Genomic DNA, 72,089 nt, shown 5'->3' with positions numbered 1-72,089 from the left:
GTTGTTTAAATGTGCTATATAAATAAAGTGGATTGGATTGGATTGGATTGGATTGTTTTACTTTGGCCAAAAATGGAACGAGCACATTCTGAAAATGTGCATATTACAAATAATACTCTTTTCAAAACACTTCAAGTTAGTTGAAAATTCTGAGGAAAAAATTGTTGCAGTTTCAAACACACAATAAAGAACACAATGAATGTAAACTTTGTTTCATATACAAACCCCAAAACCAGTGAAGTTGGCACGTTGTCCATCCATCCATCCATTTTCTACCGCTTATTCCCTTTGGGGTCGCGGGGGGCGCTGGAGCCTATCTCAGCTACAATCGGGCGGAAGGCGGGGTACACCCTGGACAAGTCGCCACCTCATCGCAGGGCCGTTGGCACGTTGTGTAAATCGTAAATAAAAACAGAATACAATGATCTGCGAATCCTTTTCAACTTCTTTTCAATTGAATAGACTGCAAAGGCAAGATATTTAATGTTCGAATTGAAAAACGTTATTTTTTGCAAATATTAGTTCATTTGGAATTTGATGCCTGCAACATATTTCAAAAAAGCTGGCAAAAGTGACAAAAAAGACTGATAAAGTTGAGGAATGCTCATCAAACACTTATTTGGAACATCCCACAGGTGAACAGGCTTATTGGGAACAGGTGGGTGCCATGATTGAGTATAAAAGCAGCTTCCAGGAAATGCTCAGTCATTCCAAAACAAGGATGGGGCGAGGGTCACCACTTTGTGAATAAATGCGTGAGCAAATTGTCAAACAGCTCAAGATCAACATTTCTCAACAAGCTATTATTGCAAGGAATTTAGGGATTACACCATCTGTGGTCCGTAATATCATCAAAAGAATCTGGAGAAATCACTGCACGTAAGCGCTGATATTACGGACTTTCGATCCCTCAGGCGTTACTGCATCAACAAGCGACATCAGTGTGTAAAGGATATCACCACATCGGCTCAGGAACACTTCAGAAAACCACTGTCAGTAACTACAGTTTGTCGCTACATCTGTAAGTTCAAGTTAAAACTCTACTATGCAAAGCCAAAGCCATTTATCAACAACACCCAGAAATGCCACCGGCTTCGCTGGGCCTGAGCTCATCTAAGATGGACTGATGCAAAGTGGAGAGATGTTCTGTGGTCTGACGAGTCCACATTTCAAATTGTTTTTGGAAACTGTGGACGTCGTGTCCTCCGAACAAAGAGGAAAAGAACCATCCAGATTGTTATATGCGCAAAGTTGAAAAGCCAGCATCTGTGATGGTATGGGGGTGTATTAGTGCCCAAGGCATGGGTAACTTACACATCTGTGAATGCACCATTAATGCTGAAAGGTACATACAGGTTTTGGAGCAACATATGTTTCCATCCAAGCAACGTTGTCATGGACGCCCCTGCTTATTTCAGCAAGACAATGCCAAGCCACATGTTACAACAGCGTGGCTTCATAGTAAAAGAGTGCGGGTACTCGACTGGCCTGCCTGTAGTCCAGACCTGTCTCCCATTGAAAATGTGTGGCGCAATATGAAGCCTAAAATACCACAACGGAGACTGTTGAACAACTTAAGCTGTACATCAAGCAAGAATGGGAAATAATTACACCTGAAAAGCTTCAAAAATTGGTCTCCTCAGTTCCCAAATGTTTACTGAGTGTTGTTAAACGGAAAGGCCATGTAACACAGTGGTAAAAATGCCCCTGTCCCAACTTTTTTGCAATGTGTTGCTGCCATTAAATTCTAAGTTAATGATTATTTGCAAAAAAGTTTCTCTGTTCGAACATTAAAAATATCTTGTCTTTGTACTCTATTCAATTGAATATAAGTTGAAAAGGGTTCGCAAATCATTGTATTCTGTTTTTATTTACCATTTACACAACGTGCCAACTTCACTGGTTATGGGTTTTGTACAAGTCTGGTGCCACCCCCCCAAGGGTAGAGCTTTAAATCAAACAAGACGCCGTCAGAGGTGCCGCGCGCTAGTACGTGACGCCAGAGTATATTCCAGCCTTTAAGTCGTCAACATTGTTGATGGTGTCCTTGTAATCATCGCTCTGATACATTGTTATTTACTCTCATCATTTATTGACCTTGTTCATTTGAGGTTGGCCTGCAGTAAGGGCCTACCTGAGAGTTTCAAGATGGGCTCTCCAGACAATACTGGCCTGCTTATAACGCCATTGCTCATCATCATCATCATCATCATCAGTCCGTAGGGCCATCATCCCCGGGAGGAAGGAATAGTTTTACCCGAGACAAAAACAAACGATAATCATGTTAGAGTTCCGTCTTTTCTTGGATGATGAGGAAATCTGGCTTGCTTTTTGCTTACACTACGTAAAATAAGTCTTCTGGTTATAAAGATCGCGCACTCTCTTGGAGTAAAATGAGTTGTTGAAGGGGATCTAGGATTTCCCCCTTCTTCTCCCATGGTGGATTAGAGCAGCATTAGCCTCGGGCAAGAGGAATGATCCTGACAGGCCGCACGCTTCAGGAATGTCTGCGGACAACAGTCAATACGCTATAACAAGATCACCAGCAGGACGTTTTGTTCTTGTAAGCAGAAATTAACACTTTGTTCCCCTTTGTCGGCAGAAATTCAACACTCATGCCTGCAGAGGCTCTCTCAAGCATTAAGGGAGACAATTCGATTATGTTATTATTCCGCACCATGCACCAAAACACAATCGTCACATTTCATGGAAAATAACTGCAGCCTAGAACGATTCGACCTGCATGCCAACAATGTACTGATGTACTGAAACATTTCGAATAATATTTTTTTTTCAGATTCGCTCCCTCTCCTCCCAGCTTGCTCTCTTCATTTTTGTCTTGTCTGAACTTTTTTGAAGCCTCTTTCTTTGCGCTGTCCTCAAATCAAGGACTGGGTCGGTCGGGCTGGGGTGCGAAGCGGGGCTGGGCACGTGCCGCGGCGGAGGGAGCCGCCGCCTCGCCGCCCGCCCTCGCCGCCCGCCCTCGCCGCCCGCCCTTCCTGCCGCCCTCGCCGCCCGCCCTCGCCGCCAGCCCTCGCCGCCCGCCCTCGCCGCCCGCCCTCGCCGCCCGCCCTCGCCGCCCGCCCTGCCGGGTGGCCTCGGCTGGCACCTAGCCCCCGAGGACACCTCAATGATGGACGCTTTTGACTTCCCTCCCTCCTCAACGACACCTGGAGTCGAACTTAGATCGGCCTCAGTCTATAAAAAACATTACATCATCACACCAGTGACGTGCGGTGAGGTTGATGGCTGGTGAGGCACTGACTTCATCACAGTCAGATTTACAAACATATGAACCCTAAAGAGTATCTTATTCACCATTTGATTGGCAGCAGTTAACGGGTTATGTTTAAAAGCTCATACCAGCATTCTTCCCTGCTTGGCACTCAGCATCAAGGGTTGGAATTGGGGGTTAAATCACCAAAAATTATTCCCGGGCGCGGCGCCGCTGCTGCCCACTGCTCCCCTCACCTCCCAGGGGGTGAACAAGGGGATGGGTCAAATGCAGAGGACAAATTTCACCACACCTAGTGTGTGTGTGACAATCATTGGTACTTTAACTTAACTTTAACTTTACACATACAAACTGTAGCACACAAAAAAGCACATTTAATTAAAAAAAACGTTATTATGGTCTTACCTTTACTTATAAATGCGCCGCTGTTGTGCTGGATTAATGCACCTCCTGACAGGAGTGTTATATCAACTAAAGCCCTCACTTCAACTTTCCACGTGCAAGATTGAATCTATTTAAAAAAGTGTAACCGAGGGTTTATAAATGTCGCCTATACTGTATGAAACTACAAAATAACAAACACGGAGGCTCCAGTTTACACGAGGACCACTTTATTTACCTTCTTTCAAAAACTTCCGCTCCACTCCAACGTGTCAAAATTCCGCTCTTAGCGCCTTCAAAATAAGAGCTCAAGGCATATACTGTATAACAGCGCATAACAGGAACTTAACATCACAAAGAGGAAAGCCGATAAAAATAGGTTACAAAAGTTATTTAATAAGAAGCCAAAAAGTGCAAAAACAATAATGTTCGTGTTGGAGGAGTTGTGAATTAGGTACACCTGCAGTCTGCAGGTGTATCTAATGTTGTGGCCCTGCAGTCATTCACAACTCCTCCAACACGAACATTATTGTTTTTGCACTTTTTGGCTTCTTATGAAATAACTTTTTTAAATAGATTCAATCTTGCTCGTGGAAAGTTTAAGTGTGGGCTTTAGTTGGTATAACACTCCCGTCAGGGGGTGCAAATTCTACGGCGGGGGTGCAGGAGGCGAGCCTCAGCCAGTGCGTCTTTTGCAGCCGTTTTATGATCGCTTAGCACAAGAAATATGTTACACACATACAGTTGTTGACAAAATAAACTGTACATTATATACCTCAGCTAACTAAACTATGGAAATGTATAATATAATTCATATAGCAATACGGTCTCACTGCACAGCAGGCCAGCAGTTAGCCGAGTCCACAATCCATGTTGAGGCACTGAGTGACGTGCCTCGACTGGCTGCTGTTCACCGCACCGTCTCTTCTCAGTATTTGAACGGCAAATGTGAAAATTCAGCGATTTTGAATAAAAATAATCTAAAATTGGTGAAGTTAAATGGAAAATAACTTTATAGTATAATCACTGGATACATTTAACAATTTAATATATATTTTTTACTTTTTACATTTTTTTTCTTTCCATGATGGCAGGTGAGGCCTCGTCTCACCTGCCTCTAGTGACTGCACGTCACTGCATCACACCCAAGACAATTGGGCACACGCGCACACACCCCCCACCCCCGTTACCTCCGTTTCTTACAGTGATGTGCAGTCAGGGGAGGCAGGTGAGGCGGGGCCTCACGTGCCAACATGGAAAGAAAAAAAATTTAAAAAGAAAAAATATTAATTAAATTGTTATAAGTATCCAGTGATTATACTATGAAGTTATTTTCCATGTAACTTCACCAGTTTTAGATTATTTTTATTCAAAATCGCTGAATTTTCACATTTGCCGTTCAAATACTGAGAAGCCAGTTGAGCCTCACCATGGATTGCGCAATGACTCGGCTAACTGCTGGCCTGCTGTGCAGTGAGACCGTATTGCTATATGAATTATATTATACATTTCCATAGTTTAATTAGCTGAGGTATGTAATGTACAGTGTATTTTGTCAACAACTGTATGTGTGTAACGTATTTCTTGTGCTGAGCGATCATAAAACGGCTGCGAAGACTCACTGTGTGAGGCTCGCAGTAATCCCCCCTCCTGGTGGTAGAGGGCGCTAGTGATCCCAGCAATCATTCTTGCGACTACTCGGCTGCAGAATAAGTGACAACAAGCAGCAACAGTTAGCGATCGTTTATTTTTTCCTCTCGTCTGGACTTTTACCATGGAGGATTACAAAAAGTTTTCTAAACTGGACTTTCAATCGAAGCAGGAGGTAGTACTTAAAGGAAGATTTCCATCGAGACAGAGAGACTTTTAAAACTGAAGAAAGATAAGGAAGACTTCTATAAACAAGTTATCGACGCTTTTGTTCAAAAGGAGCGGCGCATGGACTTCACTTATAAGTAAAGGTACGACCATAATGAAGTTTTTTTTATTAAATGTGTTTTTTTGTGTGCTACAGTTTGTATGTGTAAAGTTAAAGTACCAATGATTGTCACACACACTAGGTGTGGTGAAATTTGTCCTCTGCATTTGACCCATCCCCTTGCTCACCCCCTGGGAGGTGAGGGGAGCAGTGGGCAGCAGCGGCGCCGCGCCCGGGAATCATTTTTGGTGATTTAACCCCCAATGCCAACCCTTGATGCTGAGTGCCAAGCAACTTGTTTAAGTCGGGGTCCACGTTAATCAATTCATGGTAAAGTTACATTGTTTAATGCATCCAGCGGGGCATCACAACAAAATTAGGCATAATAATGTGTTAATTCCACGACTGTATATATCGGAATCGGTAATTCAGAGTTGGACAATATCGGAATTTCAGATATCGGCAAAAAAGCCATTATCGGACATCTCTATGCTTGTTCTATTTTTGGCCAAAGTAAAACAAAGAAAACAACCTGGAGTTGTCTTTATTTTTAAGTTATCATGCCATGATTTTACCAATATGGCCCACTTGGGAATAGATTTTCCTCCATGCGGCCCCCGAGCTGAAATGAGTTTGATACCCCTGCCATAGTGTCTCTGTGTTTGTGTTTTTCTACCAGCCTCAGGACAATGGATGCAATTTAGCTTTTGTGCATATTTATATATTATATACATTAATTCTAACTAAATTAATAATAAATAATATAATGAATATGTATGATTAAACTGTAAAAACAATTAAAGTTCAGATAAAAATACAACTTTACCACTTTAGTCATAATTAAGAAACTTCTCTCGGACTTTAGCTACAGACTTCTTCTCTTTATTTAATACAGAGTCATGTATAAAGAGAGTATGGCCAACTAAACAAACAGGCGCCATGACTGCTACGTGTGCAGCTGTGCCCGGATGCATGCAATTAGTTTTTCTGATGGAATAAACCAAAATAAAACATCGATATATAGTTCTAAACACACTCCAGCTCATAAACTTACAATAAAACATGTGTGGAGGGGGGCGTGGCCTGCAGGGCTGCCCTGAACGGGGTGTGTCAGGACCGGCCTCGAAGACAGCGACATGCGTAGATAACCCAGGTGGGCCTTGTTATCTAATCACCTGTCGCCTTTATTAGCGGCAGCCGTGATGAGACGAGTTGTTGGAGTTGGAGGTGCTGCTGAGAGACACAGACGCAGAAAAGACACTTTGCTGAAAAGCAAAAGACATTGCACGATTGGAGGAAAAATAAAACAGTGTTATACCCAGAATTCCGGGCTCTCCTGGCAGTGTGTGGTGGCCTGAAGAACCCACTAGAGGGCAACATCTACAACATGCTTTTATTTTGTGAAAGTATAATTTTGCGGCCGTATTCGATGCTCTCTGCTGCTACAATCCTGCAGTGTTTCGTAATTAGCAAGCACTCTAACACGCACCCGATGGCGCAGTAAACAAAACAAAAAAATACACAGAACGACCAAAAAAAACAACTTATTACCCTCTTTTTTTTTTTTGCTGACACATTGATTAATATGTACTTTCCGAATTCAAATAAATTAAATGAAAACGAAATGTACATTTGTAGTTTATTTAGGCATTTTAACACTTAATTGTGAACCAAAACATTTTTTGAATATGTTTTAAAAAAAAATTCTAAATATCTAAAAATGTTCAATATTTGAAGCAAAGGACAACTGTAATAAATAAATATTGAGACTTATATTCACTTAAAATATATATTTTAAAATTTTACTGATAACTAGCGCTCTGATGTTATGTAATAAATTGGAGTAGGTTAAAAAAATTAGGGGCCATTTTTAAATATTTTTTGTAATTTAATGGTTGAAATGAAATCTCAAAAAGATACTTAAAACATGTATTGTAGTCAAATGTATTTTATATTGAAATAAGGTAGACATGTATAGCCTGTAAAAATAAAAATAATCTATCCATTGTTTTATACTGCTTGTCCTCAAGGCTCATGGGTAATATGGAGCCTATCTCATGACACTATACCACTGTGCAGCCTAATACCAATAACAAGACTGTAATAATAACTTAAAACTGTTTACTAAAATTACATAGCCTGTGTAACTGTGTAAATAAAAATACAAATAAAATACAAATAATTAGGGTAAATATCAATATAATGGTTTGTTTCTCCATTATATTTAATTGTCCCATTATTATATTTAATTTCCTTATGGGCAAAAAAACTAGGGTATTAATAAATATATATCTAATCTAGTCTTCAATCTAATGTAATTATGATTAAAGTTGCTTTTTTGCTGCTTTTTCTATTGTCTTGTGACGTACATTTCAACTCAACTTTCTGTTGATGGGTTCTTTCCCCTTTACTCAGTGTCAGAGTTTGTAGGACACGAACCCCAAGATGCAGAGAAGGCGGAAGGCGTTATACGGGAAAACATGATTTAATGTTCATAAAGTAAAGGAAAAAACACAAACCAGGAACTAGGAACAGGAAACAGGATGCCAGGGAAACAAGAACTGGAAGACGAGGAACAAAAAGACAGCAGACTACAAACAGCTACAGAATATAGCTTACCGCTACCGCATCCAGCTACACTGACAACGACAAGTAGAAATGACAATGATCCAGCACTGACTGGAGGAGAAGGCTGGTTTAAATAGCAGCTGGCTGATTGACACCAGGTGTGGCCAGGTGCCAATCAGCCACAGCTGAGGGGACACAGCACTCAGGGAGACAAGTAGGAAATAAAGACAAAATAAAAGTGCTGGACAGAAAACTAAGACAAACGCAGAGAAAAAAATAAAACACAGTCAAACTGTCAGGGACAAGCCTGACACTCAGTGGCCTAGTGGTTAGAGTGTCCGCCCTGAGATCGGTAGGTTGTGAGTTCAAACCCCGGCCGAGTCATACCAAAGACTATAAAAATGGGACCCATTACCTCCCTGCTTGGCACTCAGTATCAAGGGTTGGAATTGGGGATTAAATCACCAAAAATTATTCCCGGGCGTGGCCACCGCTGCTGCCCACTGCTCCCCTCACCTCCCAGGGGGTGATCAAGGGTGATGGGTCAAATGCAGAGAATAATTTTGCCACACCTAGTGTGTGTGTGACAATCATTGGTACTTTAACTTTAACTTTAACTTTAACTTTAAGGGCTCAAACCAGACACCTGCAAGCAAGGAGAACAAGAAACTAAACAAACAAAAAAACAAGCAAAATCAACAACAGTGAAACAACTTTAAAACCTCTAAAGGCTTAGTGGCCACATGTGTGGACAGCACCTTTTAGCTCTTATTTCCAAAATTGTGTGCACTACTGAATTGGGGGTCTTATGACCGCTTATGTGGACACTTATACTGTCATCTGGTGGTGTCCGAAGAGTATAACATACAATGGAATTTGGAAAAAAAAGTGTAAAAATAAGAATTAGCATGTCACTAAACCATACTTGCCAACCCTCCCGGATTTTCCGGGAGACTCCCAAAATTCAGCGCCTCTCCCGAAAACCTCCCGGGACAAATTTTCTCCCGAAAATCTCCCGAAATTCATGCGGACCTGAGTGACGTGTCGACAGCCTGTTTTCACGTCCGTAAAGCAGTTTGTCTGACGTAAACAGCAATGTTGTGACACTCTTAAACAGGACAATACTGCCATCTACTGTACATGCATATGTGACAATAACATCTCGGGCTTTTAGAGAGTGCAGTGCACAACTGCGCACACAACAAGGAGACGAAGCAGAATGCATCATCAGAGAGGGTGTTCAGCATGGTTAGAAAAATAGTGACAGAGAATAGAACAAGGATGGACAATTCAACCCTTAACTCAACAATGAGTAGATGAGTGTTATGTGTGTGTATATGCGTAAATAAATGAACACTGAAATTCAAATATTTTTCTTATTTATATATATATATAATAAAATAAATATATATATATATATATATATATATATACACATATATATATATATATATATATATATATATATATATATATATATATAGCTAGAATTCACTGAAAGTCAAGTATTTCTTATATATATATATATATATATATATTTATATATATATATATATGAAATACTTGACTTGGTGAATTCTAGCTGTAAATATACTCCTCCCCTCTTAACCACGCCCCCCCCCCCCCCCCCCCCCCCCCCACACCATCTCCCGAAATCGGAGGTCTCAAGGTTGGCAAGTATGCACTAAACATGAAGTACACGTTTGTGTACTTATGGACTAAGTACATCATATCAAAAGATGATTCTTAGTTTTTATTCTAATTAGGGTCCAATAAGCCCAAATAGTAAAGAGAAATAAAAAAAGCATTTAAACAAACAGCTTGGGCCTTAAGAGGTTAAGAGAAGACTTGACTTGAAAGTTTAACAATCACAACATAAACTGTCTAAATACATGTTACAAATAGCTGCAGCCTGCTACCGTAGCCCCCACTCCCTCCCCTCTGTTGCAAGTCTCCAGATGTATGTTGTAATATGTATATGTGCTTTGCTATGGAGGTTTTTTCCCACTCAAACTGGGCCACCTTAGGAGCCCGGTCTAGATTGTATTTTTTTACTCATCCTCCCCCAGCGTTTACCTTTTTCCCATCTTTTACGGGGCGCCTTGTGGCGACCCATCAGCGTTCCTGTTCTGTAACCCTGTACACTGTTTGTTTGTCTAATCTTGAAAGGGTTTGTGCTGAAAACAAAGTTTTGTTGTACTTGTGCAATGACAATAAAGACCTACCTACCTACCAGTGACGTGCAGTGAGGTTGATGGCTGGTGAGGCACTGACTTCATCACAGTCAGATTTACAAACATATGAACCCTAAAGAGTATCTTATTCACCATTTGATTGGCAGCAGTTAACGGGTTATGTTTAAAAGCTCTTACCAGCATTTTTCCCTGCTTGGCACTCAGCATCAAGGGTTGGAATTGGGGGTTAAATCACCAAAAATTATTCCCGGGCGCGGCGCCGCTGCTGCCCACTGCTCCCCTCACCTCCCAGGGGGTGATCAAGGGATGGGTCAAATGCAGAGGACAAATTTCATTACACCTAGTGTGTGTGTGACAATCATTGGTACTTTAACTTAACTTTAACTTTACACATACAAACTGTAGCACACAAAAAAGCACATTTAATAAAAAAAACGTTATTATGGTCTTACCTTTACTTATAAATAAAGTCCATTCGCCGCTGTTGTGCTGGATTAATGAACCCCCTGACGGGTGTGTTATATCAACTAAAGCCCTCACTTAAACTTTCCACGTGCAAGATTGAATCTATTTAAAAAAGTGTAACCGAGGGGTTATAAATGTCGCCTATACTGTATGAAACTATAAAATAACAAACAAGGAGGCTCCAGTTTACACGAGGACCACTTTATTTACCTTCTTACAAAAACCTCCGCTCCACTACAACATGTCATCACTTCCGCTCTTGGCGCCTTCAAAATAAGAGCTCAAGGCATATACTGTATATAACAGCGCATAACAGGAGCTCAAGGCATATACTGTATATAACAGCGCATAACAGGAACTTAACATCACAAATAGGAAAGCCCATAAAAATAGGTTACAAAAGTTATTTAATAAGAAGCCAAAAAGTGCAAAAACAATAATGTTCGTGTTGGAGGAGTTGTGAATTAGGTACACCTGCACTCTGCAGGTGTACCTAATGTTGTGGCCCTGCAGTCATTCACAACTCCTCCAACACGAACATTATTGTTTTTGCACTTTTTGGCTTCTTATGAAATAACTTTTTTAAATAGTTTCAATCTTGCACGTGGAAAGTTTAAGTGTGGGCTTTAGTTGATATAACAATTCTACGGAGGGGGTGCAGGAGGCGGGATTACTGGAGCCTCAGCCAGTGCGTCTTTTGCAGCCGTTTTATGATCGCTCAGCACAAGAAATACGTTACACACATACAGTTGTTGACAAAATACATTGTACATTATATACCTCAGCTAACTAAACTATGGAAATGTATAATATAATTCATATGGCAATACAGTCTCACTGCACAGCAGGCCAGCAGTTAGCCGAGTCCGTCCATGTTGAGGCACAACTGAGTGACGTGCCTCAACTGGCTGCTGATCACCGCACCGTCTCTTCTCAGTATTTGAACGGCAAATGTGAAAATTCAGCGATTTTGAATAAAAATAATCTAAAACTGGTGAAGTTAAATGGAAAATAACTTTATAGTATAATCACTGCATACATATAACAATTTAATTTTTTTTTTTTCTTTTTACATTTTTTTTCATTCCATGATGGCAGGTGAGGCCCCGCCTCACCTGCCTCTAGTGACTGCACGTCACTGCTACCTACCTACATGCAGATATCTTATCTAATGGACAATATGTGATATTTGATGTTTATGTATTTGTCTTATCCAGAGAGAAACCATATAAAGGGTGGGCTAATCGATTAGTTGTTCTAAGACTATTTTTAATGGTATGTGAGTATCTCGGTGAATGTTTCGATGCCAATGTTGTACAGTGGTACGTTGTACAGTGGTACGTCAATTTACGAGCTTAATGGGTTCTGGGACGACGCTCTCATCTCAAAACACTTGTATTTTAAATCAACGTTGCCCACTGAAATGGATTGAAATCAATTTGAAATCACTTCCTGTTTCCTGTTTGGAGTTTGTGTGTGTCTGACTGTTTTTAACTTAAAACTGTCAATCTCTACAAACTGTTCATCAAAGTAAAAACAAAAGAAGTCGAACAAAGCAAACGGTTATATTATCCAAAAAAACTATATCAAAACAAAAACAATATAAAAGGAACTTTGGATGTTTTGAATAGCCTAATCAAACAAGGATATTCAAAGTTGACATATCCTGATTACTTTATTGCTGAAAACGTTGAAGATTATAATATGAGTAATGTAGTGAATAAGTTCAAAAGTTTTTTTTTTTGTAAATGTTGGTCCTAAGTTGGCTGTTGATATCCCAGACAATGGAGTTACTAAATCAACTATTGAACAGAATTCTTTGTCATTCTTCCTCTCAGCTACAAATGAGCAGGAAGTGACAAACATTGTGAGGAAGTGCAAAATTAAGCGCTCCACTGACTGCCATGATATCAACATGATATCAGTTCAAAAACTTATACTGAATACTATAAAACCTTTAACTTATATATGTAACCTGTCATTCCAGACAGGCCGCTTTCCATGTAAAATGAAAATCGCTAAGATAACTCCGCTCTTCAAAAGTGACAGCAAAGACGCTTTCACCAATTACAGACCAATTTCTCTTTTGCCTCAGTTCTCAAAAATTTTAGAGAAACTATTTAATTCTCGACTTGAAACGTTTCTTGAGAAAACATCATATAATCAATGAGGTATGGTTTTAGGTCCAAAAGAACAACCTCAATGGCGATAACTGAAGCTATTGAAGAAATTACAAATGCACTTGAGCATAAAAGTTATGCAGTTGGTATCTTTATTGATCTAAAAAAAGGCCTTTGATACCATTAATCATTCAATCCTACGAGATAAGATGGAAAGATATGGAATTAGGGGGCTGGCTGGAGACTGGATAAAAAGTTATTTAACAGCGAGGGTACAGTTTGTAAAAATGGGTCAATATTGATCAGATACTCTTGGCATTGCTTGTGGTGTCCCCCAAGGGTCCGTGCTGGGGCCAAAACTGTTTAATGTGTATATTAATGATATGTTTAATACATCCAAAGAGAAACATGGGTATGTCTGGATGACTCGCGTCCATATTTCCAGTGGTTAGCTCCGAGTTATGAAACCGCTTTATTATGAAGCTGGCTGTGGCGCGTTCTTTCTGACGTCACTTCCTGTGTGGGGCGCGGTCTGTCTGGCATCACTTCCTCTCCGAACTCAGTTTGTCAACGATCAGTGAGTCCATACAAAGCTAAGAGCCGGAGATTCAAGAAATACACGGCGCACTTACCCATGTAAAAAATTGTCCGAGGAGGGGGACCATAAACTATATTTTAGTGTGGCTGAAACGGGGCTTAGGATTAATAATTATCCGTTTAAGGGTTTATTTGGCTTAGTGTAGACATAGCCTTAGACAGCAAACTACAGTAGTGTCAAATGAACAGCGCCCCTGCTGGTTGCAATCGAGTAATGCATTTTATCTCCAACTATCATTTTGCAAAGTAAGAGATTTGATAACTGTCTTGATGTAAAGAGCTACAGCCTATCCCAGGTTTGGGCGAACTGTGCAGTCCACAAAAATAGCAACAACTACCAACTTCGTCACGTCCGTTGTGTCCGAGAGCAAGACACTTCACCCTTGCTCCTGATGGGTGGTGGTTAGGGCCTTGCATGGCAGCTCCCGCCATCTGTGTGTGAATGTGTGTGTGAATGGGTGAATGTGGAAATAGTGTCAGAGCTCTTTGAGTACCTTGAAGGTAGAAAAGCGCTATACAAGTATAGCCCATTTATCATTTACCATAAAAAAGTGGACACCTATTAGAGATTGTCATCAAGATTTTTATTTTTTTTTCAAAACCTTTATTTATAATATTCAACATGTACATACAATCAAATACATAATAATAATCAAAACAAGTACAGAAACAGTACAAAACAGCGCCAGGGGGTTGTAAACTCAACAAAGCAACTAAAAAAGAATGCCAAAAAAATTTAAAAAAAATTAAATATATATATATATATATATATATATATATATATATATATATATATATATATATATATATATATATATAAATGCGTTAAAATGTAATATCGTAAATTATCGGTATCGGGTTTTTTTAATTATCGGTATCGTTTGTTTTTGTTTTTTTTATTAAATCAACATAAAAAACACAAGATACACTTACAATTAGTGCACCAACCCAAAAAACCTCCCTCCCCCAAAAAAACTCCCTCCACTCATTCACACAAAAGGGTTGTTTCTTTCTGTTATTAATATTCTGGTTCCTACATTATATATCAATATATATCAATACAGTCTGCAAGGGATACAGTCCGTAAGCACACATGATTGTGCGTGCTGCTGGTCCACTAATAGTACTAACCTTTAACAGTTAATTTTTACTAATTTTCATTAATTACTAGTTTCTATGTAGCTGTTTTTATATTGTTTTACTTACTTTTTTATTCAAGAACATGTTTTTAATTGATTTAACTTATTTTAATATTATTTTTAAAAAGTACCTTATCTTCACCATACCTGGTTGTCCAAATTAGGCATAATAATGTGTTAATTCCACGACTGCATATATCGGTTGATATCGGTATCAGTTGATATCGGTATCGGTAATTAAAGAGTAGGACAATATCGGAATATCGGATATCGGCAAAAAGCCATTATCGGACATCCCTAATATATATATATATATATATATATATATATATATATATATATATATATATATATATATATATATATATATATATATATATTTGACTTAGACTTAGACACACTTTAATGATCCACAAGGGAAATTGTTCAACACAGTAGCTCTGTTACAATGATGGAAAGTGTAAGGATGGAAAGGACAATGCAGGTATAAATAGACTAATATAGCGATAAAAAATCTAACATATATACGAATATATACATAATATGTGTACAGAATAATATATATACAGATATATTATATTATGTCAATAACATATATACAATATATACCAATGACCATGTACAATATTACAGTATATGTGACAGCAGCAGCATAAAATAGAGAGTAGATCCAGCAGGAAATAGAAAATAGACATTATAAACATTATAAACACAGAGAAGTAGCAAACATGTCAGGTGTCAGGTATATATATATATATAAACATATATATATATATATATATATATATATATATATATATACACATACATACAATATATATACATACATACTATATATATATATATATATATATATATATATATATATATATGTATGTGTGGGGGAAAAAAATCACAAGACTATTTCATCTCTACAGGCCTGTTTCATGAGGGGGGTACCCTCAATCGTCAGGAGATTTTAATGGGAGCATTCGCATACCATGGTTTATATAGGGCACAGAGTGGGTGGGTACAGGCTGGCCTAGGGGCGTGGTGATTGGTTCATGTGTTACCTAGGAGGTGTTTCCGTCTATGGCGGCATGTTGTTACAATTTCGCTGCGCTTGTTGAGGGATGACAGGTCTGGACGGTAGATAATAAACAGTTTCTCTTTCAAGCATAGGTTGCATCTTTTATTACCACTATTGTAAGGTGTGCTGGATGCAAGAATTTGCCATGTTATTGAATATTCAACATTATTGTCTTTGAGGTCCCAAATGTGTTTGCTGAGTTCTGTGGTATTTCGCAGGTTTTTGTTCCTGAAAGAAGCCTTGTGGTTGTTCCATCTGGTTTTGAATTCACCCTCGGTTAATCCTACATATGTGTCGGATGTGTTAATGTCCTTGCGTATTACCTTAGATTGGTAGACAACTGATGTTTGTAAGCATCCCCCGTTGAGGGGGCAATCAGGTTTCTTTCGACAGTTACATGCTTTGTTGGTTTTGGAGTCGTTCTGACTGGGGGTCGACGGCTCATTTGCAATTGTTTTGTTGTGGTTTGAGATGATTTGTCGTATATTGTTCATGCAGCTGTAGCTCAATTTAATGTTGTTCTTGTTGAATACTTTTCTTAGGTTGTTGTCTTTGGGAAAGTGTTTTGTCAATCAGGTTGAGGAATTTGTGTCCAATGTTTTTTTTCCCCCACACATACATATATTGCGCTCTACTACGGTATCGAGCACTATTTTTTTGGATAACCTTATTAAGACATATATATATATATATATATATATATATATATATATATATATATATATATATATATATATATATATATATATATATATATATATATATATATATATATAAAACAGTGTTTCCCACAGGACAGGCATCTATTTGTGGTGGTGTGGTTGGGGGGTGGGGGTGGCGGTGGCGGCGGCGGCAGCGCCGATGACCAAGAAGAACGCGGAGTTGGAATATAATTACAACATTTTATGTACATATTTATATACAGATTTGAACAATTAGTTATTCACTGAAATATATTTATTAATTGTGGTTCTTACAAAAAATATATCTTATAAAATATAAAAGCTAAAATGTCTCTTAAAGCTCTGCCCCTTTAATTAGTGAATACTAAATAATTTAACTTTAGCCTACTACTACAACCATATTATTTACCAGCAACATGAAGTAAAACAGAGGCAGAGGTGTCCTGCCACAGTCAGTCAACCTCCTCCTCCTCCTCCTGCTGCTGCTGAACAGGTCGCACCTGTGGTCCGGACCGTAGGCCTACCTCCTCTCCAAGTCGAGCCCTTTTCGGCCGTTGAAAATATTTTTCTATACTCATCTGTGTGAAGGAGTGAACATCCAACATTAGAATTTATTACTAACGAGCAGAACCGCTCTATGTACAGTGCCGTCTAACCTTAAGCGGCAGCAGCTCAACACATGCAGGGTTCAACGTTAAGGTTTTTTTCTACTTGCCCGACTTCTCAAATCTACTTGCCCCAATATTTTTACTTGTCCTGCCTAGGTTTTTTTCTGGCTGTGTAGTGCTCATGGCTTATATCTTACTAAAATTCTTCCCGTTGACTATTTACGACACTACACAGTAATTATTATTATTATCTATAATTACATTTAAATGGCATTGCATACATGTAAAATTAAATGCTATTTCACATTATTTGACCAGTAGCAGTTACACCCATCTGAACAGGTCAGCCACCTGTTTAAAGCCCGATCACAGTTGAAATCTTGAAATGAAGGGCCTTTAATGGCCAAAACATTAACCTGGACAACATTTTAACAGCTGGTTGGCTCAGATTTTATTCTTTTCATTGCATTCACATGCTGCAGTGGACAGTGGACAATTTAGCTTCAGTCCACGTGTGTTTATTGACAACAGGGCTATAACCTGGACACGTTAGCTTGTCGGTGAAACGCTCGGTGAAATCGCGGATTAACGTTAAATATATGACGAGCCGCGAGCGATGCAGCTATAACCTATCTACCTATAACACCTGTAAAAATTAAGCAATGCTACCACGCTAGCAAGCGTTAGCTAGCCAGCTATGAGCCACCAAGCTGCTAACTATCGCCAAAAGGCACCATTTAAGTTTTTTTCCCCATGGCATCCTGGATCAAGGCTTTCAGCAGCTTTTAGACGTTTGAGGTAGAAACGTAGGAAGCGCCATCATTATGAAAAGTAGCAGGCGAGTATTTTGATCCCGTCCGTCCATCCGTCCATCTTCTTCTTCTTCTTCGTCTTCTTCTTCTGGCCCACCAGGTGAATTAAGTGCTATTGGCGGAGTTACAATGCATAGTAGGCTACCGCCACCTACTGCACCAGAGGTGTAACTACAAGCAACATTCACAGACAGTCCCATTGCTTTTATGAGCGGTCGAGCGAGTCAAAAGCCGAAAAATCCATTTGTGGCAGACGTAATTCTTTCGTGGCGGGCCGCCACAAATAAATGAATGTGTGGGAAACACTGATATATATATACAGGTAAAAGCCAGTAAATTAGAATATTTTGAAAAACTTGATTTATTTCAGTAATTGCATTCAAAAGGTGTAACTTGTACATTATATTTATTCATTGCACACAGACTGATGCATTCAAATGTTTATTTCATTTAATTTTGATGATTTGAAGTGGCAACAAATGAAAATCCAAAATTCCGTGTGTCACAAAATTAGAATATTACTTAAGGCTAATACAAAAAAGGGATTTTTAGAAATGTTGGCCAACTGAAAAGTATGAAAATGAAAAATATGAGCATGTACAATACTCAATACTTGGTTGGAGCTCCTTTTGCCTCAATTACTGCGTTAATGCGGCGTGGCATGGAGTCGATGAGTTTCTGGCACTGCTCAGGTGTTATGAGAGCCCAGGTTGCTCTGATAGTGGCCTTCAACTCTTCTGCGTTTTTGGGTCTGGCATTCTGCATCTTCCTTTTCACAATACCCCACAGATTTTCTATGGGGCTAAGGTCAGGGGAGTTGGCGGGCCAATTTAGAACAGAAATACCATGGTCCGTAAACCAGGCACGGGTAGATTTTGCGCTGTGTGCAGGCGCCAAGTCCTGTTGGAACTTGAAATCTCCATCTCCATAGAGCAGGTCAGCAGCAGGAAGCATGAAGTGCTCTAAAACTTGCTGGTAGACGGCTGCGTTGACCCTGGATCTCAGGAAACAGAGTGGACCGACACCAGCAGATGACATGGCACCCCAAACCATCACCCAACCATGCAAATTTTGCATTTCCTTTGGAAATCGAGGTCCCAGAGTCTGGAGGAAGACAGGAGAGGCACAGGAGCCACGTTGCCTGAAGTCTAGTGTAAAGTTTCCACCATCAGTGATGGTTTGGGGTGCCATGTCATCTGCTGGTGTCGGTCCACTCTGTTTCCTGAGATCCAGGGTCAACGCAGCCGTCTACCAGCAAGTTTTAGAGCACTTCATGCTTCCTGCTGCTGACCTGCTCTATGGAGATGGAGATTTCAAGTTCCAACAGGACTTGGCGCCTGCACACAGCGCAAAATCTACCCGTGCCTGGTTTACGGACCATGGTATTTCTGTTCTAAATTGGCCCGCCAACTCCCCTGACCTTAGCCTCATAGAAAATCTGTGGGGTATTGTGAAAAGGAAGATGCAGAATGCCAGACCCAAAAACGCAGAAAAGTTGAAGGCCACTATCAGAGCAACCTGGGCTCTCATAACACCTGAGCAGTGCCAGAAACTCACCGACTCCATGCCACGCCGCATTAACGCAGTAATTGAGGCAAAAGGAGCTCCAACCAAGTATTGAGTATTGTACATGCTCATATTTTTCATTTTCATACTTTTCAGTTGGCCAACATTTCTAAAAATCCCTTTTTTGTATTAGCCTTAAGTAATATTCTAATTTTGTGACACACGGAATTTTGGATTTTCATTTGTTGCCACTTCAAATCATCAAAATTAAATGAAATAAACATTTGAATGCATCAGTCTGTGTGCAATGAATAAATATAATGTACAAGTTACACCTTTTGAATGCAATTACTGAAATAAATCAAGTTTTTCAAAATATTCTAATTTACTGGCTTTTACCTGTATATATATATATATATATATATATATATATATATATATATATATATATATATATATATATATATATATCATAGGCTCACACAAGTTCCATAAATAATCCAAATTTGGAGCACAGCATCATAATTTTCACAGTTGTTTGGTTGTTAGAGGTAGAAAGCGTTTTAAAGTAAATTTCTAGTTATTTTTTAAAGGCACAAAAAACAGGTCGGGTATTGAGAAACTTACATTTATGAATATACAACTTCGCCAATAGTATAATGAGGTTGCAAAGGTCAAATTCCTTTCCAATGTTTTTGTCATACTGTGTAAATCCAAACAGCACAACTTTGAAACAAAGCACACATTTGTCATGAATATTATCAAGATTCTTCTAAGGCCACACGCCATTACGACACACTTTTGATTGACAGGCCTCTCATCCAATAGCAATAGTAGGACTTGCCTCTGGTAGCCAATCAACTTCGTCTCCGTGCTCTGTGGGGTCTCTTCTTGTGTTTCCGGCCTTCCTCGGCCTCGCGTGGCTGCCCGTGGCGGAGAGGAAAGAAGGCGGTTGCGGATGTTTGTAGCGGGAAAAGAAGCTACCAAACCATACCAAGGGAATGCGAAGCCTCGCCGCCGAACTCTAAGACGTTTGTGCACGCCCCCCTCTCCTTACGCCTCCTGGTTTCTCATGGAAGCGGATGGATTTGTGAGGAGGCGTCGGATGACCGCGGAGACTGCAGGCAATGATCCCGGGGTTGCTGGTGCATCTGCCGGGGCAGAAGTCCGATGGCTGGGGGGTCGCTTCCTGGGAGTCTCGGAAAGTATCGTGGGCAGTCTGACACCGCGGATTGGAGGCGAGACGGAACTGCAGACCGTTGAGTTGATCCGGAGCGCACAGGAGCAAAGTGATAACTCTGAACCGGACTACGAGGGCTTGCCGCAGGGAGCCTCCACCAGCACGCACATGTTGGCCGGAGCCGTGGCCGGCATCATGGAGCACTGCCTCATGTTCCCCATCGACTGTGTCAAGGTAGCCTAACGCTTGGCGGCTAACTGGCGTCTGTTCCCCCCCCCCCCCCTCCATTGCTTAAATATGTTAGCATAGCTTCTTAGCCTCCTTGCTAACCTAAACACGCGTCACAAGGTCAGTTAGCTAGCATGCTAATCTGTATTTACCAGTTAAACCACCGTTAGCATGTTGCTAACCTTTTCAAACAAGTCGCCCACTTTTATTTTGTTTTTGGTTAAAGTCAAATATTCCGCCTGTTTTGTAACCAATGTCCACACACGTTTGCCTGTAGTTAAAGAGTTAATGAAAAGTTGAGTCAACAGTTGGCCTTCTTAATAGAGGCATGACACTGACCCACGATATTTAATTTCGTTGCATTTACACTTGTATTAAAAGTAAAAAGAAAACGTTTAAGTACCACTGATAGTCACACTAGTGATGGGTTGATGAGGCGTCATGAAGCGTTTCGACACATTGCAATACTGTGTCGATACTGTGTCACTAAATACTGACATCTGCTGGACATTAAAAATCCCTACAGGCAACCTATGGACCGACTCAACTGACACTGATTTTATGACCTAGTACAGTGGTTCTCAAATGGGGGTACGTGAAGGTATGTCAAGGGGTACGTGAGATTTAAAAAAAAAAAAAATTCTAAAAATAGCAACAATTCAAAAATCCTTTATAAATATATTTAATGAATAATCATTCAACAAAATAAATGTTTAGAATTAAGTTCATGAATCCAGATGGATCTCTATTACAATCCCCAAGAGGGCACTTTAAGTTGATGATTACTTCTATGTGTAGAAATCTTTATTTAAAAGTTAAAGTACCAATGATTGTCACACACACACTAGGTGTGGCGAAATTATTCTCTGCATTTGACCCATCACCCTTGATCACCCCCTGGGAGGTGAGGGGAGCAGTGAGCAGCAGCGGTGGCCGCACCCGGGAATCATTTTTGGTGATTTAACCCCCAATTCCAACCCTTGATGCTGAGTGTCAAACAGGGAGGTAATGGGTCCCATTTTTATAGTCTTAGGTATGACTCGGCCAGGGTTTGAACTCACAACCTACCGATCTCAGGGCGGACACTCTAACCACTAGGCCACTGATTGAATTGAATCACTTGTTTATTTTTCAACTAGTTTTTAGTTATTTTTATATCTTTTTTTGTCAAATAGTTCAAGAAAGACCACTACAAATGATCAATATTTTGCACTGTTATACAATTTAATACATCAGAAACTGATGACATAGTGCTGTATTTTACTTCTTTATCTATTTTTTTCAACCAAAAATGCTTTGCTCTGATTAAGGGGTACTTGAATTAAAAAAATGTTCACAGGGGGTACATCACTGAAAAAAGGTTGAGAACCACTGACCTAGTATATACAATAATATAAACCAAGTCATTGTATTTCATTTAAGATTATTTCATATCTTCATTAAAATAAAAATATATTTTTATATTTTTTTAGATACAGTCAATAAATAATGTGAACATGTATCATAACATGGAAAGCTAAGAGAACGTGTTGTGAATGAGGATGCTTGTGGGCTGGGAATTTTTTTTAATTTATATTTTTACACATTTTTATAAAAAAAAACAGTTTTTCCAACGTATTAAATTTTAGACGATTTCTCTTAGTTATTATATCTCCGGCTGTAGAAAAGACCCGCTCACAGGGCACAGAGGAGGCGACACAGTTCGCGTATCGGTCACGTGACCAAAACAGCTCATGTTCGGTCACGTGACCGACACAGGGTTTTGCTCTATGAACTCGACACATGCGCCGATGCATCGGTGTTGCCGGACCCATCACTAGGTCACACACACACACTAGGTGTGGTGGAATTAACCTCTGCATTTGACCCATCCCCTTGTTCACCCCCCTGGGAAGTGAGGGGAGCAGTGAGCAGCGGTGGCGGCCGCGCCTGAGAATCATTTTTGGTGATTTAACCCCCAATTCCAACCCTTGATGCTGAGTGCCAAGCAGGGAGGTAATGGGTAATATAGCGTTTTTATAGTCTTTTTAATCACATGAGATCACTGTGGTCACCCCCCCCCCCACCCCCACACCTGATTTGCAGTGTGGGTTTTATAAGGCACACTTAGGCCATGTCCACATGAACATGGAGAGTTTGAAAAACACATATTTAGGGTTAAAACGATCTCCATCCACACAAGTGTAGTTTCAAAAGTGTCTATGTCCCATCAGAAGCCTGAAAAAAGTAGCAATATCTGACTTAGTGGCATTATTATATTATCCTATTACCGTATTTTTCGGAGTATAGGTCACACCGGAGTATAAGTCGCACCTGCCGAAAATGCATAATAAAGAAGAAAAAAAACATATATAAATCGCACTGGAGCCAAACTATGAAAAAAAACTGCGACTTATAGTCCGAAAAATACGGTATGTTTATTTTGATATACTAGACCAGTGTTTTTAAACCTTTTCTGAGCCAAGGCACATTTTTTTAATAGAAAAAAATCCCGAGGCATACCACCAGCATAAACATTAAAAAAATGAAACTCAGCAGCTGATAGTGACAGTAAAAAGTGGTTCTCGCAATTGTTGGATATGAATTCAAACCATAATTAAGCATGCATCACTATAGCTCTTGTCTCAAAGTACTGTCATGACCTGTCACATCACGCTGTGACTTATTTTGAGTTTTTTGGTGTTTTCCTGTGTGTAGTGTTTTAGTTCTTGTCTTGCGCTCAGATTTTGGTGTTGATTGTCATGTCATGTACGGATGTACTTTGTGGACGCCGTCTGCTCCACACACTAAGTCTTTGCTGTCGTCCAGCATTCTGTTTTTGTTTACTTTGCAGCAGTTTTAGCTTCGTTTTGCATAGCCATCCTTAAGCTTCAATGCCTTTTCTTAGCGGCACTCGCCTTTTGTTTATTTTTGGTTTAAGCGTTAGATACCTTTTTACCTGCAAACCATCGTTGTCGTTCCCGGCATCTACAAAGCAATTAGCTACCTGCTGCCACCTACTGATATGAAAGAGTATTACACGGTTACTCTGCCGAGCTCTAGGCAGCACAGACACTCAACAACGGCACATTTGCAGATTAAAATGACTGGTTTGCAAAAATATTTGTAGCCCAATTAGGTGATATTACATAATCTCCCACGGCACACCAAACAATATCTCGCTGTACTAGACGTACAATGACATGTACGATATCTTTAAAACTAGTCTGCACGTAGACAGAGCCCTGGAAACATTATTTAAGAGCGAATGCACGCCTGTGCTGCTGAAAGCCAACACTCATAGAATTATAACATGTTCAGCAACATGGTGATGTATTACATGTGTATTGAAGTGTACATTATTTCTAGAATCAGCACGCACTAACGAGCCAAGGAAACCATTTTGCATTTTTAAGGTAATTATAAAGAATTTAATCATGGATATAGTGCTATGGTACATGTGTATATTGTCTTTAACATCAGTACACACTACAAGGGGGACGCTATAGTTGCTTGGTAGCTTTTTACGCGCGAGCACGGTTGCGCCCGGCTACATCTACAAAAATGGAAGCAAGACACGTAAGTTAACTTAATGATTGGTCGTTAAACAAGGACTAAAAACATAAGATAATGTCGCACCTACAGTTGTGCTCATAAGTTTACATACCCTGGGAGAATGTATGATTTCTTGGCCATTCTTCAGAGAATATGAATGATAACACAAAAACCTTTCTTCCGCTCGTGCTTAATGGTTGTGTGAAGCTATAAACTGTGTTTACTCTTTTTAAATACAAATGACAAAAGAAAGTACCCAAATGACCCAGATCAAAAGTTTACATACCCCAGTGACTTTGATCTGATAACATGCACAAAAGTTGACACAAACAGGTTTGAATGGCTAATCAAGGTTCCAATCCTCACCTGTGACCTGTTTGTTTGTAATTAATGTGTGTGTATAAAAGGTCAGTGAGTTTCTGGGCTTCTGACAGACAATTGCATCTTTCATCCAGTGCTGCACAGATGTTTCTGGATTCTGAGTCATGGGGAAGGCAAAATAATTGTCAAAGGATCTGCGAGAAATGGTAATTGAACTGCATAAAACAGGAAAGGGGTATAAAAAGATATCCAAGGAATTGAGAATGCCAATCAGCAGTGTTCAAACGCTGATTAAGAAGTAGAAAATGAGGGATTTAGGTAGACCAGCAAAGATTTTAGCCACAACTGCCAGGTAAATTGTTCGAGATGCAAAGAAAAATCCACAAATAACTTCAGCTGAAATACAGGACTCTGAAAAATTGTGGTGTGGCTTTTTCAAGATGCACAATAAGGAGGCACTTGAATGGTCGAGTGGCCAAAAAGTAACATTTTGGTCTCATCACTCCAAATTACTTTGTTCCAGAAGTTTTGAGGCTTGTCTTTGTGCTGTTTGGCGTAATGTAAGCGGGATACTTTGTGACATTTGTGCAGAAATGGCTTTCTTCTGGCGACTCGACATTGACTTTGTCATTTTGATTTAAAAAGAGTAAACACAGTTGTTTGCCAATAAATAGCTTCACACAACCATTAAGCATGAGTGGAAGAAAGGTTTTTGTGTTATCATTCATATCCTCTGAAGAATGGCCAAGAAATCATACATTCTCCCAGGGTATGTAAACTTCTGAGCACGACTGTATCTTATGACACAGAGCAAAAAGTCTTGCTTGTCAAAGTTGTCCCATCAGCTGGAGGTTCGACAGAGATCGTATTCAAAACAGCTGACTGTCATTTGCTCCGGCGGTAGTGTCACAAAGCCCATTTTGATGTGTCTTTTTTTATTAATGTTGAGTGAAAATAGCAGCGTGTTTACATTCAAACATACAGTCATCCGTGTTTAAAGCCAGCAAGGCCGTGTTGTTGAGCTTGGAAACAACCGTCATCACATGTCTCCGTTTGTGCCGTGTCCACGCATACGCTAAGCGGACAGTTTTGGATCCCTACACTTTGGCCAGCGTTTATAAAAATCGGCGTTTTTAAAGACAAATGTATGCGTCTGCGTGTGAACAAGAGGCCTAAACGCAGAGATAAGTATGCGTTTATTAAGTATCTGTGTTCGTTTGGACATGGCCTTAGGGAGTCATGACCTGATGACCATAAGGTCGTCAGGTGCTTGTGATCACTGCGGGTGCTAAAATGGCACCAATTAAGTGCATACAGCTGTCCATGTCACACTGAAAAGCAACACACGCCCACACTTTATCCATGTCTTGACCACCTGTAGTCTCACAGACCTGGAAGGTCTTGAGCAAACATCCAAGGCACAGACTAGGCAGGTCTGTGAGCAAACATCCAAGGCACAGAGTAGGGATGTAACTACTAGGCTGGGCGATATGGCTGAAAATTGTATCACGAAATAAGTTTTTTAAATTTGTCGATAGGTCTGGGCGATATGGACGAAAAAGTATATCTCGATACAGTTTTACTTAAACTCGATATTCGATATATATCTCGATATATTTTTCGGTACAAATATACGTATAAAGATATAAATTCACACACTAGGGCCAGTTTTTTAGTGTTGCCAATCAACCTATCCCTAGGTGCATGTCTTTGGAGGTGAGAGGAAGCCGGAGTATCTGGAGGAAACCCATTTGATGTCCATTTTTTGAAATCTAAAAAACTGACGCACTGTTCCTGTTTTATGGACAATTATTTCGCTCTCTGAAGCACTAATTTTTACTTTCTTTTCTCCATGCAGAGAATCAACAGTGAGACAGAAACATGGTGCAACCAATCTTGATAGTTGATACTGTTAAAGGATTGGCTGTTTATCGTGTCACTCCCATTGCTCACCGTCACTTCCTGTTTTGCTAGGTTACCAGACTGCAAGTGCCTTTGTGCATGCAATAAACCATGTTCATTCTTGCTGGTTTCTTCAGACCCTCCCAAAAAATATATATCGAACGCATTTTTTAAATTATCGATTGCATGTACATTGAAATATATATTGATATCGTTTTATCGGCCCAGTCCAGATGTAACCATAAACGGTATAATGATAACCCAGGGTAAAACTTGCCACGGTCAGTATTACCGTTTTTAAATCAAAATTATCGTAAAACCCTGATTGATAACAGTTTGATGAACTCACGGACCAGTGACATTTTTCATTTACCGGAGAAGCAAGCAAGCCCTAGCTAGCTTATATGCTAACACGAGTAAAAGAGATCTGCCGCTTTCCCCATTAAAAACGACATTCCCCTTTTTAAACTTGTATAAACACATTACTGTCTGAGCAACTAATATATTAATTTGTGCACATTAAGCCTACAGGCTGATCTCTCTTATAACACAGAGATCAAACAATACTCAAAGGAATATGACAACATAAAGTGAATTTGCGTGATGTAAACCGGACGTGACACATCCAACAATTTACAAATTAAAACAGAAGAAAATAAACACATTTAAACATTCAAATAAAAATAATATGACTTTTAAATGGAAACTGCGCTCTCTTTTGGAATTTTGCCTATCATTCACAATCATTACGTAATACCTGTTTTTTTAAAAGTATGAGGTGGCTAACAATGCAGCTGATGCGACGACACTATTGTGCCCATAAAGACCTCTGAAAACATCCAAAAACTGCCAACAATACTCCATTTACAGCTTGTCACCTGAATATTAACCAAGTATTAACTATATTGTTATAAGCGCTAACGCAAACTAACTTTTTAGCGGCGCCTTGATCACAGCAACCTATTATTGACATTCTGAGTTTCTGCACTGCCTCTGAGTTGGTGAAAGTTTTATTCTAGATTATAAATTGTGCCTCTTAACTTGATAGTGGAAGATTGTGGCCATAAAACGAAAAGTTGGTTAACTTTGACGTTGAATTTATACCCAGAGTTGGCGAGAAAGATAAAAGTGTTTGTGATACCATTTTTATTACTCGCATGAGGATTATGAACATCCTATCAGTCGGCATCCCAGTGAGAGCAGACATTGTACAGTAAGTGCTCGTTTAATTATATACGTAGTTTGTATATCTTGTTTAGCTCTTGGCAATACTACTGAATGGATGTTTATTCAGGGACAAAAATGGCTTGGCTGCAGGCACACAATGGGTGGATTAAAAGTTTGTAAACAGAAGGTTCGTACACCAAAGCACATTTTTATTTGGTCTGTGGTTTGTACATCGACAAGTTTGTACAATGAAGGGTTTGTAAAATCTTGGTTCCACTGTAGCTTGTCTTTCAAGATCGTTTTGTCATGGTTAGAGAATACAAAAAACCTCTTTGCTCTTTAGGAAAGAACGCAAACCTCCCACGTCAACTAAAATATAGATTTTTTTTTTTTAAACAATTCATTGACTGTTCAATACCTCTGTCATCCTTAAGATTAAATGTAATTGACCAGAGCAACCTACTTTAGAAAAGGGTGGTACATTTTGACGCACAGAAGTTTCTGGCTATTGTCCCATAGGAAAGAAGAAACCGCTTTCAGTAAAACGTTCACAGCGTCATTGCTTCAAGTTCATTGCTTGTAGTGGCCAATACAACCAAATTTACCATCAACAATATGTGGAGAATATGTTCTTCTGCAGGAAAGATAAATAGCTTGGTGTGGGTATACCATTTACAGTGACTGGATACTTGCCAACATAACAGGGTCCTATTTGTCAAGACTTTGTTCTGCTGTTGGAGTACTGTGAGGCCTCCAAAATGAGTGTCAATAACATTTGTATGCACAGAGCCTGAAGTTGTAATTGTATCGTATAATTATTTATATCAGTAGAGTTTCAAGGGAAAAAACTTTGTAAAGAAAGAATATCTGTTTCTCTTTTTTTCTCGGCCAATCTTTCACTAGCCATTTCAGGAAAATAGATCCATTTTGCTATCCTGAGTGGTCACGAGAGCACTCTGGTATTTTGTCAGCATTGGTGAAAGCCTCAAAGAGCCTGTTTTCTACTGGTTTAACTTTTTGCAGTATGGAAATTATTGGCGTCATGTTTGTTAATTTGGCTTTCTACTTTAATCCGACTTGAATCATTTGGTTTGTGTTCCATTTCAGATACATGGCAGTCCTATTAATCTTGAAGACGTGTCAGGGTTTTTCCTGCCTCTTTGGTCTGTTGAAACATACTGTTTAATGGGGACGTTTTCCATCTTTAGGAACTTAGCTACCTGAACTTTGACTTTTTCTCTCCACTTTGGTCTGATCGGACCCATGGTTTAATGGAAAAGTTTTCTGCCTTTAGGATCTTTTCAACCTTTTGTGTGTGGTTTTTTTTTAGTGTTTGTTTTTCTTCTGCATAGCTGTGTTCTTGAAGAATCTTGTGTTTGTCTACTTTTTGAGAAGTCAGAATATCCACAAAGTTGTATTCTTCAGGAACTGTGTGTTCTTGAAGTACTTATTTATGTAGTTCGTCTTCCATTAAGTGAGTGTTGACTTTGCCGATGGTCTGTTCACCTGGATCTGATGTGTGTTAATGGTCAAAGTTCTTGTTTTGTTTGTTAAAGTTTTCTTGACCTCTCCTGCACTTTCAAGTGACCATTTAGACTTGCTGATTTCCTCTTCAGGCAAAAGTTTAGCATATTGTTTGCTTGTAGATTTTCTACTTTCTCTTTTTCTTTCTTGGACAGAGAAAGTAATGATGATCTCTAATTCAATCCATGTTTTTGCAAAGATATGTGTAATTGTGCTCCTTGTCATCATGACATATTTGAGCCAAATCACAACCACTTTGCCACAAAAGCCCTCTTGTTTTTGTTATTACCGTAAGTCGATCATCACCGCACAGGGTGCATGGGGTTTCAGAATACACCGTATTATCTTTTACGATTGTTTTCAAGAAGAATGCCAGTTTGTCAAGTTGATTGGTTGTTAAACCATTTTTGTGTGGGTCATCCTTGAAATGTTGACACTTTTTAAGGATGGAGTATTGATAGTAGAATAAGTGTGATCAGAATCTTCTAAATATGTTGAATCTGCTAGAGCCTTATTCAAACTTTTAATAAGTTAAAAGTATTTTCTTGGATTGTCTCCGTTTACAGGCGGTAGACTCAATGACTCATGGTGCGCATTGTTGCCTTCACTTGCGCCATGTCCGTAAGCACGTCTAGAACATTGGGCAATCTTTTTTCTCCACCGTGCCCGTCTGTATTTTTTACGGTAACCGGAGTATTCCCAAACAGCCGATTTCGTCTGTTTGAACATAGGTAAGTGTTTAGTGGACCATGGACCATTCTCCTTCACAATACAGCCTGTAGAGATGTGACTAGGGGAAATGGTCCTTCTACAGCTGCTGCTGCCGCATGTGAACTGAAGGATTTATTTTTTACTTTCACTTATAGTGTCCTATTGAAGAACATTTTAGTGGTTTTGAAACAGTCCCTTTTTCATGACACCTACAATCGGTAACCGGCCCATACCTACTAGTGGCCTAAGAGTATTTTACTGCATTCTTGTCTAATCAAGGACCATTGTGGCAACTTTCTGCACTAGGCAAACTTGTTATTTGTCCTATTAGGGAGCTCTTTGCCCTTAATTATAGCACACGGTGTCATGAGGACATACTCACTCTTTGCCAAAGTGGAGAGAATCATTGTTCTTTATTGGTATTTAGGGATTATGCCACTGCTAGTTTCCTCTATGTAATTTCTACTTTGTTGTTTTATTTATTTACTACAGGTATGTTTCACCAAAAAATGTGTGATTTGAGGTCATTTGAATTAGAACTAATCTGATTCTGGTTCCTTGTTTTGATTACAGTTCCCAATGTTTCTCGATTCCGATTCTTTTAAGAGGCTGGGTCAAAGATGTAGTATTTTCATGGGGCTATTTTCAAGCAGTAGATAAATATCAATCCTTTGAACTTGACTATAAATGTTATAAAGTTTCTTTCCACAGGTGTACACTTTCGCAAAATTTTAACTATCTTTGAAAACCTCATACATTTTTTTTAGACATCCTGATGTTTATGTGTTAGAGAGAGAGAAGTTTCAATCAGGGTTGCATGCTGCCGATTCTGATCAGCTATGATCGGAGTACATGTATAAACTATACATTTCTAAATTCATTTAGTGAGTGCTATTGACAGTGTAACAATATCAGCACAATATTTAAACTTGTCTCTTATTTTCTTTAATTACATAAAATTTTTGATCGCAACCACGTCAATGGCACACAATAATTAAACAAAAGCAAAAACTATATTACTTATTGATATTCTTCTAGTTTTGCCCTCAAACTCCTCCTGTTTCCAGGGAATGATTCCCTGAGTTTGTAAACATTAACTAAACATCAAAAATATTATTTTGAAGAAATTAAAATATCGATCTTATCTCCATGGTATCAATCATACAATGATAATACCCTTGGTATCAACACTGTCGATTTATGGATTGAGCCGATTTCCCTTTACGTGTATGCCTGAGAGTGGTCACTAAACGGCAACAGAACATCACAACAATGTTATAGTACCCGCTCTCTAACTCTTACTAATCTAGTTTTTCATTTTAGTTAATATATGGTTACTTTTTGCGATAACAGTTAAGTTCAGTTTCAGTTTATTTGGAACATGCATACGATACAATGTAATTCATCACATATTTCCAGTTGTTTCATTACAGCACGCCCGTAAAGGAGTAGGAAGAAGCTGAGCTTATTTAATCCTACCCCTTTTCATACCATAGCAAATTTATCTGATTTCCTTGTTCTCTGTAACAGAACAGTGAATAAATAAATAATATACCATAGTAAGTAAACAAATATTAAATACATTAATCTATCTTAAAAAAAAAGGGTTTCAAGATGTTCATTATACTTATTGTTCTGTGTACTTTGTGAACACTTGTAGTTTGAACTGTCTCTTAAACTGAATCATATTGGTGCTTTGTTTGATTTTTTTGGTTAATCCATTCCATAATTTAATTCCACATACGAATATGCTAAAGTGTTGTACGAGCATACAAATGTTTTAAATTAGATTGTCCTGACACGCTTTCACCAAACTTCCTTAAAGGGGAACATTATCACAATTTCAGAAGGGTTAAAACCATTAAAAATCAGTTCCCAGTGGCTTATTTTATTTTTCAAAGTTATTTTCAAAATTTTACCCATCACGCAATATCCCTAAAAAAAAGCTTCAAAGTGCCTGATTTTAACCATCGTTATATACACCCGTCCATTTTCCTGTGACGTCACATAGTGATGCCAACACAAACAAACATGGCGCATAGAACAGCAAGCTATAGCGACATTAGCTCGGATCCAGACTCGGATTTCAGCGGCTTAAGCGATTCAACAGATTACGCATGTATTGAAACGGATTGTTGTAGTGTGGAGGCAGGTAGCGAAAACGAAATTGAAGAAGAAACTGAAGCTATTGAGCCATATCGGTTTGAACCGTATGCAAGCGAAACCGAGGAAAACGACACGACCCAGCGACACGGGAGAAAGCGAGGACGAATTCGGCGATCGCCTTCTAACCAACGATTGGTATGTGTTTGTTTGGCATTAAAGGAAACTAACAACTATGAACTAGGTTTACAGCATATGAAATACATTTGGCAACAACATGCACTTTGAGAGTGCAGACAGCCCAATTTTCATCAATTAATATATTCTGTAGACATACCCTCATCCGCGCTCTTTTCCTGAAAGCTGATCTGTCCAGTTTTGGAGTTGATGTCAGCAGGCCAGGGAAGCTAGGGTCGATATTCTTCTCTTGATCATTTTCGGTGGCATAAGGGACGGTGTGAGCCAAGACATCCAGGGGGTTTAGCTCGCTCGTCTGCGGGAACAAACTGCCGCCATTGCTTGCCGTGCTACCGAGGTCCTTTGTCCCTGAATTGCTCACACACTCCGGCAGATTCAATGGGGGTCTGGCGGCAGATTTCTTTGACTTTATCGTTGGAAATGCATCTGCTTTGAGTGTCGCAGGATATCCACACATTCTTGCCATCTCTGTCGTAGCATAGCTTTCGTCGGTAAAGTGTGCGGAACAAACGTCCAATTTCTTGCCACTTTCGCATCTTTGGGCCACTGGTGCAACTTGAATCCATCCCTGTTCGTGTTGTTACACCCTCCGACAACACACCGACGAGGCATGATGTCTCCAAGGTACGGAAAACAGTCGAAAAAACGGAAAATAACAGAGCTGATTTGACTCAGTGTTTGTAATGTGTTTGAGAAAATGGCGGATTGCTTCCCGATGTGACGTCACGTTGTGACGTCATCGCTCCGAGAGCGAATAATAGAAAGGCGTTTAATTCGCCAAAATTCACCCATTTAGAGTTCGGAAATCGGTTAAAAAAATATATGGTCTTTTTTCTGCAACATCAAGGTATATATTGACGCTTACATAGGTCTGGTGATAATGTTCCCCTTTAACTTCACTAAGCACTTATTTATTCTGTTGTTTCAAGCTAGTTTAGCGGCTAGCTTAGCTATTAGCATGCCTGCTCCTGCTTGCTCTTCCATTGTGTGTAACATGTTTAGCCTCATGTTCAGGTCTTGCAGTATTAAGAAAAACATAAAAATTTGATTTTTTTTTGCCGAATGGAGATACAATTAGCTGCTAGCCAACTCTGTGGCAGCTACCGTAATTCTTTCTGTCGGCAGACTGAGCATCGAAAATAGGAATGGGCATTTAAAAATATGGATGGTTTTGGAAGAACCGGAATGTAAGTCTTGGTTGCCATCAGTAGCCGATGCCCAACCCTATACTTCTATTCAACACTGCATCATTTAAAACCTAAAGTTCTCTTTAAATGCTGTGTCAATGTTTACTTTTTCCCCTTTTAATTGTTTGTTTTCCCTACTTCCCCAGACAAGAATGCAGAGCCTCCAGCCAGACCCTGCCGCCCGCTACAGGAACGTGATGGACGCCCTCCGTCGAATCGTGGCCACGGAGGGAGTTTGGCGGCCGATGAGAGGGCTGAACGTGACCGCTATCGGCGCGGGTCCGGCCCATGCCCTCTATTTTGCCAGCTATGAGAAACTCAAAAAGACTCTGAGTGACGCGATCCACCCCGGGGCTAACAGTCATTTGGCTAATGGTACCATAAAACCTCCCATTTACACAAACAGGCAGAGATGTTTGATGACACAAACTATGCACATGTATTTTAACCACAACAGTTTTATTCTGTTTTTATTCCCATAGCAACGCCAGTGTAGATCAATTCTATTAAGTCAGTGATTCACCCCCAAAATAATAGTGTCCTTACCAATTGTGTCCTTATGTCATGTTCTCCATACTCTCTTCCCTCTTTCCAGTGTATTGGGAGGCTGGGTAAGTTGTCTTTCTCCCATACAAACTGCTCTTCCTTTTTTATCCTGCTTTAAAAAAAGAACACTTTAGTCCACTAGGTGTCTCTCTTTGCTAAGGTTTGGCCTCCTGAACCCAATCAGGACCAACATGCAAAATAACATCCATGTTTAGTTTCTAGCATCTGCAGATGTTAAATAGCAAATACATCACATTGATATATTTTTCTGTTTCTACAGTACCTTGCAAAAGTATTCCCTCTGCTTTGGCTTTGTACCTATTTTGTTACATTACAAGCTGTAATTTAAATGTTTTTTAATCTACTTGGTCTGTGAGTTTAGGTGGATTATTTTCCCTTGAAGATTATGGATTTGATGGTTCTCTGTGGGATCATCAAATTAGTTTTTCTTTTTAACCCAACTCTAAGTAATTGTGTGACTTCTGGAGGTGAACGATTGCACCAGAACATTTTAAGGGGCTTCATATCAAAGCAGGTGAAGCCAATTTTCATTTTATTTTCTTAAATTATTTTTTAATATTTATTTTTTTCTCATTTCACGTCACCAACCTAGGTTATTTTGTGCAGATGGATCACATACAATGTAGATTAAAAAACATTTAAATTATTTAACAAAATAGGTAAAAAGCCAAGGGAGTTAAAGACTTTTGCAAAGCGCTGTACTTCTTTCTCATTTATCTTGGCTAACTTTAATTTGTGAGTGGTGCTTATTGCAGGGACAGCTGGATGTGTGGCCACCCTGCTTCATGATGCAGCCATGAACCCATCAGAAGGTATAGACTCTTCCATTTTTATTTTATTATTGTTTTTGTATGATTGGAATATGGCCAGAATTCTCACCTGCTTGAGTATATATACTAGATAGCCCTGGACATGATCGCTAATCATGAGTTAAACTTGGGAGCAAGATGACCAAAAATCTATGTTACGATATTAATTGCGGTCTCCTGCGATAATAATATATGTCACAATATATTATTTTGTATATAAATGACAATATAAATATTACAAAGTGTCATTGCAGGTTGTATTATTCGGTCCAAACTATTAATCTACTTGCTAATTTATGGTTAATATCTGCTTATTTTCTAACTTGTAACATAGTTCTATTTTTAAACACAATTCTGTTGTGTGGATACTTTAAACTAGTTTTAGTCGATAATACAAATGTGGGTGTTGATCCAATACCCAGTAGTTACAGGGGCAGTATTGGTCCAACCATTGCTAATACTTAGAATTTGCAAGATGACCGAATGATTAGATTGTTGATGACAATTATAATCAGACATAAACACAAGATGGCGGTGTAACAATATCAGTTAAATATTTCAATTATGTCTTACAATTGGCTCTGATTTAAATCCTTTGGATTTTGCCCTTAAAGTCCTCCTGTGTCCAAGGACTTATTTCCTGATTTTGGAATTTAGATTTTGAAATATTGATATTATTAAAAGCTCTATTTTTGGCCAAGTTCATACCATTTATATTGTATACTGTATACTATATAGCGCAACCCAACTTCAGAGTGTTGGAATTTTACCTGAAAATGGAAATGGTTTTGTGATGGTCAGAGTTTGACTCTGATATTGATCAATTCTTTATTTGTTACATATAGTTAAAGCTTCCACTGCATTTCACACTCTTGACATTGTCTGGATTAGTCACCTGAAATGGTTTTCACTTCACAGGTGTGCTTGAAGCTCATCAAGAGAATGCAAAGCAGTAATCAGAGCAAAGGGTGGCTATTTTGAAGAAACTAGAATATAAAACATGACTTCAGTTATTTCAACTTTTTTTTGTGAAGTACATAACTCCACATGTGTTCATTCATAGTTTTGATGCCTTCAGTGACAATCTACAATGTAAATCAGACCTGGGCAAATTAAGGCTCGGGGGCCACATGCGGCCCGTTAGGCTTTTCAATCTGGCCGGCCGGACATTCCCAAATAATTGTTTTAGATCTTTAAGATGGAAAGTGTAGCTGCCATTATGATGTGCAGTGATGTTTTAAAATGTACGTAAGTCTTGAACTATACAAAGTTTTTCAATGGTTGGAATCTGCTGTTTTGCATAATATACTAGTTACTATGGTAATCTAAGTCACAGCAGCTCAGACGAGGCACCAAGCAGTGTGGGTGGGGAGTGTTTCTACAGAGTGTTTCCAGAGCAGCCAGCCTGAAATGAGGTTTTTATTTTATTTTTTCGTTTTTTCGCATTTATATTTAGCTGTGTTTGTTGCATTTAAATTATGTCGATCGAGAGGGGGTGTGGCGTTCATACGTTTTCAATATTCAGTGTTTTATCATTCATAGTTAATATTGTAAATCCCACATTCGTTATTGTCATGTACATTCTGGGTGTCTCATTCAGTAAAAAAGCTTGAAATTCCATTCCGTTTTTTAAGGCAGTCCATCATAACGTTTTTAGCATTCAATCAGACATTATTGTGAGGTTTTGTATTAGTGTTCCTAAAAATCAGATATAGCGGCCCCCAGGCAAATTTTTTTCTCTAAATTTGGCCCCCAAGTCAAAATAATTGCCCAGGCCTGATGTAAATAGTCATGAAAATAAAGAAAACACATTCAATGAGGACATGGTGTGTCCAAACTTTTGGCCTGTACTATATATACATCATGTCTTACTCTAACATTGTTGCATTCAAAAACAGTGCAATTTTCTAAGAAGAAAAAAAAACAACCTCAAATTTCACACAGCTCACCTTCAAACTGAGCAATCATATCACAAAAGGAACACATGTAATGCCCGTTTTGGGCCCTAGAGTTGCACAAGGGTCAATATACCGCAGCTCCCCATTGCCAGCAGCACCCGGGACATGAAGCTACCACCAATATGACAGCCGACATGACAGTTCTCTTGGTATTTGCTCGTCTTGAGTCGCTAGTTAATGTCCACCTCTATGCAAGCTGTACACTGACTGCTCTAAAGTATATCAAACTGACATTTGTGTTACTTTTGTTGAATACTACGTTGTATTATTATGCCAACTTACTGTGTATTTTCCCTTTTTTTCTGCTCCGTTAAACCCTGGACATCCTGGCATCCTCCCAGTTGTGAAGCAACGCATGCAGATGTATAATTCGCCCTACCGTGGCGTGTTGGACTGTATACGCGCCGTGTGGCAGAAAGAGGGCGCCGCCGCGTTCTACCGCAGCTACACCACCCAGCTCACCATGAACGTGCCCTTCCAAGCGCTCCACTTCATGACATACGAGTACCTGCAGGAGCTGCTCAACCCCCACAGACACTACAACCCCTCGTCCCACATGCTGTCAGGGGCCTTAGCCGGGGCCCTGGCCGCCGCCGCCACCACGCCCCTGGATGTGTGCAAGACCCTGCTCAACACCCAGGAGTCGCTGGCCCTCAGCTCCCTGTCGCCCAAGCAAGGAGCCCACAGACAAATCACAGGCTTAGCCCACGCCTTCCGGACGGTGTACAGGCTGGGCGGCCTGCGGGGCTACTTCAAGGGAGCGCAGGCCAGGGTCATCTACCAGATGCCCTCCACGGCCATCAGCTGGTCCGTCTACGAGTTCTTCAAGTACGGAATCACCAAACACCAGCACGAGAAGCGGAGAGCGCAGCAGATGGAGGCGGAGACGTAGGACCTGCTGCGAGGAGAAGCCGCACGTGGAATCGCACCAAGATCCATCTCTACTGTCCCATCAAGCATTGCAGAGAAAGTTACCGTCGGGAAAAGTGTCGCGTTGCTTCCCAGCATTGGATTCACCAACAGGGGGCGGTAGCGTTATTTTTGTAATTCTTTTTTTTTTTTTTACCCAGGCAATTCAGAGGCCGAAACAATTATAGTATGGAAATGATTGGCGTCCTGCAAACAGTCTTTAAAATAATGATGAAGAAATTAGAGATTATGAGGAATTAAGCACTGCATATTGTTTAATATATAATGAAACCAAATCAAGTGGAGGCGCATTCGCCGCCATGATGGATCTGATTAATCCGAAGCCTATATTTAATTTATTTTGCCCTTTTTTTATATGAGCATTTAAAATTGAGTCCTTTTTTTTTGGTTTCCCCTAATTTGCTTCCAAGTACTTCTCAGCTATTCACCATTATTGCCTTGTATGCAGTTCCAACTGAAGCTATTTTAATTCATAGCACTGCTACTACTGAGTGTCAATAACAGCGCTTGGCTTGTAGGAAATGAATAATGCCCCCTAAAGTCTGCATTTTAGGTCAGCTTTATAAGCTATCCATGTTGAGTGAATGGAAGCTGTTCTTACTGATTGATGTCTGTTTCCCACTCTCAGTTGCACTCATCAAGTGAATAATAAATTATGAGCAACGGACAGTGCTCATAAATCACCAAAACCACGTTTTGTTTTTTTTGTCGCGTCATACCTCGGCATGCATTGTAAAACAACAATCCCCCCCCCCCCCCCCCCAGAGACTGAAAATACACATTGAACCAGCAGGTCTACTAACACGACAAGAAGGCTCTAGAACTGGGTAAATGATCCATGAGAAAGTATGTCGGAAATTCAAGGAAACAAAAGTGACGACTATTACTCAAAAGGTACACAACAGCAAAGCACTTGACTGAGGAAGGAACTCGGTAAACATGCTAACAAGGAATAATGTGGCTCAATAGTGTCCACGTGGACCTTCTGAAGATGAAAGATGAGTTATGTCAGGCGTGTCAAACTTGTCTTCATTTAAAGCAGGGGTCCCCAAACTACGGCCCGCAGGCCAGATACGGCCCGCCAGTGTCCTAAATCCGGCCCGTGGGTAGTCCGAAGTAAAAAAAAAAAAAAGTATTATATATATTTTTTTCTTTTAATCTGTCCTTCCTCGCCTTTCAATCCATTTTCTACCGCTTGTTACTCTCAGGGTCTCCTAGCCGCTCTGGCAAATCATATTTGACGTAATCACGTACGTATGTAACACATGCACGCGCATTAGCTTTAGGTGTTGTTAGCTAATAATAGCAATTTGGATAGCTTACGTTAGCGGTCATTGAGTGTATATTCTATCACAGGGGTCTCCAAACTATGGCCTGCAGGCCAGATACAGCCCACCAGCATCTAAAATCCGGCCCGCGGGTAGTCCCGAGTAAAAAAAAACAACTTTATTTTTTTTATTTTTTTTTTTTTTTTTTAAATAAATTATTGTCCTTTCCAGCCAATCCATCAATCCATTTTCTACCGCTTGTTACTCTGTGTCTCCTCGCCGCTCTGGCAAATCATATTGTCTAAAAATGCATTTTCCCATCGATAACGTGACGTCATCACGCTCGGGCCGCAGTGTCAGGCAAGTCCGCGCTTTTTCAGTCAAATAGTGCGCGAGGGGAAAAAAAATGGCGAAATTGTTGGAGAAACGTAAAATAGACTCGGAGTGTAGAGTTTTTAAACATCAGTGGACGTATGACTTTTTTTGTTTAGTGTAAGGAAAAGGCAATTTGTCTAATCTGCAATGAGACATACATATATATATATATATACATATACATACATACACACACACACACACATATATATATATATATATATATATAGCCCGGCCCCTGGCCAATTTTTTTTCAACCCATTGCGGCCCCCGGGTCAAAAAGTTTGGGAAAGCCGGATTTAAAGGAATTTACAGTGCATCCAATTTTTCCACATTTTGTTAGAATAAATTCGTTTTTGTCCTCAAAATTCCACACACAATACCCCATAATGAAAATGTATTCTTAAAAGATTTTGCAAATGTATTAAAAATGAAAAACTTTTTTAAAAAAATCACACGTACATAAGTATTCACAGCTGTTAATCAATACTTTGTTGATGCACTTTTGGCAGCAATTGCAGCCTCAAGTCTTTTTTTTTAAAAGGATGCCACAAGCCTGGCACACCTACATTTGGGCAGTTTTGCACATTCCTCTTTGCAGCACCTCTTAACCTCCATCAGGTTGGATGGGAAGCGTTTGGTTATCATCCAGGATGAAGGCTGCAAGCACTTGATTTTTTTTTTTTTTATATAAATTTGCAAAAGAAATAAAAATAAATTTCACATTGTCATTATGGGGTATTGTTTGTAGAATTTTGAGGACAAAAATACATTTATTCCATTTTGAAGTAAGGCTCTAACATAAAATGTTGGAAAAGTGACGCGCTGTGGAAAATTATCTGGATGCACTGTATGGCTGCCCTTGGAGTGTGGCTTGTTTTTCAATGTTATATATATATATATGTTATATATATATAATTTATATATATATATATATATTTATATATATATAATATATAATTTACCGGTCGATCTACGATCTACGTTCCCATCCTCACCTATGGTCATGAGCTTTGGGTTATGACCGAAAGGACAAGATCACGGGTACAAGCGGCTGAAATGAGTTTCCTCCGCCGGGTGGCGGGGCTCTCCCTTAGAGATAGGGTGAGAAGCTCTGCCATCCGGGGGGAGCTCAAAGTAAAGCCGCTGCTCCTCCACATCGAGAGGAGCCAGATGAGGTGGTTCAGGCATCTGGTCAGGATGCCACCCAAACGCCTCCCTAGGGAGGTGTTTAGGGCACGTCCGACCGGTAGGAGGCCGCGGGGAAGACCCAGGACACGTTGGGAAGACTGTCTCCCGGCTGGCCTGGGAACGCCTCGGGGTCCCACAGGAAGAGCTGGACGAAGTGGCTGGGGAGAGGGAAGTCTGGGCTTCCCTGCTTAGGCTGCTGCCCCCGCGACCCGACCTCGGATAAGCGGAAGAAGATGGATGGATGGATGGATATATATATATATGTATATGAGTGTTGCCATGGCCCTGTGATGAGGTGGCGACTTGTCCAGGGTGTACCCCGCCTTCCACTTGAATGCAGCTGAGATAGGCTCCAGCACCCCCCGCGACCCCAAAAGGGACAAGCGGTAGAAAATGGATGGATGGATGGAGTTTTGCCATTGCATTTGAGCAATTGTATTGCGATCTAACTTATTTACGCTCATCAAAGCTCTGAGAATTATGCTCACGGTTTTCTGGTGCCATCTGTTGATTATGGGGTGCATAATATAAAATATATGTAAAAATCAAATGTAAATAATACTCTAATAAAAATTAATAAAAACATAACATTGAGATAATAATAATAATAATGTAATATAAATATTATAATTATATATATGTGTGTGTGTGTGTGTGTGTGTGTATGTATATAGGTGTGTCTATATATATATATGTACGTGTGTGTGTGTATATATATATGTTGTGTGTGTATATATATATACATATATATGTACATGTATGTGTGTATATATGTATATTTGTGTGTATGTATATATACGTACTGTATTATACAGTATTATACATATACAGTATATGTACATGTGTATATATACATACGTGTATATATATATATACATATGTGTATGTATATATACACGTATGTATGTGTATATATATATATATATGTATGTATGAATGTGTATGTACGTACATGTATATATATATATGTGTGTATGTATGTATATGTATATATATATATATATACTGATTTATATATATATATATATATATATACTGTATATATAATGCTAACATTAGCATATTAAAGTTTTAACATTATACGTGGCTGTAAAATGTGCATCTTTAGTGGTATATAGCGCTTCTCTCACACACACACACCAACTATGGGTAGTGCAAGTTCCATTAAAATAAATCATTTAACCTGCCTTCTTCAAAAGTTTCAATTTCAATATTGTAAATACAAAGAGTGCAAACTACTAATACAATTATAACTACCAGAACAAATGAAGATCATTTGGGAATGTGGAACTAAGCCAATGCTTTTAATTTGGCCCGCCGAACATCACCTAAATAGGCTTGATGAAACCATTCTCACTCGAGTTGCTCATATATGCAGTACTCTCGCCAACCCGTAGGGGGGGAGCAAAAAATTTGTGTCACAATGAAGCAACAGTAGGGTGAGTAGAAGAAGATATGGCACCATCGACCCAGAGAAAAATCAAAATAAATCGCGAAAATCTGACTTTTAACAGTCACTGGCTCACAAAGTATGAATGTATTGAAATTACTAACTTTGTAATGTCTTTTTGTATTCGTGGTCGTGTTTTTTTTTTTGGCTCTTTAACTCTGGCGATCAAATCTCGTTTAATACATGTAGCGCTGAATTTGACCAGTAGAGGGCGATAAAGCTACTCCTTAGGTTTAACAGTGTTGAGCCACATGTGTGCAATTTTGCTGTGAATGTTTAATTTCCATATGCGTAAACATATGAACGTATTAACACTAAAACGTCTATTTTATTTTTGTAAAATAAACAATAGACGCTATTTATGTAATATACACGATGGACGTTATACTTTCGAAATGTTTATATTTTAGTCTTACAAACCTAAATAAAGGAAAATGTATAAAGAAATTACACTGAGAAAGGAAAATAATTCAAAAGAAGGAACATCAATCAACACACCTTCTGGAGCTTCTGTTTCTTCATTGTGTTCGCTATCTGTCTAGCTGCATACAATAGGAACACGTATATAAATGTATTGACAGTGCAGTGTGAAAGCTGATGTTTTTACTTTGCAATTAGCAAATTGACGAAACATTGACGTTTTGATGTGGGGCTCTTGGACTCTTGAAACCGCGGCACTCTCCATTATGTAGTTGAATAGCCCTGGTGTAGGGGGATGGTAAGCGAAAAGAGGGAATAGAAATAGCTTATCATCCAACAAATCATGCAAAAAGGAGAGGACTCAAAGGGGTGCCCTGAGGAACGCCTGAATTATGTAAATCCCAAGTTTGGACCCCAGTGTTCCATGTTAAAATGTTGAAAAGTTCCTCTGTACAACAGGAGCACTCTGTTTTTTGGAACTTGCTGCAAAAATGTGCGTCTCACAAATTTTCAACTGAAACCGGAGGGCCGGTTCGGTGTCAATCCTAGGCCGGATTTGGCCCCCGGGCCGCCAGTTGTGTAGCCCTGCAGTACAGCATAGTGTTGATGAAGGGTTGCCAGATGGATAGTCGCACACACTCCCTTGTGTACTGGAATATTTGGAAACTCAACCCTTCGCTCAAAGCCCCTTCGAGAAAGCACCTGTGGAAGGGAATTTTCACACACACACACACACACACACACACACACACACACACTCACACACACACACACACACACACACACACTCACACACACACACACACACACACACACACACACACACACACACACACACACACACTTGTATTTGTTACCTTCTTGAGACCTCCGAATAATGCCTACCTCTTTAGGACCACCCTTTTTAGATATATAAAGATTTGTATTTACAACATTAATAATATATACACACTATGCAAATATAAAAAAGCTTGTTGTGAAAAATGAGTTGGAATTTCACAAGAAAAAGGTCACAATTTCACAAGAAAAACTTGGAATTTTGGCAGCATTATAATAAAAGTCGTCATTTTACTGAACGCAAGTCAAAATTTTACGAGAAAAACGGAACATTTGCGCAATGTTATGATAAAAGTTGGAATTTTGCTCAATGACAAGTCGCAGTTTTAAAAGAAAAGCTTAACATTTTGGCAATTTTATGAAAAGAGTCGTAATTTTACTCGACAATTGTCACAATTTTTATAAGAACACTTTAAAATTTGGGCAATATTTTAATAGTCATCAGAATTTTACTTGGCAAAATGATGACAAAAGTCGTAATTTTACTAAAAAAATGTCACTATTTTACAAGAACAACAAAAGAATGGGCAATATTGTGATACAAGTCAGAATTTTATATGACAGATGTCACCATTTTATACTTTTCCATGTTGATGTCCCAAGAAGGGTAGAAATACAAGAACACACACACACACACACACACACACACACACACACACATTTTTGTATTTCTAACATTCTTGAGACCTCCAAAAAAAAGCCATAAAGATATGTATTTACAACATTAATAATATATACATACTATGCAAATATAAAAAAAGTAAGCTTTTTTTTTTTACAATTTCCCTTGTGGATCATTAACGTTTGTCTAAGTCTAAGTCTAATTGGTTCTTAATCTTCATTATTTACTTCAAGTTATTACAGTATGTCACTATATACATATTTATTCTATTTTTTTGTAATACATTTTGGCCAAAGGGGCGCATTTCAATTTCTTAAACACACATGTTATTACACATGTTGGCCAGAGGGTGAGCACTTCAAATTTTTACACACACTTGTTATTTCATATGTTGACCAGAGGGGGAGCACTTTTAAAAGCGACACACAGTCAATTTGAAAAATCCCTCCTTTTTGGCACCACCTTAATTTTGACAGATTTGTTCATCCTATGGTCACATATGGGACGCGTGTTGTCTTACGTCAGCACCACAATTTGTAAAATCAGCCGTTCACCTGGTAGGGTTTCCAAGGGAAGAATAGGGAAGTCTATCTTTAGCTGCCACTTTGTTTTATCATATATTGCTGCCTTTGCACCTGTCGATGTTTTTACTTTTGTATGTACATTAAATCAACAAAAAAAATCCCGACTTTGGAGCAATGTTCACGGACTCTAATATTTGGCTCTCTATTAGATGCAATGATTTTTCCGTATTGGGACCATGATTTCGGTCCTAACTTGTTCACCGGTCCTCATATGGAAGATACTTTTCCATGTTGATGTCTCAAGAAGGGTAGCAATACAAGAACACACACACACACATTCTTGTATTTCTTACCTTCTTGAGACCTCCGAAAAATGCCATAAAAATATGTATTTACATAAAGATATGTATTTACAACATGAATAATATATACATACTATGCAAATACAAAAAAGGTTTAGCTGCCGTCTTGTTTTATCATATATTGCTGCCTTTGCACCTATCAATATTTACTTTTGTATGCACATTAAATCAACAAAAAATCCTGACTTTGGAGCAATGGTCACAGACTCTAGTATTTGGCTCTCTATTAGATGCAATGGTTTCCCGTATTGGGACCATGATTTCGGTCCTAACTTGTTCACCAGTCCTCATATGGAAGGTACTTTTCCTTGTTGATGTCTCAAGTAATGTAGAAATACAAGAACACACACACATTCTTGTATTTCTTACCTTCTTGAGACCTCCGAAAAATGCCATAAAAATATTTATTTACATTAAGATATGTATTTACAACATTAATAATATATACATACTATGCAAATATAAAAAAGGTTTAGCTGTCGTCTTGTTTTATCATATATTGCTGCCTTTGCACCTGTCGATGTTTTTACTTTTGTATGCACATTAAATCAACAAAAAATCCTGACTTTGGAGCAATGTTCACGGACTCTAGTATTTGGCTCTCTATTAGATGCAATGATTTCTCCGTATTGGGACCATGATTTCGGTCCTAACTTGTTCACCGGTCCTCATATGGAAGATACTTTTCCATGTTGATGTCTCAAGAAGGGTAGAAATACAAGAACACACACACACACACATACACACATACACATACACACACACACGCACACACAAGCACATACACAAGGTTATAGGAATGCGACCGGATGAGGCATGTTTACGGCGGTTTGCTTTCTTTGCACATCTTCAGCTTAATGATGGGATCTCTGCGAAGTAGCAATTGACCGAACATATTGAAGAAAATAAACAATAAACAACGTGTCAATCTTTGCACCTGGAAAGGCAGGCGTGTCCTTCTCACTTTCTCCCCTTCCCACTTTGAAGGCCATTAAATCTTCATTGCAGCACTTCAGACACAACTTAAGACCACGTGCAGCTCACGTGCAAGTGTGTGTGTGTGTGTGTGTGTGTGTGTGTGTGTGTGTGTGTGTGTGTGTGTGTGTGTGTGTGTGTGTGTGTGTGTGTGTGTGTGTGTGTGTGTGTGTGCGTGCGCGTGCGCGTGCGCGTGCGTGTGCGTGCAAAAGCAACACAGGTGCAGTCAGGGACACCGAAGAAGAAGAAACTTGATCTTGAAGAACTTGATCTTGAAAAGAAAAGCTGTCTTGTGCGTCAAATTAGCTACAGCCGCCATCCATGCCTTCCAGCCCTCGTCAGCCAACTTCACGTCAATCTCTGGTGCACTTCCTTGAATATCACTGAACGACTAAATAGAATAAAATATTTATAAAATAATAATGACTGTGTCACATGCAGGAAGATACAAAGTGGCTGTTTTCCCCTTATTTTCATTCTCTTATTCCAACCTGACGCGTGCATATAAACATTCAGAACTCTTGTAAAGCTGGACTTAAAAATGGCACAAAAAAAAACTTTTTTTTCCTGGGGTACATTTTTGGTCTTTTTTTCATGCCTGTTGAAAAAAAAATGCATTCCTGCTTAATGGTTTTTCCTTCCAGAAAACATCCAAACACATCCTAGGACCAGCACAGACAGAAATGATGTAAATTCCAATTATTGTAGTATACACATGAACCATATTTTACTATTCCATTTCATACTTCATTTTTATATTCCTTCCATTGCCATTTTAGCCAATACAAACAAATATATCATAATCTAATTCACCTAAAACCTAATTATTCACATAGAATCCAAATCCCTGGTAAGTTACCATGGCTGTGAAAAGTCTAGTTTCTATGTTGTCTTCGGATCTGGCGATGCTGCAACCACGAATGACCTTTTTAAATAGGCCATCTCTTGCTCTTGAGCGGAGTCCTTGTTAGTATCTTATCGCTACCTATAAAAACATTTGCTGTGAGCCTGAACTTCCCTCATTTCAACGAGAAATGTTTTGTCATGTTTACTTGTAGAAGTATATTTAATAACCCTTGTGCAAACTTAATATTGACTATATTATATATTATATTATATAATATTGACTACATTGACATTTAGAGACCCACTCCTAAACATGTCATAAATCAGTAAACAATTAATAGTATATATACTGTATATATATATATATATATATATATATATATATATATATATATATATGTATATATATAGTACAGGCCAAAAGTTTGGACACACCTTCTCATTCAATGTGTTATCTTTATTTTCATGACTATTTACATTGTAGATTGCCACTGAAGGCATCAAAACTATGAATGAACACATGTGGAGTTATGTACTTAACAAAAAAAGGGGAAATAACTGAAAACATGTTTTATATTCTAGTGTCTTCAAAATAGCCACCCTTTGCTCTGATTACTTTTTCATTTCACAGTTTTACTATTGTTAACTATTGCCATAGTTTTGATGCCTTCAGTGACAATCTACAATGTAAATAGTCATGAAAATAAAGAAAATGCATTGAATGAGAAGGTGTGTCCAAACTTTTGGCCTGTACTGGACATATATATATATATATATATATATATATATATATATATATATATATATATATATATATATATATATATATATATATATATATATATATATATATATATACATACACACATTCACACACACATATATATATATACACACACACACATACATACATATATATATATATATATATATATATATATATATATATATATATATATATATATATATACACACATACATACACACATTCACACACACATATATATATATACACACACACATACACACATACACATATATATATATATATATATATATATATATATATATATATATATATATATATATATATATATATATATATATATATATATGGGCTTCACGGTGGCAGAGGGGTTAGTGCATCTGCCTCACAATACGAAGGTCCTGAGTAGTCTTGGGTTCAATCCCGGGCTCGGGATCTTTCTGTGTGGAGTTTGCATGTTCTCCCCGTGACTGCGTGGGTTCCCTCCGGGTACTCCGGCTTCCTCCCACTTCCAAAGACATGCACCTGGGGATAAGTTGATTGGCAACACTAAATTGGCCCTAGTGTGTGGATGTGAGTGTGAATGTTGTCTGTCTATCTGTGTTGGCCCTGCGATGAGGTGGCGACTTGTCCAGGGTGTACCCCGCCTTCCGCCCGATTGTAGCTGAGATAGGCTCCAGCGCCCCCCGCGACCCCAAAGGGAATAAGCGGTAGAAAATGGATGGATGGATTTACGCTCATCAACGATCTGAGAATTATGCTCATGGTTTTCTGGTGCCATTGGTTGATTATGGGGTGCATAATATAAAATATGTGTAAAAATCAAATATAAATAATACTTTATTAAATTAATAAAAACATAACATTGAGATAATAATAGTAGTAATAATGGCAATAAATAAAATAGAAAATAACGCATTATAAATATAATAAAAAACATAATATATATATATATATATATATATATATATATATATTGTCAAGACTTGGTCTTGGGTGTGTGCTTTTGCGGGATGCAACGGAAAGTTGGCTCGGGCAAGACGGGAATGAAGGTACATGATTTATTATTATCAAAAAAAAGGAATAAATGAAAGCGCGCACAGTGGCGGAGAATAAACTATGAAACCAAAAGACTATAGCAAAAAAGTACAAATGAAAAGCACGCACAGTGGCGGAGAACAAACTATGAAAAACAAAAAGACTATAAACATGGAACAAAAACTTACTTGGCTTGGACAAAAATAGTTGCATGAAGAATTGACATGGGAAGAAGTGCCAGGCCTGGACAGAGCATAAATGTGGTGAGGTCGTCAGAACGACAAACTGAAAAGAATGAACTTAAATACTATGGACATGATTAGTGAAAGCAGGTGCGTGACTCAAAACGTGAAACAGGTGCGTGACGTGACAGGTGAAAACTAATGGTTGCTATGGTGACAAACAAGAGTGCACAATGAGTCCAAACGTGGAACAGGTGAAACTAATGGGGTAATCATGGAAACAAGACAAGGGAGTGAAAAGACAGAAACTAAACAAAACATGACTTAAAACAAAACATGATTACACAGACATGACATATATATATATATATATATATATATATATATATATATATATATATATATATATATGAGTGTTGCCATGGCCCTGTGATAAGGTGGCGACTTGTCCAGGGTGTACCCCGCCTTCCACCCGAATGCAGCTGAGATAGGCTCCAGCACCCCCCGCGACCCCGATAGGGACAAGCGGTAGAAAATGGATGGATGGATGGAGTGTTGCCATTGCATTTCAGCAATTCAATTGCGGTCTAACTTATTTACGCTCATCAAAGCTCTGAGAATTATGCTCACGGTTTTCTGGTGCCATCTGTTGATTATGGGGTGCATAATATAAAATATATGTAAAAATCAAATGTAAATAATACTCTATTAAATTAATAAAAACATAACATTGAGATAATAATAATAATAATGTAATATAAATATTATAATTTTATATATATATATATATATATATATATATATATATATATATATATATATATATATATATATATATGAGAGTTTGCATTTCAGCAATATAATTGCGGTCTAACGTATTTCATCAAAGCTCTGAGAATTATGTTCATGATTTTCTGGTGCCAAATATAAATAATACTCTATCAAATTAATAAAAACATAACATTGAGATAATAGTAGTAGTAATAATGACAATAAATAGAAAATAACGCAATATAAATATAATAAAAAACATAATATATACATATGACGGTTTGCATTTCAGCAATTTAATTGTGGTCTAACTTATTTACGCTCATCAAAGCTCTGAGAATTATGCTCATGGTTTTCTGGTGCCAAATATAAACAATACTCTATTAAATTAATAAAAACATAACATTGAGATAATAATAGTAGTAATAATGGCAATAAATAGAAAATAACGTAATATAAATATAATAAAAAACATAATATATATATATATATGTGACAGTTTGCATTTCAGCAATTTAATTACGGTCTAACTTATTTACGCTCATCAAAGCTCTGAGAATTATGCTCATGGTTTTCTGGTGCCATCTGTTGATTATGGTGTGCATTTACACCAGAACAATAATTTTCTTGTTTTTCAATCGGCAAGAGTGAGTTCAGAATCAGCTTTATTGGCCAAGCATGTTTAACATATCAGGAATTTGACTGTCTGCAGGAAACAAGAAAAACGCAACATATGGTTTTCAATGAAAAAGAATAGTAATGAATTAGGATTACAGTCTATTAAAAAATAGCGGTTATAATTGGAATCCGGAAGAGGTTTTAAGAGCAAGTGTGTATATTTTATGTTTATATATTCTAACAATGTTTCAATCAAAAACCATATATATAAAAATTAAAAAAAACTTGTGAAAAACTCCCTGGCGAAATGTCAAACAGCTTCAAAGTGAAGAATCACATCACATAAGTATCACATGTACTGCATCAACAACACCCTGTGTCATGTGTCTCCATGCCAGACAGAAGACCAAGACCTGAACCGCTTCAAACTCCGCATGAAAAAGTCATTCAGCAAGGAAAAGCAGGAGGCCGCGGAGAAACGGCGGGCTTCGCTTGTGATGGATGTGGCGTCCCCAGGAGGAGGAGGTGATGTCTTATAGTGCGGCACTGTAAATGTTTACATTCCCCCCTTCCACTGATGCTATCTGCTAACTGTTTCTGGAACAAGTCTGGGGGGGAAAAAGCACCCTCGGTGAGATTGTGTGGACATAAAGTGGTGGACCGCATTAAATGATGTAGTGGACCACATAACATTATTTAGAGGGCTACCTACATGACATAAAGGGCCACGTTAAATGATGTAGTGGACCACATAACATTATTTAGAGGGCTACCTACATGACATAAAAGGTCACATTAAATGATGTACCGGACCACATAACATTATTTAGAGGGCTACTACATGGCATAAAGGGCCAAATTAAAGGATGTAGTGGACCACATAACATTATTTAGAGGGCTACCTACATGACGTAAAGGGCCACATTAAATTATGTAGCGGACCACATAACATTATTTAGAGGGCTACCTACATGACATAAAGGGCCACATTAAATGATGTAGCGGACCACATAACATTATGTAGAGGGCTACCTACATGACGTAAGGGGCCACATTAAAGGATGTAGCGGACCACAAAACATTATGTAGCGGGCTACCTACATGACATAAGGGGCCACTTTAAATGACGTTGCGGACTACATAACATTATTTAGCGGGCTACCTACATGACGTAAGGGGCCACTTTAAATGATGTGGAGGACCACATAACATTATTTAGAGGGCTACCTACATGACATAAGGGGCCACATAAAATGATGTGGTGGACCACATAACATTATTTAGAGGGCTACCTACATGATGTAAGGGGCCACTTTAAATGATGTAGCAGACCACATAACATTATTTAGAGGGCTACCTACATGACATAAAGGGCCACATTAAATGATGTAGCAGACCACATAACATTATGTAGAGGGCTACCTACATGACGTAAGGGGCCACATTAAATGATGTAGCGGACCACAAAACATTATGTAGCGGGATACCTACATGACATAAGGGGCCACATTAAATGATGTAGTGGACCACATAACATTATTTAGAGGGATACCTACATGACATAAATGGCCACATTAAATTATGTAGTAGACCACATAACATTATTTAGAGAGCTACCTACATGACATAAATGGCCACATTAAATTATGTAGTAGACCACATAACATTATTTAGAGAGCTACCTACATGACGTAAGGGGCCACCTGAAATGATGTAGTGGACCACATAACATTATTTAGAGGGTTACCTACATGACATAAAGGGCCACATTTAATGATGTAGCGGACCACATAACATTATTTAGAGGGCTACCTACATGACATAAAGGGCCACATTAAATGATGTAGCGGTCCACATAACATTATTTAGAGGGCTACTACATGACATAAAGGGCCACATTAAAGGATGTAGCGGACCACATAACATTATTTAGAGGGCTACCCACATGACATAAAGGGCCACATTAAATGATGTAGCGGACCACATAACATTATTTAGAGGGCTACCTACATGACATAAAGGGCCACATTAAATAATGTGTAGCGGACCAGATAACATTATTTAAAGGGCTACCTACATGACGTAAGGGGCCACATTAATGATGTGGTGGACCACGTTAAATGATGTAGCGTACCACATAACATTATTTAGCGGGCTACCTACATGACGTAAGGGGCAACATTAAATGATGTAGCGGGCCACATAACCTTATGTAGCAAGCTACCTACATGACGCAGGGGGCCGCTACATGATGTAAGGGGCCACATTAAATGATGTGGTGGACCACTTTAATTATGTAGCGTACCACATAACCTTATGTAGCAAGCTACCTACATGACGTAGGGGGCCGATACATGAAGTAAGGGGCCGCTACATGACATAAGGGGCCGCTACATGACGTAAGGGGCCGCTACATGACGTAAGGGGCCACATAAAATGATGTGGCGGACCACAATAAATGGATGCAGCAGGCTGTTATTTTACGAGGCTGGCCACAAAGAAAAATGGTGTCCAACATAAAATGATGTGCAATTCAGAATAAATGATGTGGCGGACCACATTAAATGATGTTGGGGACCATGACGTGGTGGGCCACATTAAATGATATTGGGGACCATGACGTGGTGGGCCACATTAAATGATGTTGGGGATCATGACGTAGTGGGCCACATTAAATGATGTTGGGGACCATGACGTAGTGGGCCACATTAAATGATATTGGGGCCTATGACGTGGTGGGCCACATTAAATGATGTTGGGGACCATGACGTAGTGGGCCACATTAAATGATGTTGGGTACCATGACGTAGTGGGCCACATTAAAGTATATTGGGGACCATGACGTGGTGGGCCATATTAAATGATGTTGGGGACCATGACGTAGTGGGCCACATTAAATGATGTTGGGTACCATGACGTAGTGGGCCACATTAAAGTATATTGGGGACCATGACGTGGTGGGCCACATTAAATGATGTTGGGGACCATGACGGGGTGGGCCACATTAAAGGAGGCAGCAGGCCACATAAATGATGAGGCGGATTACATAAAACGACGCAGCGTACTACATAGAATATTGTGGCGGGCCAAAAACTGATGTTGCGGACCATGATGTGCCGCAGTACATATATACTGTATATATGTGTATATATATATATATATATATATATTTATATATATATATGCCCAAATATAGGTGTTGGAGCATCGTATTAAAAAAGACTTGAGGTTGTAATTTCTGCCAAAGGTGCATCAACAAAGTATTGCGCAAAGGGTCTGAATACTTACTGTACGTAAATGTGAATTTTAATTTTTTTTAATTTTTAATAAATTAGCAAAAATTTCTACATTTCTGTTTTTTTCTGTCAATATTTGGTGCTGAGTGTACATTAATAAAACAATGAAATTAGCTTTTTTGATTTTTAGCAAATGGCTGCAATGAAACAAAGAGTGAAGCATTTAAAGGGGTCCAATGCTTTTATTTTATTTTTTTCATTTTTATTTATTTCATTTTATTTTTTATTTTTTATTTATTTTTAAATATTTTGTCACCCTCGTAATTGAGGGTTGCTTTTGAAAAGAGAAAACAGCGCCCCCGTGAGGTGACCAAGCAGGTGAGGCTCCCAAACTGCGTCTCTTCTGGCTTTTATACCACACACGCTGGTGTTTTCTATAAATGGATCTAGTTCAAATAATCTATTTTTTTAATTATTTCACATTGGATGCATATCATCACTGAAAATGTTTTCAACGTGGTGTCCCTCTACTAAACTTATGTACTTTCAGTTAAGAAGATCCAATAGGATATCAAAATGTCATGTAAAATATTAGAAATGGTCCATAAACACAAATACATTTGTTAATAGGTTAGTTGATCAAAACGGTCTTTGGAGAAGAAAAAAATTGTGATACAGAGTTTTATTAAATTTAAAAAATGCTGTAAATTATTTTCAAATATAGTCAACTTTAGTGCGCAAGAATATTTAAAGTAAAAAATAAAATAAACAATATGCAAATAGAGCATGGATGAAAACAATTCTCCATAAATGTGTATGTTTATATATCATTTTTTATTTACCCATGATATATAGATATGAATGTTTACTATTAGTATTAATTACTGAACCTAACATTCCAAATATTTCTAAAAGTTCCTGCCTTTTTTTTTTTTTTTTTGAGTGACTTACCTCCTTGAGTGGTTGCCATGGAGACCTTTGTGTGCGGGGATGAGCTCTGCTATCTTCGGAGGCATGCGTGCACAGATAGCGATCGCCTGCACTCTCCTGTTGTCCGGCCTGCGTCCTGCAGGCACCGCCGTCCTGTCGCCAGCTCTATTTACACTAAAGCACCGCGCGGCACTTTGCGTGACCGCCGTGGCGGGGCCTCGTCCACGCGGCGCGCGCACGGAGGAAGTCAAGTGTCCGTCATGGAGACCATTTAAGACCCAACGCTCTGTTTGCCTTGTCATTCACCTCCACATGCAACTCTTTGTTGTGCACACCAACGCCCTGCCATTCATTCTATTAATGTCTACAAATACGTTTAATCGTGCATCATTCTGAATAAATAATTAAAAAAAACATGTACAAACCCCGTTTCCATATGAGTTGGGAAATTGTGTTAGATGTAAATATAAACGGAATACAATGATTTGCAAATCCTTCTCAACCCATATTCAATTGAATATGCTACAAAGACAACATATTTGATGTTCAAACTCATAAACTTTATTTTCTTTCTGCAAATAATAATTAACTTAGAATTTTATGGCTGCAACACGTGACAAAGTAGTTGGGAAAGGGCATGTTCACCACTGTGTTACATCACCTTTCCTTTTAACAACACTCAGTAAACGTTTGGGAACTGAGGAGACACATTTTTTAAGCTTCTCAGGTGGAGTTCTTTCCCATTCTTGCTCCAAAACCTGTATGTACCTTTCAGCATTAATGGCGCCTTCACAGATGTGTAAGTTACCCATGTCTTGGGCACTAATACACCCCCATACCATCACAGATGCTGGCTTTTCAACTTTGCGCCTATAACAATCCGGATGGTTCTTTTCCTCTTTGGTCCGGAGGACACGACGTCCACAGTTTCCAAAAACAATTAGAAATGTGGACTCGTCAGACCACAGAACACTTTTCCACTTTGTATCAGTCCATCTTAGATGAGCTCAGGCCCAGCGAAGCTGACGGCGTTTCTGGGTGTTGTTGATAAACGGTTTTTGCCTTGCATAGGAGAGTTTTAACTTGCACTTACAGATGTAGCTACCAACTGTAGTTACTGACAGTGGGTTTCTGAAGTGTTCCTGAGCCCATGTGGTGATATCCTTTACACACTGATGTGGCTTGTTGATGCAGTACAGCCTGAGGGATCGAAGGTCACGGGCTTGGCTGCTTACGTGCAGTGATTTCTCCAGATTCTCTGAACCCTTTGATGATATTACGGACCGTAGATGGTGAAATCCCTAAATTCCTTGCAATAGCTGGTTGAGAAAGGTTTTTCTTAAACTGTTCAACAATTTGCTCACACATTTGTTGACAAGGTGGTGACCCTCGCCCCATCCTTGTTTGTGAATGACTGAGCATTTCATGGAATCTACTTTTATACCCAATCATGGCACCCACCTGTTCCCAATTTGCCTGTTCACCTGTGGAATGTTCCAAATAAGTGTTTGATGAGCATTCCTCAACTTTATCAGTATTTATTGCCACCTTTCCCAACTTCTTTGTCACGTGTTGCTAGCATCAAATTCAAAAGTTAATGATTATTTGCACAAAAAAAATGTTTATCAGTTTGAACATCAAATATGTTGTCTTTGTAGCATATTCAACTGAATATGGGTTGAAAATGATTTGCAAATCATTGTATTCCGTTTATATTTACATCTAACACAATTTCCCAACTCATATGGAAACGGGGTTTGTATTTTATATACACGTCTTGTGAGGTTGTGAGGATTCTGCAGGCGGTCTGGTTAATGTCCACCTCTAACTCCTGACCGGAACTACATTCTCAGAGTTTCTGGTTCTTGTCTCACTATACTCCTTCTAGCTTTCTCAGAGAAAATATACTATATTTAAAGCCTGAACAAAATCACTCAAGTGGACATTTTTATTTATGTCTCCTCCCCATGCATGCATGAGTTTCCAAAGGTCCTATACAGTATTAAGCACCTCTTTTGGCATATTCCGACTAATAAATCAGTGAGTATGCGTCATTCCGTTAAAAAGGAAAGTTCCTGCAACCATAAACTGTAAACATTTTCATTGGAGATGCACAGAAAAACTACATGGCTAATAATTGCATTTACGGTAATTTACTGTGAAATATTATTACAGCAGACACAAGACGTTGAAACAACGTTGAGAACTTGTTGAATTAGGTCCTGACGTTGAGCAACTCAAACCTAATGTTGAAACAACATGCTTTTTGACGACGTTTAATCAATGTTGGGTTCTGACGCTGATTTGACTGTTGAATTTTGGTCATTTTCCAACCAAAATTCTATAACTCAAACCTAACGTTGAAACAACAGGATTTTTGACAACGTTCATTCAATGTCGGGTTCTGACGTTTATCTGACCATTGAATTTTGGTCATTTCCCAACCAATATAAACACAAATACAACGTTGAAACAACATGCTTTTTGACGACGTTTAATCTATGTTGGGTTCTGATGTAGATTTGACCGTTGAATTTTGGTCATTTCCCAACCAATAATCTACAAAACAACTACAACGTTGAAACAACATGCTTTTTGACAACATTTATGCAATGTCAGGTTGTGACGTTAATTTGACCATTGAAATTTGGTCATTTCCCAACCAATATTCTACAACACAACTACATGGTTGAAACAACACGCTTTTTGACAACGCTTATTCAACGTCAGGTTGTGACGTCGATTTGACCATTGAAATTTGGTAATTTCCCGACCAATATTCTACAACACGTATACAACGTTGAAACAACATGCTTTTTGACAATGTTTATTCAATGTTAGGATGTGACGTTAGTTTGACCATTGAAATTTGGTCATTTCCCAACCGATATTCTACAACACAACTACATGGTTGAAACAACATGCTTTCTGACAACGTTTATTCAACGTCAGGTTGTGACGTCGATTTGACCATTGAATTTTGGTCATTTCCTGACCAATATTCTACAACACGAATACAGCGTTGAAACAACATGCTTTTTGATTACGTTTATTTGATGTCAGGTTGTGACTTTGATTTGACCGTTGAATTTTGGTCATTTCCTGACCAATATTCTACAACACAACTACAACGTTGAAACAACATGCTTTTTGACGACGTTTAAGCAATGTTGGGTTCTGACGTTGATTTGACGATTGAATTGTGGTCATTTCCCAACCAAAATTCTATACCTCAAACCTAACATTGAAACAACATGATTTTTGACAACGTTCATTCAATGTCAGGTTGTAACGTTGATTTGACTATTTAATTTTTGGTCATTTCCTGACCAACATTCTACAACACAAATACAACGTTGAAACAACATGCTTTTTGACGATGTTTAATCAATGTCGGGTTCTGACGTTGATTTGACCATTGAATTTTGGTCATTTCCCAACCAATATAAACACAAGTACAACGTTGAAACAACATGCTTTTTGATGACATTTAATCAATGTTAGGTTCTGATGTTGATTTGACCGTTGAATTTTGGTAATTTTCCAACCAATATTCTATAACACAAATGCAACGTTGAAACAACATGCTTTTTGACAACGTTTAATCTATGTCGGGTTCTGACGTTGATTTGACCATTGAATTTTGGTCATTTCCCGACCAATATTCTACAACCCAACTACAACGTTGAAACAACAAGTTTTTTGACGACGTTTATTCAATGTCAGGTTGTGACGTTTATTTGACCGTTGAATTTTGGTCATTTCCCAACCAATATTCCTACAACACAACTACAACGTTGAAACAACATGCTTTTTGACGATGTTTATTCAATGTCAGGTTGTGACGTTGGTTTGACCACTGAAATTTTGTTTTTTCCCGACCAATATTCTTTTTGATGACGTTTATTCAATGTCAGGTTGTGACGTTGATTTGACCTTTGAAATTTGGTAATTTCCCAACCAACAACGTGAATCCAACGTAAGACGTCAACGTTGTCTCAATTTACAAATAGAGCTATTTTGCGACGTTGTTTCAAAGTCAGTTTTATAGGACGTGTATGTGTAATCAACGTTGTATCAATGTCTTTTTACAGTCCATTACAATAAAGTTACAACTAAATGCTGTGACTTCACAACTGTAGTTTGTATGAAATGACAGCACACCGCCACTTACTGTACTAGAGTGTGCAACATAGTCTATGGAATCTCTTTAGAATTTACAGTATTTTATTGTGAAATAACAGTTAATTGCTGTGAAATATAAGGATATTGTATGTTTTTCTTTCATTTGTTGTATTAAGGTTTTGATTAAAATATTTATCTGTGGAAAATATACACTTAAATTTATAAACTTTTGTTGTTTTTAACATTGAGTGTATTTTTTTTATTTTGTATTGTTAATTTTGTCCATCACAACCTTAGATCCTTTCAAAGCTTGCCCTGCAGGAGAGGACGCAATCATTTGTCTCGGATTTAGAGTTTTATAAAAAAATAAAAATTATTTCGTTAAATATGGTCATTATAACTTTTCGGAACTAGCAAATTCTCCGATTTGTGCACGGTACAGGCGTTTAGGGCAGGGGTGTCCAAACGTTTTCCATCAAGGGCCGCATACTGAAAAGTCAAATCATGCAGGGGCCATTTTATTATTATTTTCTTTCAAAAAATAATGATACAAAAGTGTAAATAACACCACATTTTGTGTGAGCTCTGTGTTATAAGGATCAAAACATATAGCTATTTGTGTCAAAATGTCCTATTTGTCTCATTTGTGCTCTTCTTTCCTTACATTTTTACTGTCCCTTTTTTGTTTGATTTTATCCCGACAATATTCTGCGGGCCAACAAAACTCGAGCTGCGGGCCAGAAATGGCCCCCGGGCCGCACTTTGGACACCCCAAGCACTGCAAGGCTATATAAATGTCTCCCAGTCAGTAAAAAGGTAAAAAAATATATTACACAAATCGAAATAATTTCATAAAATATAATAATATTAGTGAATACGTTTTAAAAAGTTACCTCAGTTTTAAAACAATTATAACGTTTTTTTCGGGTTATAATAGCGGCGTATTAAGCAGTTAAAATATGAATACAAAGCTGACACATAATTTTAATAAAACATTGTTTATTTTGTGTCGTTAACATTATATTGTCATATTGTCGTTCCTGTTTTTCTATTTTGGGACTATTTTGGATGTAAATTAGCACACTGTAGACATTTAAGAGTATTTCCCAGAATTTAACAGTATATTTTTTTCAAAGTAAAATACATGAATCAAAATTTACTGTAACCTCACAACAAATTAATATATATTAAAAAAAAAATCAATAACTTTATATGTCAAAGCATTTAACTTCACAGCAAAATACTGTAAATGTTACTGTGGAATTAGCCAGTGGCTGTTTATCAGTTCATTAATGTGCATTATTGTCCTCAATAAATGCATTTAAAAAAAAAAAAGTTGGCTCTTGACTGTGGGTTGGATTCAAGTGTGTAAAAATTTTAATACGGACACTCACACATACCACTTTTATAACAAAATGTGTACATTTCTGCAGTTTTTTATGCATTATCATTTTTTTAGATATAATAATAAAATCGCCATGAATACAACAGTTCCATCATGTCACGCGTGCATGCTGTGAAAAACCTAAAAAAAAAAAAAATAATTAAAAAAAAAAAAAAAAAAAAAAAAGCGTTATCCTGCAGATTCGGCATTAATTGTGTCAGTCGTGTGTATTTCTAATTAACTGACGTATAGTTAATTGTTCAATGTGTGCTTATTTATGACACTCAAAGACAAATAAACAGCAGTTTAGTGCAGGAATTTTTTTTTTTTTTTTTGCACCTTTTCAAATGTGCGTTACCAGGCTCTGATGCCCTGCAGAGTCCCCTGGCATGGCGGGGCCACAGTCCCTTGCGCGGGTTGGCCCTGCGTCTGCGCCCCCAGGGGCCCCAAAGTCATGCTCATGAAGGCGTTGGCCGCGGTACTGGAGGGCTGCAGGGCGGGCAGACTCGTACAATAAGTGTTGCTGTAGGCAGAGTTGCTGTACGTGTAGGCCGGGTAGCCGCTGTAGCTGTACGGGCTCGCTGCGACCGAGTAAGAGGCGTTATAAGTCGGGGATCCAGTCAAACAGGGCCGCCCGTCGCGCACCAGCACCGGTACGTGCACCCGCCTGGGCGGCGCCGGCGGCGGCGGCGCTGGATTGTGAGGATGATGATGGTGATGGTGATGATGATGATGGCCGACCATTTCCAGGGACTTGTCCTGCCGCTGCCTCTTGCATTTGTACCTGCGGTTCTGGAACCAGATCTTCACCTGCGTGGGTGTGAGCTTGAGCGAGCCGGCCAGGTGTTCTCTCTCCGGGGCGGACAGGTAGCGCTGCCGCTTGAAGCGACGCTCCAGCTCGAACACCTGCGTCTGGGAGAAGAGGACCCGGGGCTTCCTGCGGGTCCTCTGCTGCTTGCTGGCCGGCTTCTCGGCCTCCTCGCCCCGCAGCGACGCGCACACCTCTGCGCGGCGAGCACCGGTGGGTGAAAAAAAAGCACACATGGCAACAATTAATGTCTATATAAATCTGCATTTCACAATTTAGCGACTCAGTTAAAAAAATAGTCAAATAAAAACCCAACCAACTTATTTATAATTTATATTTGTATGAATTATTTTCCAAAAATAACACCAGCCAAAAACATATAACAAACAGACAAAGCAACTAAAACTAGGGATGTCCGATAATGGCTTTTTTTTTGCCAATATCCGATATTCCGATATTGTCCAACTCTTAATTACCGATACCGATATCAACCGATACCGATATATACAGTCGTGGAATTAATTAATACAATAAAATAAGATAAATAAATTAAAAACATTTTCTTGAATAAAACAGAAAGTAAAACAATATAAAAACAGTTACATAGAAACTAGTAATTAATGAAAATGAGTCAAATTAACTGTTAAAGGTTAGTACTATTAGTGGACCAGCAGCACGCACAATCATGTGTGCTTACGGACTGTATCCCTTGCAGACTGTATTGATATGTAATATATTTCAATATAATGGCTTTTTGCCGATATCCGATATTCCGATATTGACCAAACCCTTAATTACCGATACCGATATCAACCGATGCCGATATCAACCGATATATACAGTCGTGGAATTAACACATTATTATGCCTAATTTGGACAACCAGGTATGGTGAAGATAAGGTCCTTTAAAAAAAAAAAAAAATTTATACAATAAAATAAGATAAATAAATTAAAAACATTTTCTTGAATAAAAAAGAAAGTAAAACAATATAAAACAGTTACATAGAAACTAGTAATTAATTAAAATGAGTAAAATTAACTGTTAACGGTTAGTACTATTAGTGGACCAGCAGCACGCACAATCATGTGTGCTTACGGACTGTATCCCTTGCAGACTGTATTGATATATAGTAGGGATGTCCGATAATGGCTTTTTGCCGATATCCGATATTCCGATATTGACCAAACCCTTAATTACCGATACCGATATTAACCGATATATACAGTCGTGGAATTAACACATTATTATGCCTAATTTGGACAACCAGGTATGGTGAAGATAAGGTCCTTTTTAAAAAAGAATTAATACAATAAAATAAGATAAATAAATTAAAAACATTTTCTTGAATAAAAAAGAAAGTAAAACAATATAAAAACAGTTACATAGAAACTAGTCATTAATGAAAATGAGTCAAATTAACTGTTAAAGGTTAGTACTATTAGTGGACCAGCAGCACGCGCAATCATGTGTGCTTACGGACTGTATCCCTTGCAGACTGTATTGATATATATTGATATATAATGTAGGAACCAGAATATTAATAACAGAAAGAAACAACCCTTTTGTGCGAATAAGTGTGAATGAGTGTAAATGGGGGAGGGAGGTTTTTTGGATTGGTGCACTAATTGTAAGTGGATCTTGTGTTTTTTATGTTGATTTAATAAAAAAACTAAAAAAAAAAAAAACGATACCGATAATTAAAAAAAAACAATACCGATAATTGTGTCAAATGCAGAGAATAATTTCGCCACACCTAGTGTGTGTGTGACAATGATGGGTACTTTAACTTTAACTTGAAATTTCCAATATTACATTTTAAAGCATTTATCGGCCGATAATATCGGAAATCTCTAAATAAAACCAAACAAAACAAAACACACATATATATTATGCTCACTTATTTATTTGCAGAGTAATAAAAACAACCAAAAAATATTGACATATTTTCAGATAATAATTCCAAATGTATACAAAATATTAATTTTCTGAGCTGACCAATATTTATTGTTGATTTCATTTTGGAGCCCATCAAAAATAAATCTAATATTTCTGTATAGTACTCCATTATAATTTTTTAAATGATTTTATATATTGATTATTTCTATTGTCCTATTTGTTATTGTATTTGCAGTGTTGTTGCACCATGCTGTTTGAGTGCGACTGAACTTACTGGACTATTTATTTGGCAATGTATAACATATTGTATAATAAATAAAAATAAATACACATTATGTCAAGTAAGTATAATCGGGTTACTGTCTCGCAATATGTGTTATTATTTTGATTTTATAGCTTGCTGCATAAAATGATGTTATTACAGTTAAATGACACGTTGGCCCGCAAAGTATTGAGGTAAAATAAATAAAAAACGACAATAAAAACGTAAGCAAACTCAGCAGGCACGAGACATTGATACAACGTTGATTATACCTAAATGTCTTTTAAAACTGACTTTGAAACAACTGTGCAAAATAGTTGTATTTGTAAATGGAGACAGCGTTGGTGCCCAACATTGGATCCACGTTGTTGGTTGGGAAATGACCAAATTTCAATGGTCAAATCAACGTCACAACCTGACATTGAAAAAAATAGTCAAATGCAAACCCAACAACGTATTTATTTGCAAAGGAATACAGTTATTTATTTATTAATATTTTCAGATAATAATTCAAAATGTAAACAAAATATTATTTTCCCGAGCTGACCAATATTTATTGTTGATTTCATTTTGGAGCCCATCAAAAATAAATCTAGTATTTCTGTATAGTACTCATTATCATTTTTTAAATTATTTTATATATTGATTATTTCTATTGTCCTATTTATTATTGTATTTGCAGTGTTGTTGCACCATGCTGTTTGAGTGCGACTGAACTTACTGGACTATTTATTTGGCAATATGTAATATACTGTATAATAAATCAATGGTAAATGGGTTATACCTGTATAGCGCTTTTCTACCTTCAAGGTACTCAAAGCGCTTTGACACTATTTCCACATTCACCCATTCACACACACACACATTCACACACTGATGGTGGGAGCTGCCATGCAATGCCCTAACCACGACCCATCAGGAGCAAGTGTGAAGTGTCCTGCTCAAGGACACAACAGACGTGACTAGGTTGGTAGAAGTTGGGAATCGAACCAGGAACCCTCAGGTTGCTGGCACGGTCACTCTCCCACGCCAAATAAGAATAAATGCACGATATGTCAAGTAAGTATAATCAGGTTACTGTCTTGAAATATGTGTTATTATTTTAGTTTTACAGCTTGCTGCGTAAAAAATGATGTTATTATGACACAGGCATGATAAAATAAAAATAAAAACGACAATAAAAACGTAAGCAAACTCAGCAGGCACGAGACATTGATACAAGGTTGATTATACATATATGTCCTTTAAAAGTGACTTTGAAACAACGTTGCAAAATAGTTATATTTGTAAATTGAGACAACGTTGATGTCTAACGTTGGATCCATGTTGTTGGTTGGGAAATGACCACATTCCAATGGTCAAATCAACGTCACAACCCAACATTGATTAAACGTCGTCAAAAAGCATGTTGTTTCAACGTTATGTTTGAGTTGCCCAACGTCAGGACCTAATTCAACAAGTTCTCAACATTGCTTTAATGTCTTGTGCCTGCTGGGAAATTAATATGTAATAAGAAAAGGAAGAAGACTTGGAAATTGGTAATATGCTTTGTCACTTATAACACAAAGCCGAGACAAAATCTATTTCCTTTTTTTTTTTTGCACTCTTTTAAAATAAAAAAAAATATCAAAAAGGCCCACACTTGATTTGGTGGGTAAAGTTTGGACACCCCTGCTTTAACAATTCAAATTATTGTGCAGATTTGCCCCAAAATAACCCAATCAAACTGTCCGAACCGGAACCGTTTGACCATATCTTGTTTGTTATTTGAATGTCATTTAGTATGTCTTTTGTTTTCTAAACCTTCATGTAACGCTGAATTTCTCCTTGAGATGAACATCGCATCAAACTGACCGACTTTTTGGGGATTACTTTTAAGCAGGGCGATCAAAAATGATGAGTTAACTCATGTGATTGATCACAAAACATTGCATTAATCATGCATTTATGCAGATTAATCACACAATTTATTTATTTGATTGCGCTCTCTGGCAAATATCACTTCAAAACAATAAACCCCAATTAAAAACTGCACAACATTTTGACAATAGAATTGCATCTGTGTCCAAATATCAGGGTATTTTTATACGTTGATTTAAACCAGGGGTGTCAAAGTCAAGGCCCGCGGCCAGATCCGCCCCGTGAATGAATTATCGGGTGATATTTGATTAGTATTAGAACCGGCCCGCAGGCCACAGCCGCCTGCTGCTGTTTTGCACGCACCAATACTCCATCAGTGTTGGCGCTAGGAATTTTCAAAATGGTCATCAAGTCATGAAAATGGGGTCCCACAGTAAATGTTTGGGGTCCCACTTTTTTGTAACCGTTTTGAAAAATAAATGTATGCATTATCCTGTTATATCTCACATTTTATATTGTGCTTTGGAAAAAGGTTGCCATAAACGTTACTTAATTCATTAAAAAAAACTACAAAAGAAAACAAATTTTTATGCATAACTAAATGTATTCAGTTATAAACATTCATTCACTTTCTTCTTTCTTTCATGCATCTAAACTTTACCGCTGCCGGTATTTTTTTCTATATTTTTATTGTAATATTTTTAAAATGTGTTTGTTCTATTTTTGGCCAAAGTAAGACCAAGAAAACAACCTGAAGTTGCCTTTATTTTTTATTTTTAATGCCATTACTGCAATATTCCGGCCCGCGTCGGCACAGATTTTTCCTCCATGCGGCCCCTGAGTTAAAATGAGTTTGACACCCCTGCTTTAAACGATGCATGCAAGTAATAACTCCAACTTGATGTCCAGCCTGTCATTTTAATGTGTCATTTTATGTGTAACTTGCCTCTTGGGAAGGACTCCCTTGAAAAAGAGGTTTGTAATATCAATTGGATTTTTTTCCTGGTTAAATAAAGGTTATATATAAAATAATCCAAAAATCAACAATGTGATTATTACACACTAAAAACTTCTGGGTTATTTTGCTAACCCAATTTATGAGTTGTGAGTGTTGGGTTACATTTTGGAGTTATTGTTTTTGAAGCGCAATCAATTTTTGGGGTTATAAGAGTATGATTTTAACTCAATTTATGGGTTTTCAAAGTTATGAACCATTTTTGGGTTGTTTTTCAATGATTAACACATTTTGGGGTAAAGGCTTTTTTTTTTTAAATAAAAAAATTACTTTTTTCTTGAAGGGAATTTTATTAAAGATTAATCTCATTAACATTATTTCCAATCACACATCTTATGTACATGTAAATATTTGAGCGTGCTTTACAGAACTACTATGACCATGTAAAAAAAATGTCACTCATGTCTTGCTTTTGAGGATATTTTAATGGAATAAAAATAATTTTGATCAGTAGTTGGGAAGGAGTAGGACAAACCAGCAGTAAAATTGATCATTTGGGTCAAGGAGCGCTAAAATGCGCAACCCAATAGTTGGGTTTGGAATAACCCAACAATGTAGTGAGCATAACTCAGCTTTTGTGTTAAATAAATTCAACCCAATAGTTGGGTTATGAATTAACCAACATTGAGTTAGCATAACTAAATTTTTCGGTTAAATAATTCAACCCAATAGTTTGGTTGGGAATAACCCAACATTAAGTTATCATAACTCAACTTTTTGGTTAAATAATTCAACGCAAAAGTTGGGTGGAAAAAATTGACCCAAAATGTTGAGTTAAAATAACTCAAATAAGGGGTTTGTCCTTTTCTGAACCAGCAGTTGGGTTAAAATTGGATTATTTTTTAACCCAACATTTTTTAGTATGTTTTAACTGTTGAAGTGTCCAATTATGAGAAATTAAGAATAAGAATACTGTAAAATTGAGTGTTTTTTTTTTTTTACTTACTTTAAATAGATAAACAGTTTTATGCCATAAAATATACAGATTTTTTTAATTTTTTACACACACTAAAAAAATACCGGGTTATTTTGATAACCCAATTTATGAGTTGCTAGTGTTGGGTTAAATGTTGGAGTTATTTTTTTGAATAGCAATCCATTTTTGGGGGTTATAAGGGTATTAATTTAACAGAATGTCTGGGTTTTCAAAATGATGAATAATTTTTGGGTTGTTTTTCAACAAGTAACGCATTTTAGGGTGAAACGCTTTTTTTTATATTAAAAAGTGACTTTTTTCTTGAAGGGAATTTTATTATGGATTAATCACATTAACATTATTTACAATCACCCAACATTGAGTTAGCACTACTCAACTTTTGGGTTAAATAATTCAACCCAACAGTTTGGTTGGAAATAACCCAACATTAAGTTATCGTAACTCAACTTTTTGGTGAAATAATTCAACGCAAAAGTTGGGTTGAAAAAAATCAACCCTAAATGTTGAGTTAAAATAACTCAATGAGGGGTTCGTCCTTTTCGGAACCAGCAGTTGGGTTGAAATGGGTCAGTTTTAACCCAACATTTTTTAGTGTGCAGTTTAAATTTATGGTAATTTGTTGTGATATTGTTATGATTACATTAATTTACTGTGAAATAAAAGGATATCAGATTTTTTTTTTTACTGCCACTTGTTTTAATATTATATGCAAGTACATTTGGAAAATACTGCTAAATGCTGTGAAATCCTGGAATTTTTTAACCCATCATTTTTTAGTGTTTAGGACTCCCCTTGAAAAAGAGGTTTTTAATATCAATGGGATTTTTTTCTCTGTTTAAATAAAGGTTATATATAAAATAATCCAAAAATCAACTATGTGATTATTATAATATGATTTTTTTAAATGACAGTACTTTTATGGCTAAATATAGCATCATGGAAATGTGTTTTTATATCCTGATGATATTTGACCTCATTAGTTTAAGTGTGCTTTTAATATTAAAACAGCATGTTGCACTTCTGCACAAGGTGTGGCATGATCAAATATTTAACATTTTGCGGTTAAGTTATTACCGTACTGATTTTAATGTGAGCTGCACTCACTGGTGTCTTGGTCCTCTTGGAGGTCCGCGGCATTGGGTTGCACAATTCAGCGCTCCCTGACCCATAAATTGGGTTTGGAATAACCCAACATTGTAGTGAGCATAACTCAACTTTTCGGTTAAATAATTCAACCCAATATTTTGGTTGGGAATAACCCAACATTAAGTTACCATAACTCAACTTTTTGGTGAAATATTTCAACGCAAAAGTTGTGTTGAAAAAAATCAATCCAAAATGTTGAGTTAAAATGACTCAATAAGTGGTTCGTCCTTTTCTGAACCAGCAGTTGGGTTGAAATTGGTGTTATTTTTTAACCCAACATTTTTTAGTGTACAGTTTAAATTTATATTAATTTGTTGTGATATTGCTATGATTGCAGTATTTTACTGTGAAATAACGTTAATTGCTGTGAAATATAAGGGTATCATAATTTTTTTTTACTGCCATTTGTTTTTAATACATGCAAGTAAATCTGGAAAAATACTGATGAATACTGTGAAATCCTGGAATTTTTTTTTCACAGCATGTACAAGAGTGTGCAACGCATGCAGTACCCCCCAATAAACAAATTAATTTACAGTTATTTTTGGGTGAAATGCTTTTTTTTTTATTAAAAAGTGACTTTTTCTTGAATTTTATTAAGGATTAATCTCATTAACATTATTTACAATCACCCAAAATTGAGTTAGCCTAACTCAACTTTTGGGTTAAATAATTCAACCCAATAGTTTGGTTGGAAATAACCCAACATTAAGTTACCATAACTCAACTTTTTGGTGAAATAATTCAACGCAAAAGTTGGGTTGAAAAAAATCCACCCAAAATGTTGAGTTAAAATAACTCAAATAAGGGGTTCGTCCTTTTCGGAACCAGCAGTTGGGTTAAAATGGGTTATTTTTTAACCCAACATTTTTAGTGTGCAGTTTAAATTTATAGTAATTTGTTGTGATATTGTTATGATTGCATTATTTTACTGTGAAATAAAAGGATATCAGATTTTTTTTTACTGCCATTTGTTTTAATATTACATGAATTTACCATGAATTGATTGACGTGGACCCCGACTTAAACAAGTTGAAAAACTTATTCGGGTGTTACCATTTAGTGGTCAATTGTACAGAATATGTACTGAACTGTGCAATCTACTAATAAAAGTTTCAATCAATCAATCAATGCAAGTAAATCTGGAAAAATACTGTTAAATGCTGTGGAATCCTGGAATTTTTTAACCCAACAATTGTTTTGTGTGCAGGACTCCTCTTGAAAAAGAGTTTTTTAATATCAATGGGATTTTTCTCTCTGTTTAAATAAAGGTTATATATAAAATAATCCAAAAATCAACAATGTGATTATTATAATATGACTTTTTTTTTTAACGACAGTACTTTTATGGCTACATATAGTATCATGGAAATGTGTTTTTATATCCTGATGATATTTGACCTCTTTAGTTTAAGTGTGCTTTTAATGTTAAAGCAGCATGTTGCACTTCTGCACAAGGTGTGGCATGATCAAATATTTAACATTTTGCGGTTAAGTTATTACCGTACTGATTTTAATGTGAGCTGCACTTACTGGTGTCTTGGTCCTCTTGGAGGTCCGTGGCATTGGGTTGCACAATTCAGCGCTCCTTAACCCAATAGTTGGGTTTGGAATAACCCAACATTGTAGTGAGCATAACTCAACTTTTGGGTTAAATAATTCAACCCAATAGTTTGGTTGGAAATAACCCAACATTAAGTTACCATATCTCAACTTTTTGGTGAAATATTTCAACGCAAAAGTTGGGTTGAAAAAAATCCACCCAAAATGTTGAGTTAAAATAACTCAAATAAGTGGTTCGTCCTTTTCGGAACCAGCAGTTGGGTTAAAATGGGTTATTTTTTAACCCAACATTTTTTAGTGTGCAGTTTAAATTTATAGTAATTTGTTGTGATATTGTTATGATTACAGTATTTTACTGTGAAATAACAGTTAATTGCTGGAAATATAAGGATATCATATTTTTGTTTACTGCCATTTCTTTTAATATTACATGCAAGTAGATCTGGAAAAATACTGTTAAATGCTGTGAAATCCTGGAATTTTTCCCATAGCGTGTACAAGAGTGTGCAACGCATGCAGTACCCCTCAATAAACAAATTAATTTACAGTCATTTTTGGGTGAAAGGCTTTTTTTTATTTTTTTTTTATTAAAAAGTGACTTTTTTCTTAAATTTTATTAAGGATTAATCTCATTAACATTATTTACAATCACCCAAAATTAACAATTAAATTAAATACTGTTAAATGCTGTGAAATCCTGGAATTTTTTTCACAGAGTGTACAAGAGTTTGCAACACATGCAGTACCCCTCAATAAACAAATTAATTTACAGTTATTTTTGGGTGAAAGGCTTTTTTTTTTAAATTAAAAAGTGACTTTTTTCTTGAATTTTATGAAGGATTAATCTCATTAACATTATTTACAATCACCCAACATTCAGTTAGCATAACTCAACTTTTGGATTAAATAATTCAACCCAAAAGTTTGGTTGAAAATAACCCAACATTAAGTTACCATAACTCAACTTTTTGGTGAAATAATTCAACGCAAAAGTTGGGTTGAAAAAAATCCACCCAAAATGTTGAGTTAAAATAACTCAAATAAGGGGTTCGTCCTTTTCGGAACCAGCAGTTGGGTTAAAATGGGTTATTTTTTAACCCAACATTTTTTAGTGTGCAGTTTAAATTTATAGTAATTTGTTGTGATATTGTTATGATTACATTATTTTACTGTGAAATAAAAGAATATCAGATTTCTTTTACTGCCATTTGTTTTAATATTACATGCAAGTAAATCTGAAAAAATACTGTTAAATGCTGTGAAATCCTGTAATTTTTTAACTCAACATTTTTTAGTGTGCAATTTAAATTTTATAGTAATTTGTTGTGATATTGTTATGATTACATTATTTTACTGTGAAATCAAAGGATATCAGATTTTTTTTACTGGCATATCTTTTAATATTACATGCAAGTAAATCTGGAAAAATACTGTTAAATGCTGTGAAATCCTGGAATTTTTTAACTCAACATGTTTTAGTGTGCAGGACTCCCCCTGAAAAAGAGGTTTTAAATATCAATGGGAATTTTTTTCTCCTGTTAAATAAAGGTTCTATATAAAATAATCCAAAAATTAACAATGTGATTATTATATAATATGATTTTTTTTTAATGACAGTACTTTTATGGCTAAATATAGCATCATGGAAATGTGTTTTTATATCCTGATGATATTTGACCTCATTAGTTTAAGTTTAATGTTAAAGCAGCATGTTGCACTTCTGCACAAGGTGTGGCATGATCAAATATTTAGTTTTGAAAATTTAGGTACCGTGTCAACACATTTTCCGGTGAGTTTCGCCAAAGTTAATACCCTACTGATTTGCACTTACTGGCGTCCTGGTCCTCCTGGAGGTCCGCGGCGTGCATCTGCACCGGGAGCCCGGCGGCAAACATCTCCGCCGGCAGCCCAGACTCGCCCAGCCGGTCCGGTGCCGCCAGCGCGCCGAAGTAGGACATCCGCTCGTCGCTCTCCGACAAGCCAGAGCTGATCGGACTCGGACTGTCTCTCCCGGCCAGCATGCAGGAGGGCGGCGAGTCGCGCCCGCGGGACCCGGACTGCTGCAGGCAGGAGATGAACTGCAGCTCCTGGGACTGTCGCTGCAACTCCAATTTCAGGATGTCCTTGACTGAAAAAGGCGTGGTGGAGGACGTTAAAGCCGGACTCGGGAGCATGATGGTGAATATCTGGGGACAATTTGTAGGATTTTTTTTTTTTCATGCAGACCGAGGAAAGAGCGGAGCAGGAGACATATCCCCCTGCAGGCTGCACTTGTGTGTGTGTGTGGGTGTGTGTGTGTGTGTGTGTGTGTGTGTGTGTGTGTGACTGAGGCTGAGGAGGGGGTCGATCCTGTTTGGTTGGCTTAAATTGAGTTCGAGAAAGATGCTGTCATCTCCACGCCCCTCCCATAAGCCTCTCTCTCTCTCTCTCTGCATCTTTTAGGACAATTCCAACCTCATTTAACTTAAAGGCCTATACCAGGGGTCGGCAACCCGCGGCTCTAGAAACGCATGCGGCTCTTTAGCGCCGCCCTAGTGGCTCTCTGGAGCTTTTTCAGAAATGTATGAAAAATGGAAAAAGATGAGGGGAAAACAATCTATTTTTTGTTTTAATATGGTTTCTGTAGGAGGACAAACATGACAGAAACCTCCATAATTGTTATAAAGCACACTGTTTATATTAAACATGCTTCACTGATTCGAGTATTTGGCTAGCGCAGTTTTGTCCTACTAATTTTGGCGGTCCTTGAACTCACCGTTTGTTTACATGTATAACTTTCTAGGACGTGTTTTATGCCACTTCTTTTTCTGTCTCATTTTGTCCACCAAACTTTTAAGGTTGTGCATGAAAGGTGAGTTTTGTTGATGTTATTGACTTGTTGGAGTGCTAATCAGACATATTTGGTCACTGCATGACTGCAAGCTAATCGATGCTAACATGCTATTTAGGCTAGCTATATGTACATATTGCATCATAATGCCTTATTTGTAGCTATATTTGAGGTCATTTAGTTTCCTTTAAGTCCTCTTAATTCAATTTATATCTCATGACACACTATCTGTATGT

At 37.9% G+C, this 72,089-nt stretch overlaps 3 protein-coding genes across 4 annotated transcripts in view; 1 reads left to right on the top strand and 2 right to left on the bottom strand.

Annotated features, from left to right (window-relative positions):
- The window catches only part of pyroxd2 (pyridine nucleotide-disulphide oxidoreductase domain 2), a 27,890-nt gene extending 19,692 nt beyond the window's left edge, over positions 1–8,198 (bottom strand). The window contains exons 1-2 of one of the 2 annotated variants that reach the window (XM_061955412.2): positions 8,154–8,198; positions 6,589–6,767 (exon numbers count right to left, since the gene is read on the bottom strand). In XM_061955412.2, coding sequence (XP_061811396.1) covers positions 6,589–6,598 — 10 coding nt within the window. In that variant the 5' untranslated portion in view covers positions 6,599–6,767; positions 8,154–8,198. Of the gene's footprint in view, positions 1–6,588; positions 6,768–7,903; positions 7,919–8,153 lie in introns of those variants that run through there. The other variant, XM_061956094.1, reaches the window with a different exon arrangement.
- Positions 8,199–20,189: 11,991 nt separating this feature from the next.
- slc25a28 (solute carrier family 25 member 28) lies at positions 20,190–38,304 on the top strand. The gene is made up of 4 exons (XM_061948473.1): positions 20,190–20,710; positions 33,498–33,726; positions 34,674–34,730; positions 37,027–38,304. Exons 1-4 carry the CDS (start codon positions 20,255–20,257, stop codon positions 37,575–37,577), a joined length of 1,293 nt encoding a protein of 430 aa, XP_061804457.1. The 5' UTR covers positions 20,190–20,254; the 3' UTR covers positions 37,578–38,304.
- Positions 38,305–59,729: 21,425 nt separating this feature from the next.
- On the bottom strand, positions 59,730–71,289 carry nkx2.3 (NK2 homeobox 3). The gene is made up of 2 exons (XM_061954366.1): positions 70,855–71,289; positions 59,730–60,539 (listed from the first exon to the last, which is right to left on the bottom strand). Exons 1-2 carry the CDS (start codon positions 71,195–71,197, stop codon positions 59,890–59,892), a joined length of 993 nt encoding a protein of 330 aa, XP_061810350.1. The 5' UTR covers positions 71,198–71,289; the 3' UTR covers positions 59,730–59,889.
- Positions 71,290–72,089: the final 800 nt, after the last annotated feature.

This window comes from Nerophis lumbriciformis, linkage group LG02, assembly GCF_033978685.3.
Source record: "Nerophis lumbriciformis linkage group LG02, RoL_Nlum_v2.1, whole genome shotgun sequence".
Taxonomy (NCBI): Eukaryota; Metazoa; Chordata; class Actinopteri; order Syngnathiformes; family Syngnathidae; genus Nerophis; species Nerophis lumbriciformis.
Note: the sequence above shows the minus strand (reverse complement) of the source record. Positions and strands in the feature narration are given on the sequence as shown.

Excerpts from the sequence above, each read along its gene's own strand:
- nkx2.3 (XM_061954366.1), bottom strand. The coding sequence starts at position 71,197 with ATGCTCCCGAGTCCGGCTTTAACGTCCTCCACCACGCCTTTTTCAGTC. Across the intron at positions 60,540-70,854 it reads CCAGGAGGACCAGGACGCCA|AGGTGTGCGCGTCGCTGCGG; the intron begins GTAAGTGCAAAT and ends CTCGCCGCGCAG.
- slc25a28 (XM_061948473.1), top strand. The coding sequence starts at position 20,255 with ATGTTTGTAGCGGGAAAAGAAGCTACCAAACCATACCAAGGGAATGCG. Across the intron at positions 20,711-33,497 it reads TCCCCATCGACTGTGTCAAG|ACAAGAATGCAGAGCCTCCA; the intron begins GTAGCCTAACGC and ends CTACTTCCCCAG. Across the intron at positions 34,731-37,026 it reads AGCCATGAACCCATCAGAAG|TTGTGAAGCAACGCATGCAG; the intron begins GTATAGACTCTT and ends GCATCCTCCCAG.